The sequence below is a fragment of the Amblyomma americanum genome, chromosome 3 (genome assembly GCF_052857255.1).
Source record: "Amblyomma americanum isolate KBUSLIRL-KWMA chromosome 3, ASM5285725v1, whole genome shotgun sequence".
NCBI classification, from domain to species: Eukaryota; Metazoa; Arthropoda; class Arachnida; order Ixodida; family Ixodidae; genus Amblyomma; species Amblyomma americanum.
The window spans coordinates 121,532,100-121,604,188 of NC_135499.1; the positions used below are offsets into that span (position 1 = coordinate 121,532,100).

The 72,089-nt window shown below is 46.3% G+C and overlaps 1 protein-coding gene across 1 annotated transcript; it reads left to right on the top strand.

The window, feature by feature from the left end:
- The first annotated feature begins 19,560 nt into the window (after nucleotides 1–19,560).
- Nucleotides 19,561–55,510, top strand: LOC144124071 (uncharacterized). Its single transcript, XM_077656739.1, has 12 exons — nucleotides 19,561–20,002; nucleotides 20,633–20,954; nucleotides 26,831–26,890; nucleotides 27,764–27,807; nucleotides 27,998–28,080; nucleotides 29,953–30,111; nucleotides 31,482–31,544; nucleotides 32,230–32,333; nucleotides 37,473–37,552; nucleotides 47,024–47,261; nucleotides 54,350–54,416; nucleotides 55,297–55,510. Exons 1-12 carry the CDS (start codon nucleotides 19,613–19,615, stop codon nucleotides 55,508–55,510), a joined length of 1,824 nt encoding a protein of 607 aa, XP_077512865.1. The 5' UTR covers nucleotides 19,561–19,612.
- The last annotated feature ends 16,579 nt before the right edge of the window (nucleotides 55,511–72,089 follow it).

The following is a 72,089-nucleotide window of genomic DNA, read 5'->3' on the forward strand; positions in this document are numbered from 1 at the left end:
GGCTCGGATGACGCGGGCGGGTCTCCGCAATGGCGGCGACTCGTCACCGACGCCTCGTTCGTGCGCGGAGTGGCGGCACTGGTCTTCGGGCTGGCCATCGTGGCCACCCTGATCGCCGCCCTGTTCACCACGGGAAGTCACCTAAGGCTGATTGAGGATACCGCTGAGGACCCGCCAGACAACTCGACGGAACCGGTGCTGTCGCTGGTGGAACAGCCTCCGCTCTTTCCCTTGCGCCCACCAATGGACGGTAGTGCGGATGATGGGGCGGGATATGCCAACCAGAAGTCGACCTCCGGTGCTGGCCGCCCTTTTCCACCACACAAAATTACCCTGCCACCAGGCGAAGGGACTCTCGTGGATGGTGCCAGTGAAGTTTCCTCCGTTATCTACAGACGCGGCAGGCTGCCATATCGACCAGAATCATCGATTACTTCATATCACAATATACTCTTCGAGGCACGAGCCCCATCTCGGCGACTAGATAGTCAATACGGCTTTGACTCTGAAAAAACTTCGAATTCTGCCGCACGCCAGCCCAATTTTCTTCGTGCCATAGCGTCAAAGGCTCAGTCAAGATATCTGAATTCAAGGCCGATGGAATCTGCTGACCTGAACATTGGTTAAAAAAAGATTATGCTAAACACTGTGCGGTTTAACATGGCATTAATTTTTCACTGCATTTAAATGCTTCTTTTTTCAAACCTTGGCTTCAGGCGTTACTTGAAAACGAATCGCGATAAATATTCCAAGTGCCTTTGTATCCTTCAGTACGCTTATGCATGCCCGCGAATTGCGACATGTGTTGATTTCACGGCCAGGGTTAAACTTTCAGCAGTGCTGTTGATTCTATTACGTTTTATTCCGTTGAGCAATTGACATGACAAAAGCATCTCATTGCTAGGGGAGACGAACGCTGAGAACATGGCGCAGTTTAATTCTACCCCTAATATTAATTACGAAACCATAGTAGCCACATCAAGACGTCCATACCTACTTTACGCGCTAGAAGGGCAATATGAGGAAGCATTTTACTATGCGCACATTTCATCCTCGTGCATGTTGCATGGTCTTAGCAGGCCGGCCCAACCCCTCTACTGGGTGTACTTCCACTTTTTGCAGTTGTCTATGAATTCCAAGTGGTGCAGGAAGAAAAGGAATGTAAGACACCGTTCCCGGAGCTTTTTTCTCATGCCTCATTTCCGGCACACGTATTTGAAAGCGGTAAGAAATACAACCGCTGCCCTTGCAAATTGCACTTTTTGCGCGCTTCTGGACACCAAGCACTGCAGAAACACCCCGCAAAAGTGTGTAAATAGGAAAAATATCAAATTAAGTAAGTCATAAAAAGGTACAGCCGCAGTTTGGGAGAAAACGAGGCTGAAGGCAAAGCAGTCTGACAGAGAAACTTCAGACTGTTTACGTGTTGGAAAGCGAAAACATTGTTGTTTCTGAGAGCATTGACACCCACCCAAATACACACACAGGCGTATGACACCGGCTGGAACGCTGTACGACGAATGGTCGCATTACAGTTTGATCTGAAAATTGTTTTTTAATGCGTAAGCGCTTCTTGTCTCATGAGCGGCGTGTACAAGAGCTGAACGCAGAGCGTGTCCGTACTAAAATGACCATTCAAAAAATAAAATACAGTGGAATTGCGGTTCCAACCGAGGCCCTCTGTATGCACGCGGGCACGCAACGCATACGCCACGAAGGTTCGTTGGTTTAAGCGTGTTACAGGGCACGAAGCAAACGCGTTGTGGTGTGTGCGACGGTAAAGCGTGCTGGGGATGTGTACTGATTTTAGAGAATGACATGCAAAAAAGTTGCTGAAGTCATCCAAGGGTCACGTGACAACGATGATTTGCAAAAAGTTGTTGACTTTCAGAAGCAATTGAAAATTGTTTTCGAGGAAATGAAATGACTCTGTAGCTGCCTCACATATCTCGGCGGACACCCGAATCACGCCGTGAGGGAAGGGATAAAGAATGGAGTGAAAGAAGAAAGAAGGAAGAGGTGCCGTAGTGGCAGTCTCTGGAATAATTTTGATCACCTCGGGATCTTTAATGTGCACTGACATCGCACAGCACACGGGCGCCTTTTGATTTTCGCCTCCATCGAAACGCGGCCGGCGCGTTCGGGTTCCAACCCTAGTATTCCGGCTCAGTATAGACAAGCGCCTTAACCACTGAGCCTTCGCGGCGCAAATGCTTTCCCATTTCTCCTGTGCAGCAGACTGGAGTGCTTTACAATTTTGTGACGAAAACAAATGGTGTAGTAACTGTCTCACTTTTCCGTGGACACCTTAACCGCTCCTTAAGGGAAGAGGTAAATAGTCTGGGAAGTCACACAACTGAGGGTACATATGTCGTTGGTTCGAATCACTGTTGCAAGCTAGCCTCAAACTTGACAAGCACGTATAAGTTCTATGCAACGAAAAATTGTATGAAACCACCTGTACGACCAACGGTTGTGTTAATGTTTTGGCGCGAATGTTGTCGGGAAAACTGGAGCCACGTTGAGGTCGGCCACTGGGGAGCATACATGTAGACAAACGACATGTTATTGTCTTAGGTGGCGTTGCTCCGCTTGCTGTGTGTGCCATGTGACCGGTTGATGACGTCACCCTATTTTATTTGCCATCACTGGGATTTTCTGTACCATCTACAAAAACAACGGTACATTAAAAAAAGCCAACAGGAGCAAGATGAGCTGGTGAGGCGTCTTTCTCCCTAAACTACAACCAAACATAACATAATTAAGCTAGAGAGAGAGCTTGAGCTCATGAAAATAAGACTACGCGATTTAGACAGGGAGAATGCGCAGATAAAGAACCAGCAACGCAAACCCAGATCTCACAACGACAAAGAGCAGCTCTATCTAAATTGCCTAAGCGGCAGGAGTAGACACAAGAACAGAAATCTAAAAGGTGCCAATTAAGAAAATACTCGTTCAAACACTACCACGTATCACACAGCAAGTCACAGCACCACTAACACAACTAATGCACGACATAGAGACTAGGTTTGATCAAGAACTAGAGGCTAACCAGTCGAAATAGATATGAAACTTAACAGAGTATACTGAGGGGCCAGTTGGTCAGACATATTATAAACAAAAACGTAGCATATGGACGGGTCGTAGAAGGGCGAAGACAGGACGGTTGCTACACTTACAACTGAAATGAATGAAATGCGACAATAAACCACACCCCATCGCAGAGCAACAACACGCATGCGCATAACATAAAACAAGGTGAAAACAAACTGATAATCTTAAAAGGTGTGGAAAAAGAAGGAGAAAAGAGAAAGAGCGATAGATAATAAAAGGTGCTAAGAAAACGCACTTGAGTTTTGTTAGCACCTTTTATTATCTATCGCTCTTTCTCTTTTCTCCTTTTTATCTTTTTCCACACGTTTTAAGATTATCAGTTTGTTTATACCTTGTTTTATGTTATGCGCATGCGTGTTGTTGCTCTGCGATGGAATGTGGCTTACTGTCGCATTTCATTCATTTCAGTTGTAAATGTAGCAACCGTCCCGCCTTCGCCCTTCTACGTCCCGTCCATAAGCTAAGTTTTTGTTTATAATACGAAATAGATAAAACAATCCGCAAGCAAACCACAGAAAGCACATAAGCCGATAAGCCGCACAGTAGGTCGGTACTCGCAACTATGACCGAAGAAAGTAACCATGGCTAGACACGCGAGCGAAGAAAACTTTGAAAGATGGCAGTAGAACTGCCCGGGGTGCCACCGAAAATAGGGACTAACACAACTGGTGGCCACTCAAAAGACCCCGACAGGAATCATAGCCCTCCAAGAGGTTGGTAACCAACCCACTCTCCAAGGATATGAAGTGTACACGACACACAAGGATTGGAAAGTAGATAGACTCGTAGAACAGACAATAACTGCAGTTCGACCCGAACCCATTGCTGAATTAGACAATTCTCATCTGATCGCAAAAATAATACACAGAGGCTACAGAACGCGAAGCGCTTTTTTACTGAATATCTATAGTCCTCCTATCCAATGAAGCCAGAGTTTAGTAAGATAGTAAGGGGGGGGGGGGAGATGCCCTGCGAAGGGGAGCCTGGTATAGCTGGATACAACTCAAGAACGAAGCGGCTTTTCTCTGTCAAAGGAACCCTTCCAGCCAATGGCGCCGGCAGATTCTCATGGCCCTGCAGACGTGAGAATGCAGGGAGCGGCCCGACAATGCAGAGAGGGGTCTACCTCTTTTACTCTGCTACACCCTCCGTTGTCACGATAGCAGCCTCATGGAAATCGGCCGACGCCATTGGCTGCAAGGCGGTCCTTTGACAGGGAAAAGTCGCTTTGTTCTTTAATTGAATCCGATTACAGTGTTTAGAGGCGACGTAAACATAAAAAATCCTAGCTGGGGATACCCGAAACAGGACATAAAGGGTAAGAACATCCTAGAACAGATCGACCAAATAAACATATCACTAATAATGGGCCTAGTCAAAGCTACAAGGATGGGTAGTAGCGTAACTAGAGACGGTATTCCGGATCTAACCACTGTCATGAACTGCGGCAGGCTAGAATGGACAAACACACTCAATAATCTCGGCAGTGATCACTTTGTTGTAAGCACCGTCATCCAAACCGAGAATATACGGCGCCAGATGGGAACGGCCAAAATAACAGACTGGCACGTGTTTCGAGAAGCACAAACTGCCACTTCCAAGCGAAGAGAAGACTCAGTTATGCGGTACAAAAGATCCGTAAATAGGAACAGAAATTCCTGAAAGTAATCACAACAACGAACGAGACCCCTGAAGTAGGCCTTTGCATACTCCAACTGTGGTAATCTAGAAGGAGCCTCACGAAACAATAGAGGAAACACGCATAACTGCAAACTTAAATTCAGAATTGCAGATTACTCGTAAACTCGAACAGTATGCGAACCAACTTGCGACAACAAAATGGGAGAAATTCTGCGACTCCCTGGACGGGACCCTGGCACAGCCAAAGCTTTGACCGTTCTCAGGGCATTTACAGATCCACATAAAACCAAAGGCAAAGGCAAAAATTTTCTACAAAGGCTACTATACACCTTCTCAGGCACAAACGATAACATAATTCAATTAAAATAAAATGAATTAAATGCAATTCGTTATTTACCAGAATACTGGACAGTCTCCAGTATTCAGTATTCCAGTATCATAAGGCTCTATACCTAAACTGTTAAGGCAAATTCACCGCTATACCCTCAAAGGAAGAAAATTACGAAAGAATCCCACATCCTAAGTTAGGCGAGAGCCTCATGCACGGTTAAAGAAGTCAGTGTGGCTATAGGAAGTTCGACACGCAACACGGCAGCGGAGTGGATCGTATAACTAATGCCTTCATCATAAAGATGAGTGACGAACTGTAGTGGCTATCACAAAATTCATAAATGACCACTAGACCAAGGGTACCTGCCGGGACAATGAAACCATGCCAAAATAATCATGTTACCCTTCATCATAAAGATGAGTGACGAACTGTAGTGGCTATCACAAAATTCATAAATGACCACTAGACCAAGGGTACCTGCCGGGACAATGAAACCATGCCAAAATAATCATGTTACCCAAGCACGGGAAGAAACTGGTGATAGAAAATTTAAGACCCATCACGCTCACATACAGATAAGGAAAGATCTTTGGAGGCGTAAACATCCGAGTACAGCAGTAACTGGACAAGTGTGTGCAGATTTTGGATGCCATGCACGATTTTCGAGCAAAGCTCTCGATCCAAGACATCCGTCTTCAGCTCAAAGAACAGGTAACACAATTGGAAGTACCCTTTACACACGCTTAAAGTTTCTTGTTTTTTTTTTAATTGTGTACGGTATTTAGTTCCTAGCCATAGATATTAAGGAGCTTTTGACAACGTGAGCCACCAAGGAATCTTGGAAGGACTAGCAAACACTAACAGCGAGGAGCGAACATACAATTACGTCCGAAGCGCCCTAAGCCAAAGGACAAGAGAGCTTAAGTTCGGAGAACTGGAAATCATAGCCTTCCACCCCCCGAAAAAGACGACAAACCGGCCAAGCAGTAAACTCCAAAACAACCAAGGTATAAGACATGGTTTTTAGCCCTAAGGCGGAGCTTAAGTCCGATGTCGCTGATCTTTGCCTGGAACCTAGTAGACCTTGCAAACGGAGCCTCGAACCGGGAATTAAGTATAGCGCATCTTATTCGCATTTGGCGTAACCACACTAAACATTGTACGCAATTTAAAAAAGAAACAAAAAACTTTAAGGGTGCGTAAAGGTTGTCTCCAATACAGTTCCGCCATTACGGGTCGTTTTTTCTCTATGGCGGATGCCTAGGGGTAATGCAGACAACTTAATTTCACTTTGGAATATAGCCCAACCGCCGCACTTCTTTCTCCCCAGGGGACATCGGTCAGCGCTAGCTTCCCTAAGGCCCATTCTTGGGGATTTTTTAGGTGTGGTGCAGTTAATCCTATTTCACAGATTTTTGGTTTTATAGTGCAGCTTACTCGGAACGCTTTCTTCCTCTCCAATCAGGCGACAACCACAGTTAGCCTCACCATGGACTATTCCTAGGGAGTACTAAGGGGAAGTGAAGTTAATCCCAAATCACCTATTTTTGGGATTTAGAGTGCACGTCACCCTGTGCGCCCTTTTTTTTACGAATGGAGCCATCAGCTACAGTTAGCTTCCACTTAGACCAATCGTAAACACTAAATACTGGGACTGCCACTCTTGAAGGCATAGCATTAATGAAGTGCCCCTTTCGACGCCGGTACTTTTTCTTGTTAATTTGGGAAAGGGTGCGCTGGGCGCCTCTTAAATTTTCCACGGGAGCAAGGGTGTTGCAGCAAAACGGCGTGCCAGGATGAGTTAGGGTGTAGGGGTGTTCCCAGGCTTTTTTAACACCTGTTCATTTATTCATCAAGCGTGATTTGAACATGACACAAGCTATTCCAGCTTTCTAATGAATGACAGCTGCAAGTTTGTTGAGTGCAGCGTCGGCTGCTATTTGCATCATCGTAATTTGAGGTTTTACTCATTTATCTTAGCTCAAGTCCTAAGGACTATTAAAGGGGAGCTACCTGAAATGGATTATATCACGCGCAGAAAGCATCAACATCACGAGAAAGTTTCGGGCGTACAGCCGTGATTGATTCGTTCCAATCAGGCTTCAGCCTGGCTGTTTGTCTTATATAACTACGTGACACATTCTAGCATCGTGTTACGGTGCGAACGCGTTTACTGAATATCTACCTCGTTGGAGGAGCTTGCTGTTTTTCGAATATATTCCAAAAATCACGGCATGAATTTCATGCACGTATCAAATATGTGACTCCACTGCAAGGAGGTGCTGACACAATGTGAAAGACATATCTGGTTGTCATAATTATAGTCGAGGATACCGTAACACCAGCACACAGATCGTCGGCAGCTTCTTGTAGGGACTGTTCAGCTGCCCTTTTGAAAGCGCTGCCTCTAGAAAATTTCCTGCGTCAATTAAAGCAGTCGGTACATGCGCAACTGTAAAGCAACAGAGAGCTGTCAAACCGCAAATGAGTTGGTAAAAAGCTGTAACTTTAACTATCACAAACGGCTGCATTGCTGCAACAGCCTCACTTTCCACCAATTTTTGGGGAAGCAACGGTGCCAGTTATAAACATGAAAACGCATCCTGGAGGCCTAATTTTGTTTGATAGTTTCCACGGAGGAAAAAAAATGCGCACCGTGTGAGCTACTCAGTGGAAATTTAGAGTGCAGCTGAGAGGGTGCGCATGTTTCCTAATGGGACTATCGACAACAATCATCCTCCCTGTCCCCGATCAATCTTTGGTAGTACTCTGAGGTAGTGCAGTTAATTCAAATTCACGCATTTTGGCTTCAGAGTGCTGCTAACCCTGTGCATCGTCTTTATTTCTGGCACCGGATACTGCAGCCGTGCGGCACCCCGCTTCTACGGCAACGTGATGTGGCTGGGCGCGGTGCTGGACAGCGTGCTGCACAAGCTGCGCTCCGAGGTGCCCGAGCCCAGGGCACGGGGGGAGCGCACCGTGTTCGTGCAGCTGCTTTCTTGGGAAGGTCGGCCCCAGGAGTGCAAGTCGGCCGACGAGTTCGTCACCGCCGCAGCGCTTGCGGCGCAGCCTTAACTGACACCGCCTTGCTCCACCCCTTCAGGCGGGCAGCGCTGCGGACTGTTCGTTGCAGCGATAGACTCACAGCAATAAGATTAAAATAATTCGGTGTAATTTGAGCTTAGGACGCCTGTCGTACTCCTCCAAAGAAGGGCCGCAATATTTCATTCAAGAAGTAGCGGTTTTGGGAGTGTAAACACGAGTACTCAACCGCTTACTGCTGCAGCTATGAGTGACAACAATATTGGTGCTTTCTTTGTCAATCGTTTTGCTCTGGAAGATTAATACTAACATAGCATTCTCATAATCACTAAAGAAATTACATTCGTTGTTGTGTGCGAACTGACTGTTCATTTTTAAATTACAGTTACTTGTGTACCGTGCTGATCAGAGGAAAAGCTAAAAGGGGCAATGCCGCAGGAAATCCCAGTTTTATCAGGCGCACCTACAAATGTTAAATTTGTATACATCACGATCTTTTTACTGGTACCTCCTTGGAGAATGCCCTCAGGCCCCAGGGAATTTGCTGTAGATATGCGCAGAGGGACTCTTGCAGGGCCCGTCAAGGTTCACTTATATCTAGGCCAAAAAAGTAATTTTCTTCGCCCACTTGTGCATAAAATTTCAGGGGTGTTTAAACGGCTTAAAGCGAGAATGTATTAGATCATGTCGTTCTTGAAATATGTCTCGAATCATGTGCATGCACATACCTGCCGTCGCTTACTTCTATTGTAAGTCTTTCAGTGTCGTGACTACGTTGAAGACAAAAAAATTTTTACAGTCGCTTTTCGCACATCCCTGAGTACTTGACGCATGTTTCCATTTTGTCAACAGTACAGTGCGCTAACATCTGGTTTCGGCTCGAGCCTTCTCCTAAAGGTTTTAATTCAGATTTTGGTTCCAAAGCATATGAGATTGAAACCTGTATGACCATCCATTATCTCACAGGTATTAATGGTTTCTGTGCTTGTAATAACTGGTTAAATAAAAATGAACGAGAAAAAATTTGTTGGCGACACTTAAGCTCCACCTTAAGTGCATGACTCGATAGCTTTAGTGGGTTAACGCCCATGTACGCGGCATTGGTCATTCTCGAATTTGCATTCATAAATCCCTGGAAGTCGCCTTACAATTCCTGCCGCAGTGGTAGAAGTATTGAAGCGATGGCCTTGCGATGGCCGGTGCTGCCATCGGCGGGGCTTGCGTGACCCAGATATCTTCTCCCGGGATGCTTCTGGCTACTACTAATTAAATTAACTGCCACCTGCCACTGCGGCCAGTTCGGTCACAATCCCGCGGGTAGGTTGTCATAACACCGTAAGGTCACGAGACCTAGGTCGCTTCAAGAATTTTTCGCTCACAACGCCGACACCGACAACGCATTTTCTGCATAAAGAGAGTCCTAACAGTGTCGCGGTAAAATAATTTCCAATGAGGGGTTAATTGGTTATTTTCTCTGAAAGGTATCTCAACACAAGTAAGTGGACGCTGTACTGCTTTGCTCGGGCGTGGGCGTGTTGTACAAGGCTGTGTGGTACACGCTCCAAGAGGTGTTCCCCAAGTCCTTGGCGACAGGATACCTAAAAGACAACACACTTCACGACGGAATTTCTTTGCGAACGGCATGTTAATTCTTAGCGAAAAAAACACAGAAAGAGTTATCTTCTACGAAAAATAGTCGATCTTACGTCCTACGCGTTCAAAACTAAAGTTGTCACAACACCATACAACATGTTTTTCTATTTTTTTATTGCCGGGATTTCGACAAACAGAACGAAACATACAAGGAGATGTACAGACACATCCACACAAGTAGCCAACAACCCCGTCACAGCATCCCAGGCAGGCTTTGTCACGCTAAAATTCCTTGAGGTCTGTCAAGGGCTCCAGCCGTGGTGACCACTCGGGGTCACATTTTCCCAATTTCAAAAGCTCCAGAAAGCTATGTACTCTCTCCCTGAAGTACATCCGCGCAGGGCGTGCGTCGGGGTCGCAGTGATACCCGGCCATGTGCAAGCGCCATATACTATGGAGGTCCATGCGCATAATTTGGTCAAAAGGGACACCATCCTCATTATCTCTGGGAAGGTACCGGACGCCGCGTGAATTAAGCGGTAATTCTTTTCGGATGATTTTTCGCAGGACATCGCAAAAGTAAACACCCTCCCAAAATTGAAGAAAAACATAATCTATTGTTTCTGGCAGCTTGCAAAATAAGACAGTTTGAACCTCACGGCATAAAGCAACCGTTCCCTTCAGAAAAGTTTTAACTGTCAATGTTCCTGTATGTAAGTTGAAGAAAAATGTCTTGAATCCTGGTAGCATCTGCATCCTGTTTACCCTCTTTAACTCGTCTCCACCGGGACCTCCATCGTATAAGGCACCGCACAGGAGCATCGGAAAAATAGTATCACATAGGTCACAATCTTTTTCTTTTTAACACCACATAAATATTCTTTCCAAAATCATGCGACTAAAATTTAACACTCGCGACAACGTCTTTCAAATAGCCAAAAATAACCTCTGGCAAACACTCCGTTCCTTTAATAAACTGAGACAGAAAGCGGCCCAACCTTAGTTGGCATACAGTTCTCAAAAAGGAATCGCTGACGTCCCGAAAAGAAACACCTGTTCACAAGTTGGCGCTAAAAGAGATGCCCCAGCCCGAGACCATCGTGTTTAAACGTCCGGGATAAACTTGGGAGTCTACATCGCTCCCATGTCGAAGACCATGCAAAAATCGCGAAAATACGATGCAACCTTTGTACGTTGAGCCTTGAGCAATGCAACACTTGCATGATATGCCACATCTTGCTTATAAAAAACACATTACACGCTGTGGCTCTCTCAAATATAGATAAATACGCAGCTTTCTATCTTTCTGCTTTTTCACGAGTTTCTTGTACTTACTGTTCTCAAAACATGTCACTGTCCCAATAACACCTTAATGGGACCCCCAAATACATCGCTGTAGTTGTCATCCAGCGTACATTTGCAAATGTGTCAGGGGTGCACGCCAATCCCCCAACTTCTTTTATTCCAACGACAACGGACGCTTCATAATAGTGTTCTTATCCGTTCGCACAAGAAATATCTAATCCCCTGCAAGGGGGGAGGGGGGGGGCACAAAGTTTACATTCAATTTTCGCCTGTCTCACAAACGACGGTTCGTAAACACGCACGCTACCAAACACGCACGCTACCAGACCAGGCGCTCGATCTTCTCTACTGCGCATGCGCGAAAAGAGGAAGAGAATTGTGAGAACGGGTAAGAGCAGAATTAAACGCGTTCGCTCTCTTTGCTTGTGTTGCGCAAAGGATAAGCGTTGTGTTTTGGAACGGGCTTCGCTTGGTTCCGAAGTCATCATTAGCTTGCTTCCGCCATCATAAATTCCGCCATCATAAAATCATAAATTCCCGTTTTCTTATGCTTACTAGCGCGCGAAATATTCTCTTTTTGGTCAACCTGAGCTTCTTTTCCACACATTTGTCCGTTCGTTCTATTTCCTAAAGCTGTATTTATTCTGGAGCACAATGCGACCTCAGCCTGTTCGGACAAAATGTTCGGTCGTTACATTTTTCACTCTCCTCGTCTTTAGTCCCTAAAGCTCGGCATTCATAGTCATATAAATAAATATGAAAAAGTAACTCATTACAGTTTTTCTCATCTCTGGGTGCTAGCAATTTCCGCTCAAGATATATACTTACAACCTCTTTTATTGTCTATTAGTGCAACTTTAAGGAAGTACGTAATTTTACTGACAGCTTCACCTTGAGAATATCACTGCACCGCAATGGTACCTCATCCCAGTAGCAACAAGTGTTAATAGCTATGGAATAGTGCTCATAACTATTACGTGGTTGCAGATCTTGCGCTCCAAGTCTTCACAAGGCCGTGGGTACAGTTCTAGCAGTTGTCACGTAGGGGCTGTTCAAAGAAAGCATAAATGGGGAGAAGACGACCCCCTATTCCTGTTCACCTTGATCTCTTGGATTCTACCCATGTTTTGAAATTGAAGCGCTTGTCACTATCCGATTTTTCTGGCTCTCCAAACGAGTACGGTAACTGACGGCTCGGTGGCAAATCGTTTCATTTATGTTCACCACTAGTTTTAGCGCTATTAGTATTCATGCTGCAAACACTCCACATCATGCAGGCCGCAGTAATTTACGCAGATAACAAGACACACCCCAAAGTCTAGTCTCCGTTCTCAAGTCGGTATCCTTCTGTCTCCTCGTCTCTTATTGTAGAAATAGTTGCATTATAATTTGAAATTCAGTAACACCGGGGACATTGCCAGAGTAGCCCGAGGTGTCCGACGCGTTAAAAGCTCGTGGTTGCTTTATCGGTACAACGGTACGCTGCGACGCGGTCAACGCCATCGGCCTTGACTGCTTTCGCGTCGTGTTGATGAGAAAAGTAGCCGGCACCAGCGTCAGGCAAAACACCGACACGAGGGACAGGGCTACACATCGATCACTCGGTGTTCTCCCCCTCTCGATGGATCACGGTGCTGTGGGCGATGACGCTGCCGCTGGTCTAGTCGCCGTTCCCTACACTCCGGTTCTTTCTTGACTCGTATCCTCGTCGAGGCGTTTTCCTGAAGTAGTCGGAGGTGCCTGCAAGCCTGCAGGTCGCGTTGGTTCAAGGATCACGGAACCCGCGCGTTGTGCGGGCCACCACGTCGACGTAGTACTGTGTTGCTCGGGCGTCGGCGTGTAGTCCAAGGCCGTGTAGTACACGCTCCCAGGGGTGTTCCCCAAGCCTTTGGCGGCACGAGCACGCAAGGCTAGGGTACGATTCGCTTCCATTCTTCTCACTCGTCGGTCTCGTAGAGATGATGGTGATATTGACGTTGAGTAGTTATTGCAACGGGTCGTGTTGAAGAAGAAAAAGAAGGTGCTGATAATGAGAACATTCGTTAACTCGCAGATTGTGTTCACGTATTCTCTGCTATTAATAATTTCAGACACAATCAGTTCTGTAGTAAAGGCTCACAACTTGTGGACTGATGTGGGTATTCATTTTGACGACACCCTCCTAAGAACTGCAAAGAATTTGCCTGCAAATTTTTTAAATGGACTTACAGAAGAGTATCTGGACAAATTTTCAACACATACTGCAATTTTCGCAGATTCTTTTCAGCAAAATGAAATGGCATGCCGCTATTGGCATTTATTCCAGCGCTCTTAATTGATTGCAGTTATTCCTTTCAGACCCCTCATTATACGCCTGTATTCGCTGCTCAATTTCTATTGAATCAGTTGGCCGTACATAACGTCCCTTAAAACTTTAGTGAAGACATTACACTTGCTGACAGCCTTTCTGTCCTGACTGCACTCGGAGGCTCAAGAGACGCTCTTCCGGGCCGTTCCCTACGATTTTTCGTTCCACCTCATGTTAAAGTAGTGCGCTTTCACTGAGTACCAGGACATTGCGGCATTGATGCTAATGTGATGGCTGATATTTTAGCAACGTCTGCTCTTTGCGGACCTGTGGTACCATTTACTCCAAACACTGCGCAATCGACAACAGACCGCTTCCAAACGGTTCCTGCAACTGCATTCCTTAAGTCATGAGCCCCCTTTGCTGCAGCGGTTTTTCAACATTTGGCATTCCCTTAGAGTGTGCGCTCATGTCATTCACGGCAATGCGAAGGGTCTGACCCTCTTTTCTTGCAGAATTGCATGTCTAAATTCTACATTTGTTCAGATCGGGGATCTCTCTGTCGAACCCTTGTGCACCATGTGGCGAAATTGAAGCTAGATCACTTTCTCTTCACCTGTTGCCGGTTCGCTTCTCTGCGAAAGCTTATCTTCAGATACCCCTCGCTCGATTAGAGTTTCCTCTTTCTTCTCCGGTTCTTCCCTCCTTTGGAGCAAGCGTCAGGGGTTATGTCCTTAACGCAGCGTTTGATTATCTGCATAATTTCATCATTGTGTCTTGGAGACTGCTTTGTTAACTACAACCCACAATATTTATTTTTTTCAAGCACAAAATTTAAACTTGGCTAACTTAAATTAGTCATCGTTTCACAATCACAATTGTTTGACTGTACGAGGCAACCTGGCCAAATTCTCACTGTGGGTACGTGCCACTTGGTTCAGAGGACAATAACAAGAACTTGCAACCAGTTCCTGCAACGGTCCTGCAAAGGTTAATGCAACGGTTCCTGCAACTGCACTCCTTGAGTCATGAGCCTCTCCTTTAAAGAGCGGGTTTTCAGCATTTGGCATTTCCTTGGAATGTCTGCTTATGCAGTTCAAGGAAATGTGAGGTGCCTATGGCCCCCTTGCGGTGCAGAATACCACGATTGAATCTTTATTTGTGCCGACTGGGATTCCTTCTGCGGAACCTTTGTGAATCATGCGGCGAAACTGAATCACTTGATCACTTTCTCCTCTCCTGTCGGCGGTTCGCTTCTCTGCGTGGAGTTGACTTGGAAAGTCCCCTCTGTCGATTGGGGCAATCACTTTCTATTCCGTTCCTTCTTTGATTTGGGGAAGGGCCAGGTAGTATGTTCTTAAACCATTGTGCGACTATTTACATAATTGGAGTATTTCATAAGGGCGATTAATTTGTTAGTTATAATTATCTGAATTTTTTCCATCGCAACAAAATTTCACCTACTACAATCTTAATTGTTCCTAATGTTTGAATGTGCAAGGCAGCGTGGGCAATTACCCACTGTAGGTATGTGCCATTCCTCCAGAGGCCAACAACAACAGCAATCAGTTTATCCTCATCTTTTGGCCTTCCTCACTTAAACCAGGCCAATATTTCTTCGCAGGTTTCGCCATGCTAATTAGCAAGCAACAGCAGCAACTGGGGCCCCAGGACACTGTGCAGATGTTGAATAAAGGAGCTCACGCCGGGGCGCTTTGCGGCCCTACCCTGTGTTCCCAACATTCGCAGATAATAATTATTCAGAGCCGTTAATAAACGTTAGAGAATTACTCCAACATTTGCAATTTGAGCCACTAACAAGCATGAAGCCTTCAAACTGGTTTGTGAATTCCACTTGCTTCCTCCAATTCATTCCGGGTTTCGTGATTCACCCTGCAGCTTTAACCACTGCTGATTCTAGTAGGCGGAAGGCGAGTGGAGGAATCGGTCGCAGCAAACCTCGGCGTTCGAACACTGTCCACAGAAGCTTGGCTGGTTTCGTGGGGAAAATAATTAAGATAATGGCTTTCTGAGTGTTCTAAATTGGCAGATAATGCCAGCTGTTTCCAATAAGTCCACTGCACTCGGGTCAATCCCAGCATGTGCACTGATATATTTTTCGTCCTTTACTAATATCTCTGAGCCTTGAATTATTCTCCTTCTTCTTCGTCCTCTTAAGGCATGGCACATACCCACATGGGAGGATTGGCCAACGTGTAGTGGCATAAAGAAGGAAATTTCCATAATAGATTACGACAAAATTTTAGCCCCAAGCGTGAATTTTGAAAAATGTATCAATAAAAACGACAGAAGAATATTTAAAGTAACATAACAGACAGCATTTTAGTGAAAAAAGAAGAGCTCGAAGAATTTTAAAAGAATTAGCAAATCTATCTACCAGTGGCAGTTATGTAATTATGGAGAATCCTACAAATTGAACCGAAGGCAAATCCTTTGGCGCTTGCACCGATCGATAATAACACTGGCAGAGATAACGGGAGCCCTGACCTGGACAGAGGAACCTGCAGGCGAATGTTCCTCTGAAGTGCGAACTGTGGAGAGTAGTGGAGAAGATAGTCTACAGATTCAACTTCCCAGCATGTGTGGTATTTAGTAAGAGATCACGTGACCTGGCTGATATGTGTTGGAACCGCTGAAACCTGGAAATCTCCAGGAGGCTGAAATTTGGGACAGGATGTGTCACTGACCCGTCAAGAGCCGAGCTTGCTAAGTAATCAGCCGCCTCATTTGAATGAATACCTGCATGGCCAGGGACACAGACAAAACGGACCTCCTTCAAAGTGCATGGGACAAAAAATCGCAGGAAACGGCTCAGAAAATCTTTTTGTGGGGTTTCAAGGGAGACTAAAACTGACGAACAATCAGCGAGGATAATAACGTGAGATGAATTCTTTCACAACCGATTCTTCGTCTTCTACTTTGACATCTTCTCTGCTAAACTTCCACTTCCACACCTGTATATCAGGACCTTTCTGCACAGAGAAAGAAAACCTAAAGGTGAAACTTTAATGCTGAAAAAAACTGGAGGGGACACTTAAGTTCTGCTTTAACGGTATGACGTGATTACATTACTGGGTTAATGCGCGCTTGCGTGGAACTTGCCATTCCATGCTTTACATTCACATATCCCTACGAGTCCTCATACTACTCCTGGGGCAGCGGCACAGCCGTTATACTATCCGCCACTGTCCTGCGATGCCAGGTGCAGCAACCGGCAGGGAGTAACCTCTCGCACCCAATAATTAGTTTAAAGGCTACCTGACACGCTAGGCAGTTAGCTCACAATCAGGTTTTCGGAGTGCTGAGTGCCAACTCAGCCAAGGATACAGACAACTATCAGAGGTGCTTTAGTGGATCTCTCCGGACTACCGTGTCTCCTAGGCGACTAAGTGGCGTTGATAACCTTTGGGAACCGATAGGGCAGGCTGAGGAGCTTCGATGGCTACTCATAAGTTGATAAATGCCTGCCGTTGCGGAACTTCAAGGCTTCTGCTTAGGCTCATTCTGTACAAATTTTCTAGGCCTTCAAGCTGTGATACAGATGGATATTTACAAGTATTTGGCACCTTATGCGGCTCATCACCAGAGCTTCGTAGAGTGCGTCCATTGAAGAAGGATGACTTCTCCTCTGTTCACCTGCAATTCAACGAATCACATTGAACTGCGAAGATAGGGATCAGACGACCGACTCCACAGCTCGTCGCTCGTTGATATACCTGAGCTCAAATTTAATGTCCATCTATTTTTTTAATAATTTCATTACTTTTTCTCTTTTTTCTTGTTTTACGCCCTTACTTTACAATTTTGTGCGCCTCTCTACTTCCGTCTGTTAAACCACAATTGCCTTCCCCGCCGAGAATTACTTGTCAACTAATTTTTCATGGCGCCTAACACCTCCGCTTTTAAAAAAGAGTTTCTTTCTCTCATGGAGACGGGAGTCAAGACAGAAGCCAAGACAGGCGGAGACGCTCGCTCTGCAACGTGCTTGGTCGTTCGTGATCTTGTTCTGACAGAAAAATGGCGAATGAACTTTGTTGCGCAGAGCCGAACATGAGAACTGTGATATTTGTACGCCGATATACTCCGTCGTGCCTCCGGCCGTTATACTTGTGCAGGGTTTTGTTTCTGCTCTCATGGTGAGCGGATCTTTCCGCATTTCTTGATTAGGCATCGGCGCAGAAAAAACAGAGTCGGTGAATGGTTGTTTTGGACGGCCAATAAAATTCACGGCTCATGGCCCCTCCACCCTCATTCAATCGCAGGCGAAAGTAGGTATTCGTTTCCTAGTGCAGTGTTGGGTCAAGGTTCTCTTTGTTGTGTGTACCAGATGCAGACAGTAGCCACAGAAATGGAATATTCATCGGGCTTTTGATTTATAAGCGGGAGGTGCTGACTACATGGTTCGGTGTAGCCGGGACTCCGGGTGCTGAGGATAACGGCAAGACGACTCTTATTTGTTCCTCCTTAGCAGTGGTACTGGACGGCTTCATCACCGAATATTTTTATCTTCAGAACGAAAAATTCTCCCACTGTCATTACTTTTATGCCGCTGTGGAGAGAGAGAGAAACAGCGTTTAATGCATAAAATGTTTGGGTGGACCCTCATTCCAGAAAACCATTGGCTTTTGCCGCCTCTCTTGCACGGTTCTCCAGCGAGAGCTGGTCTTCTGAATGTGAGCTGGACAGCGCCCCCTCCCAGCCCTCAGTTGTTGTGTTATTGATTCTTGGTAAAGCTGGGTTTTTCGGGCATGCCCATACCATATGGTATAAGTCAACCACTTGACCGCAGAAGGCGCATTATGGATCGTACGAATTTGGAAAGGTACAGCTGAATTTAACAGGATTTATATAAGTATTCGACCGCAAATTCCTTCAAGCCGCCGCGGTGGCTCAGTGGTTACGGCGCTCGGCTGCTGACCCGAAGTTCCGGGTTCGATCCCGGCCGCGGCTGTCGAATTTAGATGGAAGCAAAATTCTAGAAGCCCGTGTATTGTGTGATGTCAGTGCACGTTAAAGAATGCCAGGTGGTCGAAATTTCGGGAGCCCTTCACTACGGCGTCCCTCATAACCTGAGTTGCTTTCAGACGTTAAACGCCCATAAACCAGTAATTTCCTTCAAATGACTCCCTGTTAAGATTTTTGTGCGGTTTGGCGTATACTTTCCTCGTTAATCGTAAATATTGGAGTAAATCTCTGTACCTTAATAGTGATTCAGAAGAATTATGCTCCTGCGAATGTTGAGGGACCCGGCGTAATGCGGGGGGACCCGGCGCAATAGCGCGCGGACAGTGGCATGAGTGCCTTCGTTTCCAACATGCCCAGAGTATCCTGGAGTCCATTTAACTCTGGATATAAAGTCTGTATCTTCTTGAGTTCTGAGTATTCTGTATGCGTGTTGACCAATCCTTCCTCTTGTATAGTTACGATATGCAGTCTGGGAGTCCGTAATAACACACGAGAGCTTCCTGGAAACCATCGCCAAATCAATCGCCGCTTTTTCAGCCTGGGCAATTCTCTGGCGTCGAATTGATGCCCCATTAAAGAATTTCCTTTGCGCATCCGTGCATGGCATCGTTGACATCCCGTTGACCGGTACTGCCCTGTCCACGTAAAATTTCCACTTCCATCTCGCCCCTTGTTCTCCTGATGGCGTTCGCCCTAGCCTTTCTTGTTTTTTTATGATATTTGGGGTGCATATTTGGGCTGCACCTCAATCTTGCTTCTAAACTGATCTCTCAACTCCTTTCTGTCCGCCTTAGACCGAACGCATGGGAGCCCTAGTTTATCGAGTGCGTCCCTTCCTGACCTGGCAGCCGTATTCTCTGCGGTACCGAATGGCATTCAGTAATTTCATTTACAGTATTGTGAATGCCCATGTGCAGTAATCTTTCCGTTCCCGCGTTGACCGGGATACCAAGTGCTATTTATAATACTTTGCGTATTATGACTTCGAATTGGTCCCGACTTAAGTGATTCTTTCTCAATTCCAAAAAAAGACTCATCCGCGTACGCTGGCCTGGCAGTGACACTTGAATCTCTCGAACGCTGTGCGAAACGAAATGAGCATTGCGGATCGAGATAAGAAATTAGTAGTCCAGTCTGTTGTGGTAATCCATCGGCTTTGCAAAATGGTACCCATTACCTTATTTCCTCTCTCTTCAGTGTGCGAGAAACACCGCTTGATAAAGAGAAAGAACTGAGTGCTGCGCGCGCGTGCCTGATCTGCTGTCACCATTGAAGCTGCCGGATATCGCTGACCTTTCCAACCCGCAGAAAGGATGTATTCAGCCACGGCAACGCTGCTGGCAATCCTTGTGGCCATTATGGACTTGTGTTCTGCTCCTCCCCTAGAACTCACCCAGTGGCCGCCGGGGTTGACGGAAAAAATCCAGGAAATGCCGGACCATGACGCCCATGTCAGGCAGGAGGGCAAAAATGATGTGCAGTCGCAGCAGCTCATCGGCAGCGACGGCAGCTACGATGGCGCCAACGCCAGCCGCCAAGCATCTGCATTGCCTTCGAGACCGGCGTCCGAATCCAGCAGCGCTGGACTGAACGGCGACAGGGGCTCCATGCAAGCTGCCACATCCATTGACGACGATGGCGCACCTGCGTGGTTCGACTCTGCAGTTACCCGCGGTGTGCTCCGTTTCCTGCACGCGAACCAGGTAACGAAAGCTCTCGTTTCGCTTGCGCCATGAGCTTGGCGGGCAGCATACTTTTATTTTTATTTCTTTCTATAGCGATTTACCTTTCGTATGACGAGATATCGTGCCCGCGATACATTAAGGGTTCGGACGAAGTGCGGGCCGACATTGTATATTCATCTTATGTCTTGCTGCAGCTTGAAGTTGCTTTGAACACAGCTCCAGGGGCCCTTTTATACCTCGCCGTTATCAGCTCGCGAGCGATCAGCAGCCCTGGCCAGATTCGTTAAGTTAGCGGTGCATCACCAGTTGAAAATGATACCCCATACGATGTCGTACCGTACCATACAATACCATACCCTACCCTACCGTACCATACCATCCATATGTTATACCATACCATACCATACCATACCATACCATACCCTACCCTACCATACCATACCATACTACCCACATCATGTTATACCACACCATACCATGTTATACCATACCAAAACATACCATACCGTGCGTGAAGTCTCGCGACGGGTCCCTAGCTAACATTTCTTTAACCTATTCCGGAGCATACGCTAGGTGATCTCTCGGTATATAATTTAACTTTTGCTTCACCCTCCCTCATTTCCACCTTGCTGACGCCCGGAACAACAGGTGGTGTTCTTCATAGCGTGTTCCTGCCTACTGACCGGCATGGTGCTGCTGTACACGCTGATGACGGCGTACGGCGGCACTGGTAGTTCCAGCTCAAGCCGCACGACGGGCAGCTCGCGGCGGCTCCTCTCGGAGTCGTATCCGCTGCTGTCCAACGGAGACCGGCGCTCTGGAGGAGAGGTTAGCCCCGGGGACAGCGACGAGCTGGACACCGCAGACAAGAGCCCGCGGACTCCCTGCGAGCACTCACCCAACTCGCCCAGCGCCGCCCTTTCCGACGTCGCTGTGGGACCGAAGGCAGCCGCTCCCTCGCATCCAGCTAGTAAGCGCGAAACGCCTACGTCAAGCTTGGCTAAGACGTCTAGGGCACTCCATGTTTGAGACGATGCTGCCGCACGTTTTTTGTGCTCTGTGACTATACATTCATGTAAGGCTGGCAGAGCCATAGTCCGGGCGTTTCCTTCGTGTGGCTACGAATGTTACTTAGGATATACATGGCCGCAATTTATTTATTACGATACTAGTAACACCTTCTGTCATTTGAAAAAAGGCGAGTGCTTGTTTTATATTTGTATATATATATGTACAACCGCCGTCAATATTAAATGGAAGGCGCTTATGTCGAAGAAATTTAATTTCCCTGAATTCAGTCATAGCGGTCGAGATTTATTGGTGCACTGCGTAATTCACAAATTCACAATTTGGCTGAATATATTTATTCATTTATGCATAATATGAGGGCGACAATATTAAACTTTCTGGCAGGTTCCAATGTCTTGCGCACTGTAAAGGTTGACTGAAGTGTGCACTTCACAAAAACTCATCTACTGTCGACGTTTCGATCGGGGTTCAGTCTTTATATATGTAAGATAGAGATAAGAACGCCTTTTTTTTTCAACAACACCAGCCTTTTCAAATGATTCATGTTTGGGCCGCTGCCGATTATGGTAGGTGTATTTTTTGTCAGAGGGTCTCTTGAATCAGAAGGAGCCTAAATACGAAGAGTTATGGCTTCTTGATAACTGAGTTTTACATTGAAGACTAGAACAGGGCGATGCGTACGGTATATCATTCGAAGAAATCGTAAACCTTGGATCAACCGCGAATCTCTAAAAATGATTAAAAGAAATCCAAGTTGTTTAAGAAATTTAAGAAAACAAAGTGCCTTGCTGATCGACAAAGTTTCAAAGAGTATCGTAACCAATTCACTACTCATTTAAGAAATTAAAAAAAGAAAATATCCGCATAACGAGTTTATGAGCGAAAATTGGGATGGAAGCGCTCAAGTCTGTATGAAAATAAACAAGCTACTCGATTGCAAATTAAGTTCTGCGGGTGTTACTAGTCTTACTCTCAAAGGTCATCAGGCAGAAGGAATCGAGCTTGCGGAAAAGTTCAATCATTTGTTTAAGGATGCTGTTTCACAACCCCCCCCCCCCCCCCGAAAACTGTAAATCCCAATATAAAAGCCAATGATCACAGTATTTTTGCCTCCTTAAATAATAGCAGAGCTTGTGATATAGATAACATTCAAATTGCGGCGATAAAATACGTAATTGACTGCATAGCTTCTATTCTCACCCATATTTACAATCTCGCTCTATCTACTGATTTATTCCCCAAAGTTAATGCAAGTGTCAAAAGTTATCATTGTCTACAAGAAGGGAGATAAAAGTCATATGTCTAATTATCAACCAATCTCAATATTACCGGCCTTTTCAAAAGAATTAAAAAGAATAATTTACAAAGGAATAATTAATTTTTGCTTAAAGTTTGATCTCTTTTCCCCCTCCCAGCGTGGCTTTATCCACGGGAAATCAACCGAAACGGCGTTCATAACGCAAAAAGAAATCATTCTGGATGCAATTGAAAATCGAGAAATCTGTCTCGGAATTTTTGCAGGCTTTTCAAAGGCTTTCGACCGCCTCAATCATGGTGTTTTACTGCAGAAACTGGAATTAAACGGAATACGCGGGACGCCCCTGAACCTTATAAAGTCTTACCTTCAACATCGTTATCAGAAAGTCTAAATAGGGTCCCATCTGTCATCATCTCAAGTAGTTTGTACTGGTGTGCCGCAAGGCAGCATTCTAGGGCCTCTCATTTTCATATTATATATAAATGATATAGTTGCAATACATGATAAACCAAAATATGTCATTTACGCAGATGATACGAGTTTATTTTTTCAAGGCACCTCATTTCAGTTTCTTCTCCCAATTATAAATGACACAATGAATCGATTAAAAACCTGAAGTGAAAATAATGTACTGCTTTTAAATACAGAAAAAAAAACTAAAGCCGTACTTTTTCATGCAAGGCAATCAGCAGTTATTCAGAACTTCGACACAAAGCTTGGGAGCACCAACGTACAATTCAGACATGATTACAACACTAGGAATACTTTTCCACAATAACATGAACTGGAGCGCCAAATTGATTCTGTCGTCGCTCAGCTGTCACGGTGTGTTGGTATTCTCGCTAAATTTCGACACTTCCTTGCTGTCTCAGTCCAGTTAAAGATATATAATACCATTTTTAGTCTCATTTAAACAACTGTTTTTTGGTGTGGGGCACTACAACAGAAACAAATATGCATAAAATTTACATGCTGCAAAAGAAAGCTGTGCGTTACATTGCCAATGTTGATTACCACGCTCCTACCGATCACTTATTTTCACACTACCGGATTATGCCAGTTCATAGCTTGTACCGATATCGCTTAGCAACCAGATACAAAAATTCTCTACAATATGATAATCAAGGATTTCTAGACATGATTTGCCTCACTCAAACTATACCGGCTTATACCCTGCGCAAAACCGAAAAATGATTTTTTCCTTTTTTCCGCACCAACTATGGGAATCAAATGTTACGTTACAATATGCCACAATTACTAAACCAATAACAGTCGATGAATGTCGATATTTCAAAAAGCAGCTTCCGCTAAATTAGAGCCACCTTTACATAAGCAATAAAACGCTATATATATATATATATATATATATATATATATATATATATATATATATATATATATATATATATATATATATATATATATATATATATATATATATATTTGGTGTGAAAAAGCTTTTGTATGTGTGTCTGTGTCCGTGTAAAAAGTTTTGTCTATAGTGTTGGCCGATCTTACGATGTTTCCAATCTTTTACATAGTACTCATATTTCCTGCTGTATGCCATGTAAAGGGGGGTCCGAGGGTCCTTTAAGTGATCTGCGATCACTTTTTACCCGGACCTACCCACATATACGATGTAAATAAAATAAACTTGAAACTTGAATTTGCGTTTTATCCTTGCAGGCATTCGCTGATTGCAAATATGGGTAAAGTGCGTAAGCTCATCTTAAAATAAAATATGAAACAGTTTTTCTGTGAACTGAATATGGCAAGAATGCTCAGACTAAGGTTGAAAAATCTCAGTTCTTCTTTGTTCCAACCTGTGCAATCTAATCGTGCGGGAACGTTTTCACGCAATACAAATATGCGATAGTTGGTTGGAGAGATTTTAAGTTCACTACAAATCTCTTTATACGGGATTAGTGAAGGTCTGGCATTATTCCAAAATGCTGAATTACTTCTAATAAATCAGGGAGTGTTTAGCTGAGAATGCTTCAATTTGCTAAGAGCGTAGAAAAAGTTCTATGTACGAAACTTCGTTGCAGATCTTCTAAAGTTGCCCCACGTTACATCGGGTACAATATTAGTTCAGCGTTCACCACAGTAGTTACATATTTTTTTCACTACGGTAGGGGAGTGCTTGAGTCGGATATAGGGACAGGCTACTCGTGCAGGGGAGTCACTGCTTCGGCTTTGTCGGCACCAGTGCCATTACATTAAACTCTCAGAGCGAAAAAAAAAAAAACTCTCGTCTAATGCCCCATTCTGACACCGCTCTTTCCGAATAAACAGTTGTGAGTTAGCGCCCATCTTGTACCGCTTATGTACCGCGCTAAAAAAAGTAATTTTCCCTGGAAGAAACATGAACCAAGTAGCCCCCGAAGCAAGCACTGCTGACACCATTCGTAATGGCACCCCGTGTACGGCTTGCATCTAAGGAATGAGGTATTTTGATTTTGAGATGCTCATGGCGGCCCGCAGATTTGCGCGTAAGTGCTCATCTTATGCTTTGACTCATTCGCCTTTTCTTGCAGAGCAAATGCTGAAAGGTAGTAGCAAAAAACAATTATTTGGCAGAAAATCACAGTCCGAGCATTTTTGCCGCCTGGGCACCCAGTCAACGCTATTCTTCCTCTTCAGCGCCAAGATAATCGAGCCAAGTGGCGATGGAATGTGACATATGGGGGGGGGGGGGGTATAGGAACCCGACTGCTGAGCAGACAGGCAGCAGAAGAGGTACAGGTAGAGGGGCAGTTGGGACAGGAGGGGTCGAATCGTTAACGGTAGAGAAAGAGGTGGGAGAGGGTAAAGAATGCTTTCACTTAGATGTATCGAAGAAGGCGAACCTCCGGCACAGTGAATGATTGATGAGGGGGGGGGGGGGGGTGCAGACTCGCTTGTCGAGACGGAGCTGGAGGTAGACCACCACGAAGGTGCTGCTGGTTGAATCTCCCACTGTGTTTCGAGGACTTGGCAGGGGACCAACGGTGCCGAGTGAAGAGTGTCGCGAAGGAGTTGATGCGTCAGCTTATTGCCGTCCACCGCTGAATGACCAGGGTCCCATAGGAGGAATGCGCTGGAAGGCTCTAGGGCGAAGACCACTCGTGGTTTGACTTGCTGTGAAGTGAAGGGGACAGGGTGCGGTTATCTGTGTGGCGGACAGCGGATTCTGATTTGGAATAGGTTGTGTAATCTGGGAGAAAGAGAAGGAAGGTAAAAGACTGGGGGCCAACTGCAATGCATGGTGAGAAGCTCGAGGGACAACGCACGCAGAGGACGCAGGTGGCTCGCTGGTTTTGTGCTTCAATTGCGAGGAGTTGGCGATGGATCATAGCGCAGACGCAGGAGCCTCGAGGAACGATGAACGAGACAATGACGTAACCGCACAGAAGGTTTACTGGGTAGCAAAGAGACGGAAAATATGCAGCGAGGCCTCCTGAGAAATACAGGAATGCAGACCGGAGTCCATGTTGAATGGAAGGGGGAGGACACGATTGTTGATATCAATCGTTGCAATGAGAGATGTAGAGACAGGAATGGGGGAGAAAGGCATGAGTACACTAAGCCCTACGCTGCAGGTGTTCAATGCAAAGACTTGTCATATTGTCAGTGAAGAGACTTGTCATATTGCCATTAACGGCATCGCGAACTACCTGCCGTAACTAAATCAGGTGTAATGATATTTTTGTTCTCTACATGTCTTTTGCATTCACTGTAGCTTCGCAATGTTGCGAAGCCACGATTATATTTGTTGCTCTGCTAGCTGAAATGCAGTAGCTAGTCGTAAACACGGCGCTTGTTATAAGTTTTGCGGGCACTACTTTGATGATTATCGGAGTAATTTTGACCCCATTTAACACGCGGCGCTGGTCCTGAAGGCGTCAACCTTTGTTCCGGGAGCGCAACGACACTAGTGTCTCGTTTTGTTTTTGATCCGTTGTACATAACTTTTGTTCACAGTCACAATCAATCGCAGTATACATGTTAACTGATGCCTACAAATATTCAAAGAAAAAAAAGCAATACGCGTTTCTCAGCAACCCTGTCCGCTCAACAATTGCTGCAGCAACAGACAGCCTCAATACCTCCATGTCATGTGGCATGCAGGTCAACACCTGCCGGTTGCTCACCGAGTCTGAGTTTTAAGCCAATGACTAGACATGCTTTCTGGGCAAGTAGAAAGAAAGCAATTTCGCTGAATGCAACACTAACCACCGTTCGATTTTGCCTGCTCTTTTTCCTTACTTTCCCCATCTCCGCTTTCCAAAAGCAGGTCTCTTAGATCCACAGGTTTCCCAGTGCTTTCAGAATGGTGAGATTATTTTGAAACCTGCGTAGTTTACCGCAATGAGACTTGAAGCGAAGTTAATATGTGGGGTAATCAATGAATTAGACATGATTATTTTAATGTAGTCGGCTGCACCATCTGACAATTTACCGTAAGTGAGCTACACTGTGTAATCTAAACTCTTATACAGTGCTATTAAGAACGCGCCTATCCAGCAGTTGACATGTCGTGGGCTGCTGCCTAAGTTTGCATCGCTGTACCTGTCCAGGTGCCAGGCCCGTGAGCACCAGTCGCAAGGCCTACTCGATCAACGCTTCCAGCATACGCGGTGCGGAACAGTCATTGTGACTATACCACCAATAGAAACATGACGTCGCGCGTGGCGTTGCTTTAATAAAGGGCAACTGCACTAATTATGAAGAATTCCGCACTATTCAAGATTCAAATCTATGTAGTCTAGGTAAAGCACGCGAGGTTCTTTCGCTTTCTTATAAAACAGCGCTCGGCGGGCTTTACGTTGGGTGGCGTTGGTTTTCTTTTAAAGCAGGCATTTATGCATTGAAGATGTACCGGTGCCGTTGATGACGTCATTATACGCCCTCAACTCACAGCTGTGTGCTGCGGAGATGCTTGAATGCTATCGCGATTGTGATGGGCTATTACGACACCATTCGAAATGCTAGCCGAAAGGACTTCGTAGGCTTTGCCTGAAATTTTCACACGTTCAACCCATTTAAGCTCGTCAATTTCTAAAACGTATGCAGTTGCCCTGTGATGGAGGACATCTTCAGGGATAAGTTAATACTTACTGCACTGCCAAATTTGTCAGCTTAACTATTCCGACCCATGAATTTCAATTCTAGCAATACATTGCTACATTTTTTCTGCTAATCAGGAGTCGGGATCCTTGCGTCAGACTATTCGGCTTCTCGATATATGGCGCTTTCAAAATGTTAATAACTGTACACTTCTTATAAGTCTTAAAAGCGCAATTCACAGTAATCTTCTCACTGCGTTACAAAACTAATCCGTTGTATCCATGAAGCGGCGAGCCAATATCAATTTTATTTACCTTTCGATCACCCGGCATAACGTATGTGTTGGTAAACAGCCGGGGCACTGTTATATTTCAATCTTTTTCTCAACTAACGACAGCGTATGTGTAGTTTGAAGCATATAACTATACTCACTGTGTTTACAGGGCCTGTGCAAGCACTGCAGGAGGGCAGGCAATCTGCTAAGAAGGTATGAATCCTTACGGTTAAGCCATTGGTAAAACTGGGTCAGTCGCATCTTAACGTAGCGTACTATGAAGAGCTCACGTATTTTTATCTTTTCCTGGTGTTGAAAAGTGACAAAGAACGCTGTATCATAATTTCCGCGAGCCATCTACGGCACTGGCTGCTTCGCCTGACATTGTCCTTCTCCTTCACAGCCCATCACTGTGTTCCCCAGCCGTCTCCTGGACATGTGCAACCAGGACGCACCCATCACTTTTGCCGACATATTGCCCAACCCGTGAGTGGCCGCTCAGTCGCCCTGACAAAGGCTGGCGACCCGTCAGTGGTGACCGAACTATACCGTCGTGGGAATCCCGCAAAAACAATCGGCTAAAAATACGTCAGAGGTCTGTAGCCTCTGCCGCGGTCATCCTCATCGTAGTGATGATGTCCTATGTTAGAAACAATTGACCTGGTCTGACCAGGCTATGCACGAAGCACCAACAGATTTAGTGGAAGAAGCTAGACAACACAAAGTCCAACCGAAGACAAATCTCTTAAAGCCTCCGTTAAAACACTACGTGGTGCCAGTCTTCGCAATAAAATGCTCTTACTTGCGAGAAACACAGCGCTCTCCTACCAAGATAAGTTCGTAGGAATTAAGGTTCGTTGTGCGGCATATGGCATGCGTAGAAAAAAAAATCGAGTAGCGTACTATTGTATAGACGCCGTACGTTAGTCCAATTATCTTTTTGCAGAAAAGGGCCTTGCTTATAATAACAACGGGTAGTGAGTATAACAACATATTCGGATAAGTATCAGTCCAGCGTCCCTTTATTCAATAGGTTACTCATTTCGCTAGTTCTTCTGTTATAAGAATCGCAATGGCTGTAATTACCATAAAGAATAATTGCTCGCTATCAATTAATATTTTTTATTACTTAACAGTAACACTAGAAATTGAAGCACTATTCTATTTATATTCTCTGCAGCCTGAAACACCTAAGTTCAGCGCAATATTCAATATTATGGGCAGATAGCATGAAATGCAGTACCACTTGAAATGAAAATGGCCAGCGAATTCCTATTCTCTAATATGTTTCTACTTTTTTGGAATCTAGGCTTATGATTGCTGACCTCTTAAATGCCGGCTCTTGAATTTTGATCCGAATTGCTTTGTTGAGTGAGCAGTGCATAACAGAGTTTTCCGAGACAGCGTATACAGCCCTTTGGGTCGAAAAGCTGTCGAAGCAGTAGTAGTCAGCACAGCGTGTCGGAAATAATCGGGGGCTGCGTAAAAAAAATCGTATGATAGCAATTCGTGGTTCCTATGATTGATGTTTGATTGGTGTGTAATAGGCGATGAAGAGTTAATAGAATTATTGTAATTGTTTAATGGAAGAAATAAAAAACAAAGAACTGAAAAAAAAACGGGGTTCAAAGGTAAAAAAATGCTCAAAATGAGAAAGCAGATCCTTGATGATGGTAATTATGAAAATTTAAAGTGCATAATTGACGGACTATTTAATTCAAACAGTTAAAGAAATGAAAATGCGTTAAAGGATGTTTCCAACGCGCAATACATCGCTCCAAACAGTCGATGGCGTTCCGTGGACTCCCTGGCAGCGCTACATACGCTGTCGCGTCCCACTCCTAAAGGAGGAGAAGCTTAAGCGTCCTCCAATTTCTTATCGTAATGTTACTGCTGAAAGAATCTACACCATGGGTCTATTGGTCCAATAAATTTTTCGAAATGTTTGGACTCAATTTGAAACAGAGAGAATTTAAAAAAATATATCAAAAGGGAAGCGTACATTATATAAAAGGGGAATAGGACGTGTTTTGCAAACGAGCAACTGTCTCGGGATTTCAGGGAAAAGATTGGCCAACCAGCAGTCCTGCCATTCCTCCAAACTATGGCAACTTTCTTGCTCATTTGTTTAGGGCTAACAATTAGGGTGGCCCGACAAATCTCGACGCATTAGAAGTAGTCGTAGACGGATTCGCTGTGGTACAGCGCCGCTTTTAGTACGTTGTTTCATTAGTCACACATGTAGCAAATAGCTGAACTCAAAACTCTTTTTCGGTCTTAGACAGATGGAATTGAGAAGAGTATTCATTTAAACTGGGCGATTTCATTTCCATTCCATGCAACACGATGGCGCTGCAGGGAGCGAAGCCGCTCCAGGTGGCTCGCCCACGGACGCCACAGCGAGGTTTTCCTGGTGTCCTCTCTGCTCAACCACACCGTGTTCAAGGTGATGCCTGTGCTGGGACACTTCTCGGAGCAGCGCGTCGAGGTCATCACCGCCGCCATCGAGTGCTACCTGTGAGCTATGCTACATACTGATAACCATCGCAGTAGTAGCTAGAGCCCACTTGCTCGCGCACATTGCTGGTCCCTAAGCCATGCATACTCAAGTACAGTTGCGCACAGTATGGCTTGCAGAAAGCAAGATATGGTCGAAGCCTTCTTCACGAAGGAGTGGCGTCTTTGCGGTGGGCTGTATTTCTCCATCTAGATCGCAGCGGAAAAAGTGAATCTTTTTAACAGGTGTCATGCCGTATTCAGTTGATATGTGGTACAGCTGGAACTATAACCGCAGCTAGTGGGCTGTAGGTCATTCTGAGCGCGCCTTTGCAAATGCAGTCCTATACTGCATCTAATGTTACGAAAGCTTGAGGCAGAGCACTGCTGATCGAAGGTTGAAAATAATAAATGACGGTATTTGTTGCCTGTCATATCTAAACGCATTATCCCTAGCGTGAAAATGAAATATACGACTCGCGGTGCAACTAACTCATTTTAGTTGGATATGCGCTTACTTTCTATACATAATTTTCCTGTTGAAATTTGTGACAACGATGTCGTTTGATAGTCGTTCTAAACGGAGCTAATTTTCGGTGTTAAATGCCTTCATTTTGCGATAATATCGTGTGTCCTAAAATAAAAAAAACGAATAAATTTGGTTGGTTACCTCTTGTTTATTAATAGTCGTTTTTTTCTATGCTATCGCCGACATATTATCTTCGTTCTTACAATACTTCTGCACAGATCGCAGCAACTTATCTTTCATGGCTCTTAGAAGAGATATCTATATAGATCAGAAACTAATAAGTGTCAGTTTTATCAACCTAAAGGGCGCGTCCGTTTCTGTAAAATTCGAGTGCTGTGTCCTGCTTCCGCAGGATTTTAAACTCACGGCAAAAGCCTCAGGAGGATTTCTTTTCACAATTTTATTTATATCACTCCACAACATTATTTTGTCCTCCATGTTTTATGCTAAAAATATGTAGAAAGCTGTAAATGTAGAGCAAGGCTCGACTTCGAAAATTATATTCTCTTTTCTAATTAACTTACACTTCGTAGAAATGCTGGTATGGCAGAGTGCCCGATGTATAGCGCTACTAGCTTTCTCTTTGCAAGCGTGAAATGGCGTTCACAGTTCTATCATGTGACTCTGAGGCAGTGAAACACATTGTAGTCCTTTTGCGTGGTTTACAAGAGCGGCAATCATAGCGCGAACTCTGTCCGGCGTGTGAGCGAGCTCGTGCAGACGTCGTCAGGTGAGAATACTTGAGTGCTCAGACGTCCACGAGCAGAAGCGAGTATGCTGGGCTGAACAGCTGCGAGCTGACCGCTTGTGAGGGCAGATATTTAACGCGACAGCATGGGGCCCTCTGTTCTCTGCTTTTCAGCAAGTTGAGCACCTTGAGGCATGGAATGCGCTACAAGACGCCCAACTTCATCGAAGTTCAAAGGTTAGACATGTTCCTTTTTGTTACAGCCTGGTGCATAACGTAATTGAATTACGTGTTCATGAATTTTGATGCTTAGGGATTAAATTCGTCCGCCTGCCATTCCTCCTAGTGTTCCCAAGCCACCTCAGCCCGGTTAGAATATTTGAGTAAAAAATTTTAAATTTGAACATTCTTTGCACATCGCCACTAAAACAATCGCAACTATTATTTACACTTAGCTGCAGCCTTTTAACCCACTAAGCTTGTTGTGGGTATCGCAGATTTTTTCTTTTCATTAATGGGAGCCAACCGGATACCCGTAATGACGAACAACAAGCCGGCATACCGCTCCCTGGAGACGAGAAAATATGTCACTAAAACGAGTCTTCACATTATGTGCACACTGGAGACATAGGTTAAAAGGAAACAACGGTGAATGAATAAGTTTCTCATGTACGTTTGTGGATTTTTACGGTGCAAGAAAGAGCCGCCGGCTATGATGAACGCCGTATTTGATGGCGTCTCTATCTAAATTCCGTCTTCAATGTGGTTACCGTACCTTCACACTCAACTGAGCAGCCGGAAGCCACAGTAATTGAACCACAAACACGAATAAGTGAGCAGCTGCCACGGCCCGTAGTGCTATACTCTTTTGGTTTCCATGGTGCGAAACCTTTACTCAACGATAGCGGTCTGTCATGCGCAGGATTGCCTGCGTGTTCGACACCTTCCCAGAGTGGCTCCTGCGCAACGACCAAAGGCGCAGCTCGACTGAGTCCCTGGCCGACAGCCTGGCTTCCGAGATGGCCGGTGAGAACGCTCTGCCTTTGGTATCATCGCGCCCATAAGCCGTCAGAAGCGTACAAAGCACCCCTACGGGCACTGTGTTCATTCCATTGCTTTCGACCTGCGCACAATTTAGCAGACATACAGCCTGATGGAAACAGGACCTTGTTGTCTAAGACGAGTTCAATGTGGTGCTTTGAGGAGCGAAAAAGTAATGAATTTTTATATAAAACTGAATTGGCAGGGAGGGGGAGGGAAGAAATTAGCAAAAGCAGGAAGCTGCGTCCTTAGTGGAGTGCTCAGCATTATAAACTGACCACGTTGGCGCTAACGACGGCTGTTGTGCATTTTGTGTCGGTCGGAATGCGTCCCCACGACAGGATTGCGTTTCGCTGGCTCGTGCTCAGCATCTGAACGCTTTTGCCACTGAGACTGCGCTAGAGTTTAAACTTCGCTTCGTTCCTGGCCACGGTGGTCGAATTTCGATGAAGGCGAAATTCTAGAAGTCCGCTTAATGTGCGACGTCAGTGCACGTTAAAGAACCCCAGGTGGTCGGTATTTCCGGAGCCCTTCACTACGGCGTCCCTCATAGCCTGAGTCGCTTTGGGACGGTGAACCCCATAATCCAAACAAAACGAAACTTGCCTTCTTCATAGTTGTATTAGGCGCAGGTTTAGCCTTAGAGTGCCAGTATAGTGTCAGACTGAGTAATAGTAGGAGTACTAGTTGTAGTTGTGGTGACAGCGATTGTAGTATTGTCAGTAGTGGACGTAGCAGTAGTAGTATGAAGAAATGGAGGAAAGAAGGCGAATGGCCATTGGACTGCTTAGGACCCGTTCGCCACAAAAGGGGCCACTATCAATCGAACGACTTCTACTGTTTCTAAGTCGTCTATGTTATTTGCCGTCAGGTGGCACTTATAGCATCTAGAGAAGAAGAGAGGAGGGGCAGATATGCTGATACATCAAGGAACAAATTTTCAAAGAATGAAGTCTACTTGCAAAGAACGTGTCTGGTTAGCAGGAACAATTTGCGATAAAAGGACTTGGCTAGGGGTAGTTTATTTAGGGACAGGGAAGAATGCATGCAAGAAAGCATGGATCTAGTTAGGTGCCGTAACGATAATATGAAGCAGTTTGGAGAGGGTGCCAATATTATTCTGCTGGGTGACATGAATGGCCACAATGATGATCTGGATTGATACGCAGATTGTAACCGCAAGTTATTGCTAGACTTCTGTGCGCGGAACAACCGAGTTATTTTACATAGAGAAACCAAATGTGAATGACAAATCACGTGGGTATACCGTAACACGCAGATGACCCCTGACTACCGCCTCATGTCGCAGGCTATCTATAAAAAGGTCGCAATAATGGAAATAGGCTAAGGGGGGCAGTACTTTCTGGGAAGTGATCAGAAGGGTATTAGTAAGCATTGGGAGCTCTGATCAAAAGAGATATGCAGAGAAGTAAAAAAAAAACCTCAAAGTTAAGCTACGAACAAATAGCGCTAATAGCAGCCGGCATAGAGGAAGCAATAGAGGAACGCCCCATGGAAAACTAGGATTATAATCAGAACTATTCTTCAGTACAAAAATGAAACTTGTAAAAGGCGTAAACCACTGGAGTGCAAAATGAGTACGCCACGCAGCTCGTGGAATAAAGAAATTAAGGCGGCCATCGAACAACGACGGTTGGTTTCAAGGGAGCACAGAGAAGCAAAGATGGCGTAGTTATCTCAAGAGGTAATTGAACAAAAATCGGAAACTTATATACAAAAGAAACAACAATTGCAGGTCATCGTCCGGGCTAAAATAAAGCAATCCTCCGATCACTGGCTGGCTAAGTTCGCGATGCAACTAAAGGGGGGGGGGGGGGGCAAGGAAATGCTGGAACCATATAAGCTGGCCGGCTAAAATAAATCAAAGCAGGAACCAATTCAAGATGCTGAGGGTCTTTAGAGGAGGACGGCGCTGTGAAGTATATTACATCAGTTATTGCTGAATCATTTAGGAGGGACGATAGAGCAATCTCCCGAAATGAGGAAGAACACTGGACAGCACAATATAAAACAGCTTAGAACTGACCAGTCTTAACTGAGAAAAAGGAGCGGAAGAAAATACTCCTGAATGCATATCCGGAGTGATAGACAAAATTCCAATCAAGCTGATTAATGAACTTGACCCGAACAGCAAGGACACGTTCTTAAAAGGGTTAGAGACTGTCATAACAAACAAGCAAATTCCGCACAACTGGAGACAGAGTTAAATGAATTTGATTTATAAATGAAAGGAGATAGGATGCACATGAAATCGTTCCGACTGATTGCGATGACATCTGCTTTATACAGGCTGGCAGTGCAAACGGTGAAATCAAAAATGCAGTCTTGGGTAGAAAGCAATAAAATACTCTGGAAACATCAGAATGGGTTCATAAGAGATAGGCACTTAAATGATAGTCTGTTCGCATTTACCCAATGCAGAGAAATAGGTAAGGCGGGAAAGAGACCTCTGTATTTAGCCTCCCAGGACTTAAGCGGTGCATTCGACAACGTGAACAGGGAACTCCTGTGGAGCACATTAAAAGATGAAGGCATCTATCATGAGGTAATTGATGTCCTTCAGGAAATATACCGAGATGATAAAGTGATAAAGCTGAAATTACCAGGGAAGGGATTAAAAGAGTACAGATGTTGAGGTAAACAAAGGATTAAGGCAAGGTTGTCCTCTCTCCCGGCTGCTGTGGATGCTTTATGTGATAGATATGAAAACACTGCTACAAGAAAGTCAACTAGGTTATACAATGTTGTGTAGACTAGGCGAAAGGTGATGAGGAGCGGCTCCGAGGTTTCATGTATGCGGACGACATTTTACTGTTAGCAGATAGCTAGGAAGATTTGAGGACTCTGGTTAATTATGGTGGAGACGAAGGAGACGCTCTAGGTTTTAGTTGTTGCGCAACTATGTCAGGTGTGATGATTTTCAATGATACAACGAATCATGTCCTTAGAATACTAGGCCATGAAATACACAGATTGGCCGAATACAAATATATAGGGGTATGCGTAAAAGAAGGGCAGATATACGCGGAAAAGCCCGAAATGTCAATTAGGGTTAAAGGGCGAATAAATGCCGGGATAATGGAACATAAGGTATTATGTGAATACAACAAATATGAAGCACTGAGAATTATTTGGAAATGCATAATGGTGCCGGTGCTTACTTTCGGGAATGCGGTTCTGTTCATAAGGCAAAAAGTTCAGTCGCGATTAGAAGCAGGTGAGAGAGCTGTTGGAATATTAGCACTAGGCTCCCACGGGAAAGCCCCAAACGAGGTAGTACAGGGGGATATTGGCTGGGCATCGTTCGAAGCATGGGAAGCTCAGAGTAAAATACTATACGAAGAACGCATGAGGAAATTGGACAATAACAGGTCGGCAGCTAAGGTATTAATACCTATACAGAAAGAGCATTGACTTACGATGGCGCAAAAGAACTAGGAAACTAACCAGTAAGTATGTAGGACACAAGTACGGAGAATGAAAGCGCATTAACCGACAGGTTAAAAACTCGGAAGGTAAAAAATGGATTAATTCAATGAAAAAGAAGCATTGTGTAGAAATATATCGATACTGGAAAAGGCATATCAGAAAGGAATCGTTCTATGATCACGCAAGAGGCCGTGCACAACTCTTTGAAGCTAGATCAGGGAGTCATAGAACGCGGAGCTACAAAAAGAAATTTAACAAAGATGATGACACTGGTGCTGTTTGTGACAAATCTGTAGAAGCAATAGAACGCCTCATACTCAAATCTGAGGATATCCATCCGTATGTCGATACAGGCACACTCTTTCTCAGACCCTAAGGTTTAGAGATAACTATTGTCATGTACATAAATCTGTGGTGGGGGTTAGCAAAAAACGTTTGAAAGATTGGTACTGCTCAAACTCAAAAACAGAGATGTGATGTCAGGTTAGAAGTGTAGGACTGTAAACGTATCTAAAGAAAGTGGCGAATTTCAAGACCAATTCAAAACACAACTAAACAAAAATAAAGAGATACTGCCGAGCATGGTGGCGACTGCCACCACCCCATTCCAAAGGGAACGCTCCTGTATTCTTTCCATACATCCATCGACGACGGGGACAAAATATGTGCTCGCGCTTCCTGGTTCTCTGAGCTCGTACGGCAGCTGCAGGCTGCGGGTAACGGCCCCATGTTCCCTGATCAAACATGTGTCGGCCCCTTCTGTGCCGATACAAAACTGGCGCCGAGGATGGAATGGTTCCGAGGATTGGATGGAAGGACTAGGATAGGATGGGCCATTGAAGGCACCTTGTGGCTCAAGAGAGATTCTTGTGAAGTCAGGGGAGCCCGATGGAGAACTTTGCACACTTCACCATCCGTCTGAGGCGGCAGGGCATGGGTTCCCATCGGGAGCGCTCTTTTTATGCAACCTTATGTATTAGCCCCCAGTAAGCGGAGATAAGACCTTCACGGCTTGAAAACATTGGTAATCTCAGCGCGATAACAAAAGTCGCACACAGTGGGAGGAAGTATCTAACGCGCCCTGAGTTCGAAGTCGGCTAATACAAAGAAAAAATGCCAAAATGGCATTGAAAAGGGCACAAGTCCTGCATAACAAGAAATTAACAAAAAAACTACATGCTTTCATCAAATGCTACAAAAACCTTGCGGCATCTCTTATCTTGCTAGACACACGTCATCTGCTTTAGAGGCAGAAATCCCGTGTTTATGTCGTCGAGAGCACTTTATGCAATAATTCTATGCTGTTTTTGCGATGGAAAGTTTAAGCGCATGTTCCCCCTTCGAAATGGGACCGCCGTGGTGAATGCCCTATATTGTGACCTTATGATCATTGATGTTCTATGCGGTAACTGAGAATTCCCTTAAATAGAAAATCAATATTCCTATTTTTTATCTTCCCCCTCAAACATTTTGAGGAAATTAGTAGAGATATCTAATAAACAAACCTCATTCCTTATCTGCAAACGACTTTGATGATTACCCATAGATTTAAAATAAGAAAGCAATGAAAATTTGAACACCAACCCATAGTTTGTAACCCGCTTTGTGACCGAGCAGTGCAGCATTAAACATGGGTCCTCTTACCATCCTCTTCTTTCCCTGTTCCTGCATTAGGTACGAACCAGTGTTGCCTGACTCGGCATTTCATCGTCTTTGAATTGTGCTACGCCGGCATGCCTCTCTCAAAGATGACGGTGAGCGGTGGTCAACGTTTCCAGTATTACCCAGCTTATTGGAAGATAACTTTTGTTTTTGTTTTTGGAACTGTAATAAGCAATTTACTTTCTTTTGTGTGTTTACTTAGTAGGATGTGATTACTAGACATTTTGGTCATTCTGTTTTGTAATGTCCAATGGTAATTTCATGTCCAGATGTGTTTGTGAAGCTGATATTTGATGATTACTGATGCTATATCTTGTAGCTGTGTCTTCTGACTGCTACTGTTATGCTGTGGTATCTTGGTCCTCAGTCCAGCTGCTTGAGCAGCCTTTAGCCTAGCAGACCATCCAGCTTCCTGCTGGAAAAATAAAATCAACTGATTGATTTTTTGATTGATTACAGGTAGACATATAAAGTATAAATCTAGATCTAAAAGGAGAAGTCCACTATACAGAGGTAAAAGAATGACCTCCTACAAGCGCCACCCTGGACAGAGTGGGAGGCAGGCGTATTTGATGTGAAATACTCTATTTTGAAAAATTAGCATCTGAAATAGAATAATTACCGCACCTAAGCAGTATATTAAGTACTTTGGCATGGCTTCCTTCGTGTGGATGCTTACTGTACAGATACTGACATCTAGTGCGATTTGAACCAGTTGGGGATCTCAAGCGAAGAGGGCTTGTTTTGGTTTAAGCTAATCTGTGTAAAAATTCACTGAGACCACTTGGGGTCTTTTAACGTGTACTGACAAAGTACAGCACACGGGCGCTTTTTGCGTTTCGCCTTCATCAAAACGCGTCCGCCTATCCCGGCTGCTATGCAAGTGTGCTTCTACTTTAGGGAAGTTATTTGCGGAGCCATGGCCGGAGCTGGAGTGGAAGTTAGCTGCCCGTGAATTTAGATCGAGTTCTTGGTGTCCGCAGATGTGAGCAACGTTGTGCCTTTACCGCCGTACATGTACCGCTAGCCGAAACCTAAACACGAATTTCATTAAAACTTCCTGTTGGGCGAGTTGTTAGCTCATCTCTATGCAGAGGGGTTTATCGCGCAAAGACATGGACAAAAAGTGACACACACACACAGACGCTACCTGGAGTGCGCCTGTGTGTGTGCGTGGCGTCTCTATTGTCCACGTTGTTTTGCGCTATAAGCCCTAAGCCCCTCTAAACACTGTGATGACCCCCATAATGCGCAGGTCCACACGGGACGGAGAGGCAAAGAGACACCGTATGGCTCAGTTTAAACAAACAGGTATATTCAATAATTACACATGGTTAAGGTTATATATCAGAGGCTGGGGCGTCCGAGCTTACGTGCCGACGACTTCATGGGGGCGATGGAGTGGCTCCGGAGTTGGGCTCGAGCGGTTGCTGGCAGAAGCTGCACGCCGTCGGGCTTCGGCACTGAAGGCTCTCTTGGCGAGCGATGTCGTCCTCAGCGTGTATGCAGTAGAATTTCAATAGTCGTCCGTTTCTTCGAGGATGGTTCACAAACCCCTCCTCTAGTGTCGTTCGGCTTGGAAGATGAACAGGAGGCGAGCTTGTAGATGATGACAGCAGAGCATAATTTTACAACATACATATACAGAGAGTTAAACTGGAAAAAGCAGAACTGAATTTACAAAAGAACAAACTTTGCACTACTTTACTCATCGACCGGGCAGGTTAGTGCCTAAGTAGCATCACATTACATGCTAAGCATGGAGCCCCAGCTCAGACTGGACTGCATCCGTTTACATGTGCTTTTAAGCACTTGATTAACAAAGGACTAAGGGCGGTCATTTCCAGTGGCCCGCCCAAAGCATCAATTCTCCAATCCAAAATAACATGCGAGATGGGGACCACCCCTTTGGGTTGGGCTTAGCCTCGAACCCAGAGTCTGTTAACAATACAAACTAAATAAACAACAAAAACGCCACCACTCTCTCTCAAGTGAGAGTATACACAGGCTCTCTCTTCGGAGCTAATTCACTAGCGCCTGTCTTTCCACATTCTTGGCGAGTACTGCCTGTCCGCCATGACAGGTGTCCGTCGCGGCCCTTCTGGGAAGCTGTGGGTGCCTTCCCGGCGATAGCCCACGACAAAGGGGGGGGGGGAGGGAAAGAATGTCGTCTTCGCGGTATCGCATAGCGTCGGCTGTGGTACGGCGCGCTCTGGCCCGCTGACAGCTCCCTTGTCCTGGAATGTAACCGGAAATTGGGGAGGATAAAGCCTGTTTCCCCGGGGCGGCGGCGGGTCCGGTTTTTCTGGTCGTCACTCAAAGAGCATGGCTGGGTAATTGATGACGCCGCTGTCACGGGTCTCCGTCTACGCCGCGCCGTCGAACGTGGATCCTCGTAGCACACACGGAATGTCACACTCGCTCACCCTCCAGAAGAATGTTCTCCGAACATTTGAGTCCACGCAGCTCCCCTTGTCTTTCTGAATCGCCTCGCACAGTGCGTCCGACAAAACACTTTTCGCTGCACTCAACACCACTGCACAACACCATATGCCTCCGCTGTCAATACTGGCGTCTCCAGGGGCAGCACTGATCTTCTTTTACAGATAAACATGAAACTCAGCACCCAAGCCTCTCCTTTCTAGTCCAAACTGGACGAAATAAATTTACCACAGTTACAAAGGAGCTCCCACTTCTAGCACGATCACGGCACAGACAAAAATATAGATAACGAAAGGAAGTAGGGCAGGTTCTGCATGCGCTCCGCATGCTCTCCTGTGCAGGTGTTACTTAATGACAGAAAGGTTTAACTACCAACTCCGATAACTTAACACATAAGCACATAGCAATGTTATGAGCTGCGGCATTACACAATTCTAACCAGTTCACAACTCCGCTCTGTTTACGCCATTAGTCCGACTTAGCTTTCCGATTTCGCAGCGGATATCGGCCTTCATGAGTCATACTAAGTAAGTCTGTGCCCCTTTGTCTGCTTTGGGACTCGCGAGGGCTCGTGGCAGGAGCCTCTCCTGGCGTTATCTGCGCGGCAACCTCGCGCGCTTCTTCTTCTAGCAATGCATGAAGTAAATCCGGTGGCATTCCGGCCGTCACCTCGGGCGCCTGCCGAACAAATGCAGGAGAGGGCGTTTCTTGCGAACTATCTGCGCGCTCCGCTTCACTTCTGTCCCCATCAAAATCCGCGCTTTCCCTTTCCTCATTTCGTGAATACTGAACCGGTGCCGACTTGAGGCGATTTGCGTGTATCCTTATCAAACGCCGGTTCACGTCTCGGACTCTGAAGTTTACCCGAGAAAGCTTCTCGACAACCTCGCACGGTCCTCTCCACTTCGTCTGGAACTTACGAGCTAGCCCAATCTGCCTTTGGCAGTTTTCAATGTACACGCTGTCCCCCACATCAAACGGCGCGTCTCTAGCACTGCGATCGTGCACCTCCTTCCTGCGCTTCGCCGCTTTCTTTAAGGACTCCTTTGCGATGTCCCTCGCCACTTGCAAGCGCGATTCTAGCTCAACCTTATAGTCGTCCAGTGAAGCGTATGGGACACGACGGGGGCCCTCTGGCACTTCACTAGGCTGGTCCGGGTCTCGGCCGTAGAGAAGAAAGAATGGCGATTCGCCCGTGCTCTCGTGTGCTGCGGAATTGTAGGCAAACATTGCATACGGGAGCCACAAGTCCCAGTCCCGCTGGTCGCGCGAAACAAAATGCGACAGGAACCCGGCCACGGTTTGGTTCAGTCGCTCCACCGCGCCGTTGCAAGCCGGATGGTACGGTGTTGTCTGCTTCTTAGCGATCTTAAGCAGCTCGCAAACTCTCCTCATTAGCTGCGACACGAAGTTCGTTCCCCGATCTGTCAATAGTTGCCTCGGGGGTCCATGTCGGAGCACGATCTGTTCGACAAATGCTCTTGCAACCGTGTCTGCCTTCTGATCTGGGAGTGCTACCGCTTCCGCGTATTTTGAAAGGTGGTCGACAAATACTAAAATGTACTTGTTTCCGGAAGTGGTCGTGGGCAATGGGCCCATTATGTCCATACCTGTCCGCTCGAAGGGAGCCGAAACCTCAGGGAACGGCTGAATTGGAGCTGGTCTTCGTCCCTTGGGTGTTTTTCTTTCGAGACAGGAATGACACTTCGCACAGTAGTCTCTAACATCCTGTCGCATGCCACTCCAAAAGTACAAACGCTCCACACGCCTGCATGTCTTCGCTACGCCAAAATGATCGGCGCATGGCGCATCGTGAAACGCGCGAAGAACCCTTTCTGTCCACGACCGAGGTATGACGACTCTCTCCCAAGCGGTTTTCTCTGGTCTCCCTTTCCTGGTTGGCCTCGTGCGCCGACACAGGGTGCCGTCTTTGTCAATGAAATAACCTAGCTGTTCGGGATGAGACGGTGCGCCCTCTAAGCTTTCGATTATTCGCTTCAGGTCAGGATCTTTGCACTGCTCTGTGCGTAATTCGGCGGGGTCGACTACGGGGACAAACTCTTCTATAGCTGCCACGGCAGCTGTGCGGCTGAGTGCATCAGCATTCAGATGTGTCTTTCCTGACTTGTGCTCAACTTCAAAGCAGTATTCCTGCAGGTGTAGATTCCATCTAGCGAGTCGCGAGCTAGGGTCCCTGACACTCATCACCCATTTCAGAGGATGGCAGTCTGTGACTAGCTTGAATTTGCGGCCGTAAAGGTAGCATCTGAAGTGCTTTACTGCCCAGACAACGGCGAGGCACTCCCTTTCCGTAGCTCCGTACTTTTGCTCTGTGGGGCTCAACTGTCGGCTAGCAAAAGCAACGGGATGTTCTTTGCCCTCGATAACCTGAGATAGCACGGCACCAACTGCGAACTTTGACGCATCTGTGGCCATAACGAAGGGCAAACTAAAATCCGGGTGGCGTAACAGCGGTGCTCTCATTAGCTTCCTTTTCAGGGCCCCAAAAGCATTCTCCGCGTTTTCGTCCCAACGAAAGGCGACATTTTTGGCTGTTAAGGCGGTGAGCGGCTTAGCGAGCTTGGCGAACTCCTCTATGTGCCTTCGGTAGTAACCGATCAGGCCGAGAAACTGCCGGACCTGGCGGACGCTAGTCGGGGATGGAAAATCCGAGACACACCTTAGTTTCTCAGGGTCCGGTCGCACGCCGTCAGCTGAAACAACGTGCCCGAGGTATTTCACCTCGTTTTTGAGGAATTGGCACTTAGAGGGCTTCAGTTTGAGACCCGCTGCTCTTAGTCGCACCAAAACCTGCTCAATATCGCGCAAATGGTTATCAAAACTGCCACTGTATATGATAATGTCATCCATATACACGAAGCACAGCCTCCCCAGAAGACCTGCCAGGATAACATCAGCGGTTCTCTGCCAGACAGCAGGGCTGTTGGCCAGACCCATCGGCATTCTTTTCCATTCATAGTGCCCTGAGGGCGTGTTGAATGCCGTTTTCTCGGCATCTGCCGGATCCATTGCTATCTGCCAGAATCCCGCCGCCATGTCCACTACCGTGAAGTACCTGGCAGAGCCCAGCTGAGAAAGCGTCTCCTGTATATTGGGGATGGGGTATGGATCGATGCGAGTTACGGCATTTAGTTTGCGGTAGTCCACTACCAATCGATACGAGCCATCTGGCTTTTCCACCAATAGTGCTGGTGCTCCCCAGGGTGACTTTGAGTGTTCGACAATGCCGCGATCAATCAGGTCCTGCACCTGCCGCTCCATCTCCTCACGTTGGGAGTAAGGAATCCTGTACGCACGCTGGTAAACGGGCGATGAAGTGCCGGTTTCTATCCTGTGCTTTATAACGCCACAGCAGCCCAAATCCAGGTTGGACGCGGCGAATACCTCCGAGTAGTCGTTCAGCAAACCAGCCAGAGCCTCCCTCTCCCTGGATTTTACGTGAGAAAGATCGAACGACACCTTTGGAGCAGCCGAAGGACTAGCATGCTCTACAGTTGCGAGTACCGTATCGGTGGGCTCACGTTGCTCTATCGCAGAGGTGAAGAAAGCCAATGTTTTGTTCTTGGGAAGGCTCAGTGGCTGCTGGCTACAGTTAACCACCCGTAGGGGCACTCTATGGGCGTCATTAACTGTCACGAGGCACGCGGCTGCCTTCAGGCCATTGCTGAGAGAGTCGACCGGCTCAAGCACTCCCACGGCGCCGCTCTCTACATCTGAAGGCACAAACGCGTACAAAATGTGCTCCGACCAAGGAAGGACGACCGCCTCCTCGACCAGCTGGACGGCAACCCGCGAATATACCTTCTCCAATGATCCCACTGTTTGACGGGTGTCAATATCGGTAATGCGAATCTCAGCCCCTCTCCTGTTCAAAAACGGAACTTTTGAGCCGCCCGCATTGACCTCTTCCTCAGAGAATGAGACTACTACCTTCCCTTTTCTCAAAAAATCCTGCCCTAATATACCTGACACTCCGTTTGGCAGAGACACCGTGTCCGGGCATACGTAGCAGGGGTGCTCCAATGCAATTCCGCCGAGAGAGAAGTGTAACCGGTAGAGTCCACTTATGCCAAGAGGATCCCCCGTTATGCCTACAAATTTGGTTGCCATACCACCAGACGCTTCCAACACCTCGCGGTCCCCCTTCCTTCGAAGCGTGTTAAAACTGCTCTCCTTAAGCAATGTCACCTTTGACCCCGTATCTATCAACAATTCCATACAACAACCATTTAACTTGCAACGCACAACAGGGCATGCCTCGTCGGCCACACAAACTACCACCACCTCATCATCTACTGCTCCCTCCCCACGCTCCTCAGGCTGGGGAGGACTAACTAGTTTTTTGACTCGGTATCTGGAGCCCCGCTGTAGGCTTGCTTAGGGCGTGTCTCGCCTGCTTCTCTTTGTGGCTCCCCACGGCGCACGTTTTGGCAGAACCTGGCGATGTGTCCGCGACCCTGGCAAGCGAAGCATACGATTTCTTCAAAATCTCGCATACCGCGCCTGTAGCTTTGTGGCGGTCTCCGGTTTCCAGCGAATGGGCGCTGTTGAGCGCGCGCTTCAACCTGGCATTCTACCTGCTGAGATAGCAGCTGTTCTAAGCGATCTAACCGCTCTGTCAAGAGAGCAACCTCAGGGTTGAGCACCGCTCTCTCTATGACGCGTACTCTCGCTGCGGCTGTCGTTAACGCCTCATTTTGTTCCTCATCCAATGCGGCCTCCACGGCTTGGTCGAAATTGCTCGGCTTGCGCGAGAGCACGAACCGGCGCACGGGGTCTTGCAGACCAGCCACGAACAAAGCGGTCATTTCCTCTTTAAGTATATCCTCCGCGTATTTCTTCTTAAGCTGGTCTCCTTCCTCCTCCCTGCTTAACGTATCGCGCGCTAAGCGCTGAAGCCGCGACGCAAACGTTCGCACGTCCTCCCCTACCATCTGTCCGGCGTCACGGAACCTCTGTACTCGCACGTGACGTGGTTCAGTGTCGAAATGCTCAAACGCGAGCTTCTTAAATTCCGCAAATGATTTTGTGGATTTTACTTTTTCGTCTCGCCATGCAAAATCATGAGCAGCTCCTGCCATCTTACACCTCGCCATTCCCAGCATTTGAGCATCGGACCATCCCCCCATTTTCCCAATCTCTTCTAGCATGGAAAAGAAATCGCAGATTGGAACCCCTGTCTTATCTCCCGTAAACGTCGGAATGACGCTTCCTAATGCCAGCATGCTTGCTCCGAGCGACGGCTGTGGAGTGGGAGCTCCCTCAGATACAGTCATTTTTTTTTTCAAGCCCTCCAGTGCCTCAAGCCTCTCAAATGGGGGTAAAAGTCCCACAATCAGTCCCGTGATTCCCTTTTGATTACAATTTTGAAGTCATGAATGTCACAGCATTCAGAGGACATTTGCTTTTGAGACCCCACTTCTGACACCAGTGTGATGACCCCCATAATGCGCAGGTCCACACGGGACGGAGAGGCAAAGAGACACCGTATGGCTCAGTTTAAACAAACAGGTATATTCAATAATTACACATGGTTAAGGTTATACATCAGAGGCTGGGGCGTCCGAGCTTACGTGCCGACGACTTCATGGGGGCGATGGAGTGGCTCCGGAGTTGGGCTCGAGCGGTTGCTGGCAGAAGCTGCACGCCGTCGGGCTTCGGCACTGAAGGCTCTCTTGGCGAGCGATGTCGTCCTCAGCGTGTATGCAGTAGAATTTCAATAGTCGTCCGTTTCTTCGAGGATGGTTCACAAACCCCTCCTCTAGTGTCGTTCGGCTTGGAAGATGAACAGGAGGCGAGCTTGTAGATGATGACAGCAGAGCATAATTTTACAACATACATATACAGAGAGTTAAACTGGAAAAAGCAGAACTGAATTTACAAAAGAACAAACTTTGCACTACTTTACTCATCGACCGGGCAGGTTAGTGCCTAAGTAGCATCACATTACATGCTAAGCATGGAGCCCCAGCTCAGACTGGACTGCATCCGTTTACATGTGCTTTTAAGCACTTGATTAACAAAGGACTAAGGGCGGTCATTTCCAGTGGCCCGCCCAAAGCATCAATTCTCCAATCCAAAATAACATGCGAGATGGGGACCACCCCTTTGGGTTGGGCTTAGCCTCGAACCCAGAGTCTGTTAACAATACAAACTAAATAAACAACAAAAACGCCACCACTCTCTCTCAAGTGAGAGTATACACAGGCTCTCTCTTCGGAGCTAATTCACTAGCGCCTGTCTTTCCACATTCTTGGCGAGTACTGCCTGTCCGCCATGACAGGTGTCCGTCGCGGCCCTTCTGGGAAGCTGTGGGTGCCTTCCCGGCGATAGCCCACGACAAAGGGGGGGGGGAGGGAAAGAATGTCGTCTTCGCGGTATCGCATAGCGTCGGCTGTGGTACGGCGCGCTCTGGCCCGCTGACAGCTCCCTTGTCCTGGAATGTAACCGGAAATTGGGGAGGATAAAGCCTGTTTCCCCGGGGCGGCGGCGGGTCCGGTTTTTCTGGTCGTCACTCAAAGAGCATGGCTGGGTAATTGATGACGCCGCTGTCACGGGTCTCCGTCTACGCCGCGCCGTCGAACGTGGATCCTCGTAGCACACACGGAATGTCACAACACGAATTACCTGGCGCTTGGTTTGGGCTGACATTAGCGCCACGTAGTGTATGCCGCTAGGTCCCAGTCATATTCTAGGACGGCCACACAGCGCCAGCTTGCACCAGCCGTCCTGAACACAATGTCCAGCATTGTCGCGTACCCAGCGGCCAACGCACCGCGGCGCTGATGTCAATCCAAGCACGTGCTCGAGCATTCGCGTCAAGTCTGCGGGCGTCGGTAGAATCAGCGTCAAATGGAACTCGGACACAATTCCAACGAGAGGAACAAAATCAGTTATTCGTTGCGAAACTCTAAATTGCCCGCTTGATTTTCGCTTCGATAGCCTGAAAACACTGCTGCGTGGGAACGTAAATGAACTCCTCCTTAATTTCCTCCCCGCGAGAGTACTTTCTCGTTCACTATTTTCCCGTTCCTCTTACCCAGTTAGTGATTAACTTGACGCTGCCGCATATAGTGGTGCGCGTCTCCCGTCTGTCGCAGCTTCGTAGCGCAGTCCAGGGCCTCAGCCTGGTGCAGCAGGCTGCGTGCTGCATGGCGGTTGCCGAGCGCGCACTGGGCTTCCGACACCTCGGCGTGGACGCCGACAAGCTGCTGGTGGCCCCGACGGACGCCGAGAGCCTCGAGTACCGCTTCGCTCCGGGCACGGATCCCGTGTCAGTGGAGAGCGCGGGCCTCAAGGCGCACCTCTCGGGGTGCCTGTCGTGCGCCCTCGATGCAGGCAAGAGCTCTGCTGCCACGCCGGCACGCCTTTGTCTCCTTCACCTCATTATGAAGGGCTGTACGAATATTCGAAATTTTTGAATGCCGAGTCGATGACCCTCCGTTCCGATTCACCGAGCGAATAAAACAATGGTTGTTGAATATTAGTTCATAGTTATTGAATATGTTGTCAACTTTTAGGTTACTTTATTTTACGAATAACTAGTGCGAAGTAAGGCACTCCGCAGTTTTATTTGAGGACGGAGTTAGCCTAAAAGCGGTGAAGAGGGAACTAGGCATAGGCAAAAATTCAATGTATGCCTTAAGAGAGACAGATAAATTTCATTTTCATTACGAATAAAAGAAAATAACTAAAGAGTTCTGAGGAAATCTATGCAGTAGCCAATGTACTTGGGTCGTAAGTGAGATAGTCAGGATCACACAGGAATGAGACATGTTGCCAGTAACGAAAGAACTGAAGAAAGCGTTAGGAAAAATACACAGGGATAAAGCGGCTGGTGAGGAATAGGTAGCAGCAGATCTGTTGAAGGACTGGAGCGGGGGGGGGGGGGGGGGGGGGAGGTGAATGTTCTAGAAAATCTACCCGCCCTGCGTGCGCAATACCGTAGCATCTTTAGCGTACCAGAAGCATTGAAGAGGAATAACGCCACCTTAATTCATAACAAAGGAGACGTCGAGGAGAAGAAAAATTAGACTGACCAGCTGTCTGTCCTTTGCCTATAAGGTATTTATTTACTAAAGCGATTACTTAATAGAGTGAGGACAACCTTAGACTTCAATCACAAATAATCAAGCAGGCTTCCGTATACTATATTCGACAATAGTCCACATCCACACTATCAGTCAGGTGATAGAGCACTGTAAAAAATGTGATCAGCTCCGATATACATTCAGTTTGCAGCAGCGCGAGCAGCTTCAAGGAGGGAAGAGGCGGATAGGAAAGTCTTTCCTATCCTTGAAGGTGCTCGCGCTGCTGAAAATATGATCCAACACCAACTAGGCCGACTGTGTGTTATCCCATATATAGCCTTCGTAAACTACGAGAAAGCATCTGACCCAGTCAAAACATCGGAAGTCATGCAGGCATTGTGGATTTAGGGAGTTGAATGGCCTTATATAAAAATTCTGGAAGGTGTCTACAACCGCTGCACAGCCACCATCATCAGCAGCAGCCTCACTACGCCCATTGCAGAGAAAATGCCTCTCTGATGTCTCTCCAATTAATCCTGCCCTTTTCCAGCGGCGGCCACCGCGGCAAAACAGGCTTCTTAAAGTCTTCCGCTCACCTAACTTTCTGCCGCACCTTGCTACGCTTGCCTTCTCTTAGAATCCTCTCCGTTACCCTCAAGGATCAGCGGTGATCTTGCCTTCGCATCACATGCCTTTCCCAAGCACATTTCGTCCTCTTTATTTCGACAAGGATGTCATTAACTCGCGTTTGTTCTTTCACCCACTTTGCCCGCTTCTGGTCTCTTAGCGTTACACCTATCATTTTTTTTCCATGACTCGCTGTGTTGTCCTTAACTTAAGCCGAACCCTTTTCGCTAGCCTCCACGTTTCCGCCCCGTAGGTGAGTACTGGTAAGGTACAGCTGTTGCATACTTTTGTCTTGAGGGATACTGGTAAACTGACATTCATGATTTAAGAAAACCGGCCATATGCACTCCGCCCCATTCTTATCTTTCTAGTTATTTCCTTCTCATGATCCGGATCAGTGGTCGCTACCGGCTCAAGGTAGACGTATTACCTTGCCACATTTATCATATCGGTGCCAATTGTGAACCGCTGTTTTCTTGCTAGACTGTTGAGCATTACTTTGGTTTTCTGCATGCTAGTCTGAAGACCTACCGTTCTGCTCTGCCTGTTTAACTCGTTGATCGTGCTTTATAGCTCATTTCCTGAATAGCTTAACAAGGCAATGTATTCTCCATTAACCCCCCGCTGTTCCCAATTCAAGCCTCGGAATACTCTTGTAAACAGGCGGTTAATAACATTGGCGAGATCGTGCCTGCTTGCAGACACCCTTGCTTATTAGAGTTTTGTTGCTGACATTATTAAGAACTATGGTGGCGATGCAGTCATTCTATTCTAGATATGTTCCATTATTTTTTCACACGAAATTTCTACACCCTGATTCCGCAATGCCTGCATGAGTGCTGAGGTTTCCACTGAGTCAGATGGTTTCTCGTAATCAATGAACGCTATATGTAGGGGTTGGTTATATTCTGCGCATTTCTCGATCACCTGATTGATAGTGTGGATATCATCTATTGTCGAGTACCCTTTACGAAAGAATGCCTCATGATTTCGTTGTTGAAGTGTAAGGTGGTCCAGATTCTTTTTGTTTGTTTGCGGGCAACAGACAGTAAGCTCCATGCTTCTCCTTAAATTTAAGTCAACAATAAAATTCCAGTAAGGTAGGCTGTCAGGCAGGGAGACACGATCTCGCCAATGCTATTTACCGCCTGTTTGGATTGGGAACAGTTGGGGATAAGAGTTATAGACAATAGATTCGTAATCTGCGATTCGCTTATGACATTGCCTTGCTAAGTCACTCAGGAGATGAACTGCAAAGCATGATCATTGAACTAGACGGACAACGCAAAAAACTAAAGTAATCTTCAGCAGTCTCGGAAGGTACCAGCAGGCAGGCAGTGATAGCTGATGCGGATAATGAGAGGGAAAAAACTAGAACAATAAAAATAGGGTGAGGGCGCTTGGCAGGTTTTCTCAAATCATTAATGGCAGTTTGCTAATATCCCAGAAGGAAGAAGTCGATAATAGCTGTATCTTCTGCTGTACAGGGGGTGGGAACCTTGTCAAGCAATAACCGCTTTTATTCCCATCCCCTCCAACAGTGTATGGTGATGGAAATAAATTATTATTATTATTATTATTATTATTATTATTATTATTATTATTATTATTATTATTATTATTATTATTATTATTATTATTATTATTATTATTATTATTATTATTACCGTCCTTACCTATGGGTCACAAATGTGGATGCTAACGAAAAGCGTTCAACTTAAGTTAAAGAGAGCGCAGCGAGCTATGTAAAAAAATGATAGGTGTAACAGGAGACATGAAGAGAGCAGGGTGGGTCAGGAAACGAATGCGAGTTAATAATATCCTAGTCGACATCCATAAGAACCAATTTCGAGAACCTGTCTCAAGAAGCAAGCAATGTGTCCAGAAAAATGAAGTGAATTCGGACTTTGGCAGTACGTGTAATGCAAAGGCAAGGAACCTGATTTTCCTCACGGCTAACTGGCTGGATTCTAAGAGAAGGCAAGTGTAGCAAGGGGCGGTGGAAAGTTAGGTGGGTGGAGGAGGTAAAGAAGTTTCCGGGGGTATGGTGGAAACAGCTGGCACAGTGTAGGGTTAATTGGAGAGATTTGGGAGAGGCCTTTGCCCTGCAGTGGGTGAAGTCAGGCTGATGTTGATGATTATTATGAAAAAGAGCCCCCGCTCTGACGCAACTTAACCTCCACCACGATCTAGCTGGGCGGCATCGACATGCAGCGCCGCGAAGCGGTAAGTTCGAGTCGCGGCATCCGTAATGCTCATGCATGATATCCATGAGTGTTCGACGCAGCAAAGCTAAGACAGGCTCCGCAAATCCTGATTAGATCCTTGATTACGAAGGCGATGACTACATAATAGCTTTCGCTGTATAGTAATAGCTCTATAATAATCTCTCGTGCCTCTCGTCTTGAGAGCTGTGGAGCAAGATTTTTGGCGTTGCGAGAGGAGAAAAAGGTTATTTTTCTATACGAATCGCATGAGCCCTAGGGGTGAAAGTGTTGCGCCTTCTGACTGCTGCAGCCAAAATCGCACAGTTTTTCTTCCGGTTTCGAATATACGCACAAGCAGCGAACATTCATATATTATAACATTGCTATCTGTTTACGTTTCATCGTTTCTCGACTTGTTTTCGATGTGCGTTTTAGCAGCAGATTGCATATTCGATTAGGTATTATTTTTAGTAAAAGGGAACTTCTATATTGCAATTGAGTTTCGAAGCTAGAAGGTGAATTAAAAATTAATTAATTCAATAATTAATCAGTCAATCTGACAGTCAGTTAGTCAGTCAGATTCGCTCAGCTGAAGTAAGTCATATCAAGCTGGTCATTCCATCATTAAAGCAATCAGTCAGTATGTCATGAACATAAATATCTTGTCAAAAAATCACTTAACCAATTAGTTACTCGATATCGATCTCCAGGCGCATAGCATGGACGGATGTTATCGTCGCGAAGTGTGTGCCGCTTCCTCGGTGCCCAAAATTGCGCGGAGCCCTGCACTATGGCGTTCCTTATAGGCTGAGTCGCTTTTGGACGTTAAACTCCATAAATCAAAACAAAGTAGCAAATAATGCGCACATAAATCCACAATGCATTGTAAGTTGATTTGTTGGAGAGCATTCATGTCAGGTGCTACTGGCTGGTTAGGATTGACGAAGAAGTACCCCAGTTTCGGTACCATGTGCTCTAAAACGCGCTCAGAACATATGTTCATGCAGCTGGGCGCCTGTGAAGTTTATGTTGAAGTTTATTAGGGTTTAACGTCCCAAAGCGTCACAAGCAATGAGGGACGTCGTAGTGAGGGGCTCCGGAGATTTCGACCACCTGAAGTTCTTTAACGTGCACTGACACCACACAGTACACGGGCCTCTAGAATTCCGCCTGCATCGAAATTCAACCGCCACGGCCGGGATCGAACCCGCGTCTTTGGGTCAGCAGCCGAGCGCCATAACCACTGAGCCACCGCGGCGGCGAATGATAAGCAACTTAGAAGAAGCCTAAGCGTCGTAAAGATTCTTCGCTGGTTTATTTACCAGAAGAGAAAAGGCAAAACGCGTTTGATCTTATTTTTTTGTTTGCTGACTGCACGTAAAGTCTGCTTTCCGACACACTCTCGTGCTGAGAGAAAGTCCGGGCTTGAAACAACTACTGCCAGATGGCGTACAGGTGCAATTGCGGTTGCATAGAGCGCGTTCTATGTTTTCTCTCTAGTGCTCTGTAACGAGAATATCTACCACTCGCGGAGAGTGGATGAGTGAGCGCATAAACTTCTTCACTACCGCAGAGCACAAGTTCGTGCAGCACAGGTCGGACCAGTAGCATGGATCTCCATGAGCGCGACGACAGCGAGCACCATGCACGAAATAATTCGAGGCACACAAATTGGCAGCGTTCGGTTCAAATTTTCGAATGAGTGCAAACTTCAGTTCCAGTTTTAGCTGGCATGCATAAATATTTCAAACGATGGTGAGCAGGTGCGGCCAAAGGCAAGCCAAACACTTTATACTGATTTACTACCTTTGGCTCTCGGACGCACCCGCCGCGGTGGCTCAGTGGTTAGGGCGCTCGGGTACAGATGCCGAGAATCCGGGTTCGAACCCGGCTGCGGCGGCTGCATTTTTATGGAGGCAAAACTTTAATGTGCCCGTGTGCTGTGCAATGTCGGTGCACGTTAAGGATCCCCAGGTGGCCGAAGTTATACCGGAGCCATCCACTACAGCACCTCTTTCTTCCTTTCTTCTCTCAGTCCCTGCTTTAACCCATCCCTTACGGCGCGGTTCAGGTGTCCGCCGAGATGCGAGACAGACACTGCGTGATTTCCTTTCCCCAAAACCAATTTTTCCAATTTTCTCTCGGACGCGAATTTTTCGAACATCTCGACTCACTGCTGCCACCGTATGCAACAGTGTTCAGTCAGGCATCAACGCGCCGGGATTCTTCATTCCTGCTCACGTTCGAGGGAACCAAGTTGAAGGAGCGGAGAATACTCAGTTTTCCTGCTCCCCGACGTAACATGATTGAATTCTTCACAGTTGAAGCGCACAACTGATTGCCTACAACTTCGTACTCATGCGCCTGATTACAGACCGACCAAGGCATTCGCATCACATGATCTCCAACGGAGTTGACGCTTTCAGGAAACAGCTTTTACGGATATCAGGGTATTCGAACGCAAAGCCGGCGTTTCTTATTGCTGGTATTTGTAGTAAAACATCTGTACCCGCTTTATGTTAAATACGCGTGAAATCAGAAACCATCCTTTTACAGTGTCGACACCAGAGTTTGTCTCCCATATATTTGTGATGTCATGGTATATGAAAATATTATAAGCTACTTCAATGATGAAAATTACCTCTATGTAGTGCAGCGACTAATCGAATTTTGCACCCACTTCCTAGCGAACAAGACGTCATCATACGACATTGAATACTCGCAGGTAAACAGTATGCACAGGAAACTGCAAACAGTATGCACAGGAGTGCGTTAGTTTTGCCTACGTGTTAAGGTCAACAACGCCTGCGCCCGCCGCTGCTGAGTGCCCTGTGTGACTACGTCTCGCATGCCTTCGTCACTGCTGCCGAAGTTTCGATACAAGAAGTATGTTCTGCAATGCAGCCCAAGAAGTTTTAAAGTAGGACAGCACATCTAGAGCCAATATGAAAGGGAACATCCATTTCCGCACAAGAATGACATGTAATGTTATTTTGGAGTGGACATGAAAATGTCCCACGAGTATTATAAAGGGAAAGTAAACTTGTACCTTATGCTTATGGAGCAACCACTGGTTAAGAGCTCGCAACTTGTTCCCTGCCGTATGCCTGTACAGAGATGCACGGTGCATCCACACTGCCATGGGATGTATCGCTGCGAATAATCCTTCTCATTTTTGTCGATATGTGCACCAGCGTTCTTGCTATGGCTGTTCGCTAAGCGTAAAATGGCTGCTTATATTCGTTTTTTTTCATCTTGCATTTCGAAAAGCAACCATAGTTGTGTTCGCACGATCTCTGCCCTTTAAACGTGTTTTCCATGAACCTAAACTATTCACGACCACCTTGAATGCCGTCGTCCGATCATGTTGTCACATTTGACCACTCTTAATTTCACAAATATTGTTCATGTTACGGATGCGTAGTGTCTTTGTCTTGGGCAATTTCGCTTGTTGTCACTGCAGAAGCAATCAGAACAAAAGGCTTATTGAGGGCGCTGATTTTATATACGAATCTGCAGTGCGCCTGAAAGGTGCATGAATCCTATTTCTGCTTTGTTGCAGAAGGACGGGACGACGATGACTTCGAATACCACGAAGCCACATTCGGAAGTCCTACTTCAGATTGCACGTAAGATGAGACCGATTTTATTAGACAGTTTCACACCCAGCATCTATTGTGGCCTTGTGGGGTGGCGATATGCATCGCCGTGATTACTGACTGTTAAAAAAAAGAGGTATAAAGCGAGCAACTGTGTACTGAGTTCAAAGCGGAATCAGCTGTGATACGAGGAACCAACTCTTTATAATCGCAGCAATAAACACCAACTGATTCTGCAGCAGAACAGGGAGGAAAAGAAAAAGATAGGAAAGACTGACAAGATTCGATCGCCCGGTTGGCAATGAGTTAAGGACGCGAAATAGAAAGACGGAAAGTAAAATCATAGGGTTTATGAAACTATGAACACGGTTATGGGACCACCACGGTCGATAAAGAGGAAAATAAAAACGCCTAGAATTCATTTGAAAGGGGCGCTCAAACCTTTGTCTTTTAAATATCTTTCTGGTGGCTTTCTATTTCTATCAAAGTTTTGGCCACGGTCCAGACAGATATTTTGGTCTCAAGGAGAAAATTAAGCACTCGACAGAATTTCTATATCTTGCCGACAATTGTTGAACCAGATTCGAGGCAGTTCTTAACCGCATCTAACAAGAAGAGTGGATCGTTCCAGCAGCACGCCCACAAAAGGCACTGAACAAAAGGGCAGCCGCAAAATGTACTGCTGGAAGGATTAGTCATGTGGGGACTGCACTGCCATAATGAACACTCTCTTTAAGAGAAACTTTTACTCCCTAGGTGACTAACTCTAATGGGACATCAGCCATAGTTAGCCTCCCCACTGAATAACTCTTGCTAGAGAGCACTGAATGGTGCTGCAGTTAACCCCATTTTACCCCATTTAGTGCAGCTAATCCTGTTCGCCTTCTGTCTATCTTGGTGCCGTGTGCAGTGGCCGTGCGGCGCCCCGCTTCTACGGCAACGTGATGTGGCTGGGCGCGGTGCTGGACAGCGTGCTGCACAAGCTGCGCTCCGAGGTGCCTGAGCCGAGGGCGCGGGGGGAGCGCACCGTGTTCGAGCAGCTGCTCTCCTGGCAGAGTCGGCTGCAGCAGTGCAACTCGGCCGACGACTTCGTCGCTACCGCAGCGCTTGCGGCGCAGCCCTGATAGTCCGCGCCGTTCCCCGCTCCTTGCTGCGGGCTGCAGTATGGGCTTCTTTCAGCAGCCATGGTTACGTGAATCAGATTAAAATGTTACAATGCGACATGCGGACAAGATAGATATATTGCTTCGCTTCAATGCATAGGAAAAGGGAACGCGTTATTTGCATTCGACCGGTAATTATTTCATAACTACGATTGCCAAGATTTTTTTATTTACTTTTCTGTGCCACAATTGTATATTCAACGTATCTTCAGCATCAATGCACAAATAATAAAATACGTTCTTTTCTCCAAATTGACTGCTCCCTTTCACACTGCCGCACATGCACGTCACTTGGAGGAAAAACGAAAATAAATAACACACGCGTAATTTCTGATTGTCGCGGATAGAAATGTGGAATTTAGACAGCTCGCTACACTTTCACACATACAACCATGTTTTTTTTTTGCAAACTGGCGGGTAATGCAGTATCCTCTCAATTTCTCTACAGGCACTGATACGGCTGAAAAATTGGTACGGGCCTAACTTAGTTAAACCGAGCAGAGGTGCGAAAGCAGGTGGCGATTTTTCAATTGCAGGAGGAACTTAAGCTCCGCCTTAAGGGCATGACGCGATGTATCTTGTGGTTTAATGCCCATATATGCAGAATTGATCATTCTCTACTTAACGTTCATAGATGGCGGTGAGTCCTCATACCACTACCAGCGCCACTACTCTGGCTGGCGGCTGTTGCTATCACAGCCACCCGTAGGGATTGTGCGACCCAAGTTGTTCAAGGATGCACTGATGGTACCCTCTTGAAAGCCTTGCGTAGTGAAGCTTTCGCTTCAAATGTACGCATACCACGCGCTTTACTTCTTATGCAGCCGTATGCACGCAATCCAATCGTCTCGAGTTTGTTAAGGCATTAGGGGACGTGCTTCTCCATCCGTTGTAAAAACACCGCTTTACTCGGAAGAGCAACAATACTTTCTCCCAGAGCACGCGTTCCGTTAAAGTAATCGCGATAGTGCATTGTGCTTTCCAGAACACTGGCACGTTATACTCTTCCCTTTTCTTGCCTCTCGTGAGGCGTGCGATTTTTTGCTTTTGTGTGATTGTTTTGAAACTTTCCTCTTGAGTCTTAGCCCTTATAATTTTGATCGTGAAAGTACATTTTTTTGCTTTGTCGGACAGCTGGTACATAATCAGCTGACCTTACAAATGTTCTGTTTTGCTTCTGACCTTTTGTTATGCCAGAAATGCTAGGCAGTCCAAGATGCAGAGAAATCGGGCGTGCAAGCTCACCACTTTGTTTCTAAAACCGGACAGTTCACTAACTACTAAAGAGTAAGCGTGAATGTGAGCCATTGAATAATGTTGAGGAAGGCTTCGACATTTGATATTGACAGAAAAATGATATATATTATCTCGACATTAGCTTACATTGGGCAATTAAAGAACAAGAGGCATACAGCACCACCTCAGAGCAACCCTTACTACAATGAACCAATAAGGCGTTTGCCAGTGCCCGTGATTTGGCCTCGTGCTCTGAAGCCTTACTTCTGAACTTATCTCCAAATTCAGGCGCGTCTTAAATAAAAAGCGATAGAAGAGGTTTAAAATCATCAGGGAACTGGAAAATCCTGTCTGGAATAAACGCAAAATAACCGCAAATCTTCGTGTGGTACCTTTAGCTTAGCTTACTGGAACTACAATGTCTAGAAGGCACATTCCCGGGTAGGAATTGGTTTTAAACAGATTTATCAGAAATCAGTGCGAGTCTAAGAATTGAATGAAGCGGTGTTTTATAATGTGGGCGCTAGATTTGTCACACATTGATTGCATATAAACTGAGTCCCTATGAGAAGCGACGGCCAGCGAACAACACGTCCGCTCTGCCACTCAGTTGTTATTGTTACCCTCATACAATGAGGGTAACAAGAACAGCCTTCGACGTTCTAACCAGCACGTGCCAGGCACCTCTTCCTTTTCCAAAAGCGCCAGTCCCTGTGGTGGCACGACAATAGTATATACGTGTAACCTGTAGTAGTTGATATGAAAACAAGTCGAATCGAAATCTATTTTCGGCCGTCTGGCTGGACGTCTTGGCCGGCTTTTGTCTCCTTGTCTCCTAATGTGCAAAACAGTCGATTGTTCTGACGAAACGCTGTCACATCTACGGCAGCAGCCGAATAGTCCGACGAGCCCGATGCGTTCAATCTCCCGGTTGCTTCCTCGACTTGAAGGGACGCTGTGGCACGGTCAGACGGTCAGCGCCATCGGCCTTTAGCGCATTCGCGTTATGTTCGTGAGGAAAAGTCGCAGACGCCAGCGTCAGGATGAACACCACCATGAGGTAGATGACGACACATTGACGGCTCTACTCTCCTTTGCTGGATGATAGAACTATGGGTGCTGGTGCTACCACAAGCGTAGTGGACGTTCCTAACTCTCCGGGTCTTCCTTGATCCGTACATTCCACGAAGTCATCGGCGCTCTCCGCGAAATCGCAGGTCGTGCGAGCTCGAAGATTACAGAACTTGCGCGGCGTATTTTGTATCGCGTCTACATTAGATTCCGCTGCTGGGGCGTCAGTGTATGGTACAACGTTGTGTCGTACACGCTGCAAGAGGTGTTCTTCGCGTTCCTCTCCGTAGGAGGGAGCAAGGCAGCAGCTGGTGTGGCTCTCCTTCTTTTAATGTCTATAAAGGGAGATTTTCGCTGTTGATCCCATAAGGGTACCCACTACATGGTACCCTTAAAACAGCGCAATAGACACGGACGCATACAGACGAGACACACACATTACATTGATAAGGACACTCAGGTTCGGAGAAAATGTAGTAGGAAAAAACGCAGCCAATAATCAGGGACCATTCCCAGAAATAATTAAGTTATAACCAGGAACTATCGCGTACGCTGCATAAAGCTTTATCAACCAATGTTCATTAACCAGTAAATTGTCTCTGTGTGGAGGCTAGAAGCAATGTTAAGTTTAAAGATAATCTATTTTACAAGTCTCAAAACAGGCCAAACGGTCTGCACATCTGCACTTCATGAACCTGGCCAGTTTACCTTTACTGCTTCTACTAGCCGAGTTATCTTAAACTGCATGTCCGCCATGGAGACGGTTAAGGTGCCGCTATAATACCCTGACAAGTCACGCCAACTTGTATTCGGCAGACGTCTTGCAATTTTCTAGAAACGTCGTTTGGTTGGCCGCATATCATGCTGCACTTGCTCCACGTGTGCCAGGGACATTTTTGTTTTCTAGCGGGTAATTCATATTGTCGATTTCCAATGGTTCCTAAGAGGTTCCGTCACTCGCGGCCGCGGAATTTATGCAGAAATAGGGCCAAATGTCATTATGTTGTAGCAAAAAATACTTGTTCGAACGGCCGTTAGAGTCAGTTGACCACGTTTAAAGAAAGTGTCGATAAATATTCAGTGTAATCTGTGCATTAGAAAATGAGCAATTTAAGTTTATTGGACAGGTATGGCGCGCGCACCACGCTCGTATCAAAGCTCTGCCTCGAACGCCCATTTTAAGAAGCACGTCTGGCACTCGAGGGCAGCTCATCGTAGCTTTGATAAACTGGTTAACTGCGTAAATTTTTGTACTGGCAAATTCACGCAAGCACCGCTAGAGAAAGTACACCAAAAGGTTGCGCAAAAAGATTATTAAATGTGAAACTTCAGAACCTTAGAACCTACATTTGAATGAAAAAAATGCTTTTCAAGGCAATTGCAACTTCTTGACACTTCGTTTTCTTTCCTCGGAACCAGAAATTTTCTATGGGACCTACTCTCTTGAAAAACTATCCCTTCGATATCCTGGAACGAGCATACTACTTTAATTCACTTTGTTGCGCAAAACTGAGTGAGCAATTGAACTTATTAATATTTCTTGTGTGGATAATTCACGCCGCTTGGTCACTATTTGTTCCTATAGCCTTAGTACAAACAAAAAGCCCTTAAAGAAAACATATACTGGGAACTTCATTCTTTACATAAATATTTGAGTCCTCTACATGTTAAACAAATGGACAAAATTCAGAAATGCATGGGATTCGAACAAATATTTGAAAGTAATGTAAGCTTTGAACGTGGAGGTTTGTTTTCAATCCAGCTGGAGGAATGGTAGAACCTTTTAAAAAACTTTCATGAAGAGTTTAGCAAAACCTATGATACAACATTTCCTGATGTGTCAGTTTCGCATACTTGACACTTGAACAACATATAAGTAAGCGAAGTCAGTAAGTGAACGTCGGCAACAAGTACGTGCCCGCCTTCCAACAAGGCAGGTTCACAGTTCACCCCTGAAGGCTTGGAAAAGCCGCAGCATGGGCAATGAGCACCGGTTGTCTACAAATAAACGAGAAAACATTTTGGTTAACGTAGCGACCACGGCAGTTGTCTAAGCCTTTGCGACACTTGTAAATACATTATTTCCTACACGTAAGAAGAATCAGTTTCCACAATATTTATTCCATTTATTCGCCTCGTTCATTTCCGCCGATTTCATGATTTCCCACCTTCACATGCGCATACTTTTTTCTACAATGACAGATCGACCACGCGCACAAGTGCCCTCTTCGCAATGGTACCATGCTAGTTGCCATGTGTATTCTTTCAGCTTTGCTGAAAGAGAAAGGTGTCTCCATGGGTTTCCATTCCAAGGTCGTGCTTTCATCAGACGGCTGTATTATGTACTAGTACACATACGCCTAAGGCTATTTGAAAACAAGGCTTCTTTAGTGCCACTTTTACTCAGCCGTCCGGACTGTAACGACCAAGGATTCTTGTTGTAGGATTCTTGTTCCGCTTTAAGCGGAAAACAGCAAGTATGTCATCGTCCCCAGGCATGCTATGCGGTTTTAGCAACACCCCAAGCAACCGCATAAGCTGCTTGGTGCAGAAACGGTTGACATTATTTGCGTTGGCCTGCCTTTGAAAACTCAAGCTTGTGCTTTTTCTTCGGAAGATGAGTGATCTCGTGATCGCAAGATTTGAATAGCCCACGTCTGAATTTGACCTCACCGCGTCCGTTACGTGGTAGGGGTTACGGTTCGTGGTCAGGCTTTTCGACCTAGGTTAACACGAATAATAATTGGTTTTTGGGGAAAGGAAAATGGCACAGTATCTGTCTCATATATCGTTGGACACCTGAACCGCGCCGTAAGGGAAGGGATAAAGGAGGGAGTGAAAGAAGAAAGGAAGAAGAGGTGTCGTAGTGGAGGGCTCCGGAATAATTTCGACCACCTGGGGATCTTTAACGTGCACTGACATCGCACAGCACACGGGCGCCTTAGCGTTTTTCCTCCAGAAAAACGCAGCCGCCGCGGTCGGGTTCGAACCCGGGAACTCCGGCTCAGTAGTCGAGTGCCCTAACCACTGAGCCACCGCGGCGGGTCAAGTTAACACGAGTCCTCTTTCTGAAAAGCCGTGGAGTGCAATGACCTCAAAAGTTACTGCTTCAGAGCTTCAGTAGCTGCGTATTTAGTGTTGAGCAAGATTTCGTAGCAGAATGCAAGAAAGACGGCAGCGTCGCGATTTTTTTCAGAGTCACAATAAATTCTGAAATTGAAGAAAAGTAATCTCAACTTCAGAAGGCAACTCTGCATTGCATAGTCTATATATCTTCGACTATACCCGAGAGTAGAGGCTGCGGTGGTATGTAACTAAATGTGGAAACCTAAACTGTAACGTCATAAATTTTTCAAAAACGTGCATCTTAATGACAAGAGGTAAGGAGAGGTCAACACACTGTGATGCACGATCGTGGGTATGCACTAAACAGGCACTGGAATGCGACCGCTAGTGCAGATGTGCAGAGATAAGCGGCCCGATTCGCTAGTGCATTGACGCGAAAAAACAAACCGCCCATTTTCTACAAAGGTGGTCGATCAAGAGAAACAGAGAATATACATTTACACCCAGGAGATGTCGTAATTCCACATTCGGTGAATGGGCTTCGCAATGAGATGGCAATACCAATGATTCTTGTCCAGGCGGGGCAGTGCGCTCAGGCTCTTGCTTTATAATCATGCCTTCGTAAGCGCTTTCGGCAATGCCGAATGAAATAGTAGCTCATAGGCGATAGATTATTCAGTTCAATCTTAGCCTAGACAGAAACTCCGCCTATTGCTACCACGCTCAACGCCTGCTGCAGAAGATTCAGGCTGAGAAAATGCCGTTGCGTCAAAATATTCCTACAAGAAAAAAATGTTCTTTTTAAGCATTCCTGAACCAGCGGCTAAAGATCCTTATTGAAAATAATGGTGGTCACCACAGTACACTATTGTCAAATGCAGTGAGCACCGACTATATTTCCATCTCGGTTGCTGGTCCTTTCTACATGAAGTCCACAGAATATTGTTTATTCGCTTCTTAATGAGAAAACTATACTAGTCCCATTACGAGAAAAGCCGGAACCGTGTGTGTGTGTCTGTGTGCGTGCACTCGCTCATGATGCAGACAAACCTACCGATCCCAAGAAAAGTAGGGTGACGTCATCAAGCGACCGTATGACGTACGCAACAAGCCGAGCACCGCCACTTCATACAATCCTATACATATAGTTCTATAGTATATACACGCCACCGGCTGAGCTTTCATGTGGCTCTAGTTTTCACGACATTCGTAGGAAAAGTTCTGGTGTCACCGCTTGTCGTGCGGCATTAAGGGCGGTGTGATACGATTTCCCGTTGCGCATTGCTTACGTGCGGTAGTCTAGTTGGAGGCTAACTTGAGAAAGGGATTCATACCGACGACATATGCATCTTCAATTGTATACCTTGCCAGACTTTATTATCAAAGTTGTGATGCAACCATTCGTCGTGCAGCTTTCCGGGTGGTGTCATTCGCGCCCAGGGACAGTAATGCTTTCGCATTGTCACAAGTAAGCAGTCTTAAATTCTACCGATTTTTTAACGTCACTTAATTGTTTTTCTTGTTTCTTTACTTCATTCTAATATTTCTCGTAGTGGTAACCTGGGAAACTGCAAGGACTATGAATGGGCCGTAGTGAAGAGTTCGAGATTTTGAAAAAAAGCACATCATGTCATAACATGACATGCCACACCGTACTGTACCATACCATGCCACACACCATTTGCTCAATCACACGCTTAACTAAATTTTGCTTAATTACTTTTCAAAGCTGCCTTGAGCGAGCGGATGCTCTTAAGGCCTCGCATTGGACAAAATGGAGTCAAGAAAACATCTCACGACTTTCTGCAGCTTGGAAACTGTCGGCGTGTATCCCAACTGAATAAATAGAGACCCTGTTGTGCCAGCAGGAATCAGCAAAAAAACGGGTGCATAAATTTCTCACTTTGTCCGTGACGGATGGCTGCATTAGTTGAGGTAAATAAAGGAGCTAGCAGAGGAACAGCTTTGTAATACAACTTTTTCTGGTATTTCTCTCCAGAGACAGTTGAACAACTGCCCGATGGAACACTTTCATCGAAGGGAAAACCGCTGGGTACGCAACAATAGTCGGAAATATAACGCGACAAATTCTGCATGCTACGTCGGTGGTCATATCATTAGGGTTTGGGTTTCATTTTGACTAAGGTCCCAAAGCTACTCCCCCAAAGGGCTCCGGGAATTTCGACAGCCAGGGGTTCTTTGACGTGCACTGAAATCGCACAGGCATCGCTTCGAAAGAATAAAAGGTGCCCAGAAAATTCCGTTGTGCAATGCTATCGGAAAGAGCCAAATGAAAAAGATGGCCCTAGTCAGCCTGGATCCATATTACCATTCATATTTGAGGCTCCGTGGACGAACGGCATTTCCCATAGGGGGAAGAAAGATAAGGAGTGGGAGGCTCTTACCACGTCGGCCTCGTGTCGATGGGGCTCTCAAGGAGACCCTTGACCCAGCACCTGTTGGAAGTGTTCCACACGGGCTGCACAGGTGGATGGTCACCTCAAGCTGTGGGCTTGTGCACAGACAATGTATACAAGGACACGGATTTTCCAGGAAGTGGGACTAGCGGCGACAAGGGAGGAAGATTTTTCCAGGCGGCTGACCGACAACAAAAAAAGCAGGAGCCTTCTCCGGTTCCTGCACGAAAATACCTTACAGGATTTCGTATAGTAGGCAGTAAACCCAAATTATGCCTTTGTGGGAAGTTTGCGAAATCAAGAGATAGTTTGTTTTTATTAAGCTCAATAAATGTCTTTAATTATCATCATCCGCTTGGTTCGCTTCATTTCGAGAAAGTAGAGAATGAAGAGCAGGAAGAATGGCGGCGAAGGACTACGTCGTTCCCTTGAACCCGCAACCACATCCACCCGCCCAGAAGGAGGCGGACAAGAAATGCAGGCGACAGGGAGGTCACTACACGGACGCGTCGTGGGAGTCGGCCCCCGCTGGCGCACATGTGCTGCCCGTCCTGGCCGTCTACGTGGTCATACTGCTCGTTACCACTTTCCTGCTGTTGCTGCTGCTCATCTTGACCACCAGGCCGTCGTCGCAAAACGCGTCCAGCTCGTCGCCCGCGCCCTTCGCCGACCAGAAGACCACCAGCACCGTCGCCGATAGCCCCAGCGCCACCACGTCGGCCACCTCGAAGGGTCCGCGGCGCAGGCCCCACGGTGATTGGGGATCGTCTTCGCTTTCGCGTACGGAGGCCGCCGAAGAGCTCCGGTCGGACGAGGATGCCGAAACGGGCAGCAACGCTGGATCCCCGAACACAGAGCCCGGAGAAAGAGGTGCTGGAGAACCGTTTGTGGAACAGCTGTTATGAACACTTTGAACATAGCTCAGTGTTTCCTGATTAGCCATGCCACTGCACTCCTTTTGTGCAATTTCACGTACTCTCCCTAACGCCAAAATTATGGATAAAATAGAACAAACATCTTGTTTGTTTTGGTGATTTTATTTCTACTCCATACGAGGAACAGCCGCCCATGGTTCGCGTTTACAATTAACTCACTGTAGTTAGTTATTTGACCTTAACTGTGTTTGTGCTAAATGATTTTGGTATCGCTTTTCTCAGAACTCTTCCATATATATTTATATTTACACCCTTACCCAATGCCTCCTAGGAGGCTTGTAAAGTTTTCGAAAATAAATAAAATAATGATAAAAAACTACCGCAATTTACTACACCCTCGAGAAATTGCCAAGTTGAATCTGCAGTGCGCTTAGTGCGACGCAGAAGGGGAAGATAATCAGGGCACGTATCATTTAAAGTCTAAAACGTGATTTTTTTAAGTTTATGAATAATATGCGGTTTATCACACTGCCTTCAGAAAAGGAATTTCGTTATTCTAGGTTATAATCCAGTGGGCTGGCAAATTATATTTATGCATTTGAGATAGTGCGAATTGTGTTTACATTAGTTTTATTGCGAAGTGGTTACCGTAGGGCAGCACTTCTCGACGCCAATGTGGAGACGGGGTCCTGTTCGCATCAACATATTGTTCGAGCATTGAATTTTTGCCAGTAAAATTGGGATTAGCCTAGTTTTCCACGAGAAATTTCTTCCTCATCGGTCGCTTCCTTCCTTGCATGTACACATATTATTTATTTCGCGAACTCTCAGCGGTATTTTCCTTATGAACAGCATAATATTGAAATAATGTTGTGTTCATTGTGTGCCTGAAGGAGGAAGAATTGATGAAACATAACAAGTGCTTTAAACTATGCCAGCAATCTTTCGGTAGTGTCTATACGTTAACCGCCAGTCGCACATACGGATTTCTACGGGAATCTCCGATTTAATGCAAACGTACAGTGCACCCGGAAAAATCTTCAACTCGCATGATTTCTGCATCCCTAATTGCGACTTGTAAAAGGGTTTTCAAAAAATTTATAAAGGGCTCTTATTTGACGCGTGTGGAAGCAATTGGTGGTCCATTTCTTTTCATATTTTGCTTGAGTTGAGGAATTGCCTGATTAAACCAAAATTATTAGTAATCTTTATCGCCTGCGTCTACAAGAGCCAGACTAAGGGGGTACGTGGGAGTGGTTGCAATAGAGCTGTCGCGCTTATACTATGGCTAAACGAGTTATCCAGCATGGGAGGAGAGGTAGTCTACCGAGAGGAGGAAGCGAGAGGAACCAGAACCATTCCTGTGTGTGCTGCTTGTTGTGGCTCTTCGTAGTTCTAGTCAACAAGTACTCCACTCAAGCATAATACGAAAAAAAAAATTAACTATATGCCAACACATGAGCCGAATGATTGCATTGATGATCCAGCGGTTTACAAGGTTTGCAGCCTTTTACAATGCTCAATTAAGAATGCAAATATCACGCCATTTAGAGATTTGACCGGGGGTACGTAATAATTTCCACTATGAATACCTCCTGATTCTTATGCTTACGCTCATCTTCCGGTTTATTAGTATAGACACAGTTATTTTGTAATGTGCGAAAATTGTAAAATACGAAAATGCGCAAAAAGCAGCAGCAGAACTTCGAAGCATAGCCGTGCATCAATAAGGGCAAGTGACGGAAACATGCAAGCTACATGACTGGTTTTAAATTTAAATGACTTAAACTCATCCATGAAAATAAGGTTATATTATTGCAACTTTCTAACTACCAAAACAAATCACTTCACTTTCTGCACGTCGCATGCCATTGGAGAAAGGGCTTCACTGACGCTACCAAACATCTTTAACAAGCTCGGAAGTGCACAACTGCGTTGATTCGTTATTATACTTCGAGTGTAAGACAATAAGTAATGGAGGTTCTATTTAGGATAGTGCTACACCCGTGTTGTCTTGACCAGACTACCTAAAACTTGACAAAACACTGAACGGAAATGGCCATCCGGTGGGTGCATGCCGGGAAGGGTCGATCGTGGCGAGCTTTTCAAGGTGGAATGCACGGCACTGTGCTAAATAATGCATGCGAATTTAAAAGCACGGATTGTATTGCCTCGGAAGACTTAGGTCAAACTGTTAAAGAAAAACTGCATCGTCTCTAGAATTACACACAAAAAAATGACAAAGCAAGGAATTTTTTGTACCTAAGATATGAAAAGGCAGTTATAAGTGGCGACATGTTTGACACGAAGCGATCTGTGTTATTTAGAACGTCTCAAATCTTTGGTAGAATTTAGGGTATCAAGGTGAACAGGAATAAGGGTCGTCCACCCCTCATTTCTCTCGTCTCTATACAGACCCCCCGGCAACTGTTAGAACAGGAAGTTTTTGAGCTCACGGTCTGCCACTATGTCATATTTGTGTGTGTTGTCGATAGCTATTCTTATTGCTGCACGCCTGAGGTTCCAATACGGGCCAGTGAGACTCGGGAGGTGAAGGTGACATTGACATCCGCAACTCCGCTAAAGTTGCACTAATGCAATATAAAACAAGTTGTAAATTTATGCCCTGCTTGATAATTGCTGGCAGCCCGAAAAGAAAGCCAATGTAATCAGTTACTTTTACTTATTAATTCGCATGGTTTTGATTACGGAAAGTTAGTGATACAGAGGAAGAGAGCGAAATGTAACGATAGGGTATTTTTTCCTAACAGAATGAGAACTTATTTGTTACACCCGTATGCTCCGCAATAAATGCAGCTTTTATGAAATCGAGCTAAAAAAAAACCTGTGGAAAAGGAGCTAAGGTCAATCTAATCGAGAATATTTTTCGCGCTCCTAACCATATGAAGAATGGGGGTGCGACTAAAAATGGTTTTAAAAACTTGGCTGTACAGCAGTTGTAATTAAATCTAGAGTATAAAATTTTCAGGAAACCTGTAAGATGGATGGAGCTTGCGTTAGAGCAGAAAACTGCAACAAAATTTTTATCTGGAGTACTCTTTATTTAATGTTTTTTCTACTAATGCATTTTTTTATTAAAATGTGCTATCCGAAGAGCGTTGAAATTTTGTACGAGAGTAGAAACCACTTTACCAAATGGTTCCAAAATAGCGTACTTGAAACGAAAACAATAGTTATTATGTTTTTGTAGCGATTGCTAAATTACGGTAGCATTTTGAGCCTTCAGCGTGGCGACGTCGCCACTCTGTGGCTGCGCCGCCACGCTGTCACGTGGTTGGTCACGTGGTGTGGAGCAGCTGCCAGCGGCGCGGCTCCGTGGCTGATCATGTGGTTTGTCACGTGGTTGGTCACGTGACCAGCCACGTGGTACGGAGCAGCTGCTGCTGCCGGCGGCGCGGCGCGCCGGCGAAACCAGCTGCAACAGCTGTGTGCATGCGCCGTGTTAAGTGAGAAGAAGATGAAGAAGGAAAGCCCAGCGAAACGGAGCGGCGGAAGACTGACTTTGCATTTCAACTGAGTAAGTTCCACCGGGCCAGTAGTAGCTATCAAATCACTCCAGGTTTAACCAGAGCCAAACCACCGCCAATTTTTTCTTTCTCGGTGCAATAAAATTGCCGGCCATTAATTTTTTTTAATAGGAAAATACAAAGAAGTTAGCCTAATGATACTGGTAGCAGTTGTTTATACCAATCCAATTTTTTAGCATGAACGCGCGAGCGTCGTCTGCTCGGTGCAGCGGTGCCGAGGCGAAGCAAAGCGGAAATCGGGAGAGGGAACGAGCATGCGCCCGGTCATGTCTCTGTAGCTAGCGTCGTCTGCTTGGCTGTTCTGTTTCGTGCGAAGCAACCCCCACGAAGAAAGTTTTGTTGACCGGGTTCTGCGGCCGTTTGTTTCGATCTCTACCTGCGGTGTGTTTGCGGCTCTGTGTTGGTGAAAACGCGTAGCATTCCAAGCACGACTCCAGTCCCCGACTGTATTTGCGGGTAGCGTCTGGAGAGCACTTGATTTAACGAAACTTAACGAAAAGTATGCTCCTTCCAGTTTAACTCACGATATATGCAGCGGATAAAAAACAATTGCTCTCAGCCTCCTGGGCCTCCGCTGCATAACAGCCGATGATGGGCACGGGCTGCTTGGCGCTAATCAGAACAGCCTATAAGATGAAGCTTACTCCAGCAGCACGAACTGTGGGCGTGCCTTTCTCCTCGCACGATTTCTCCTCTCCTTCTTACGGCGCCGCAGCGTCGGGCAGTCGACGCTCGCGCGTTCATGTTGAAGAATTGGAAGGGTGTACATTGAATTGATTGGGATATTTCAATAATCTTGTTGGCTTATGCCTTATACTTCTCGAGGCAAAAGGAGGGACAGTAGCCTCTAAAAGTGTTATTTTGATGAAAACCAGTGAATGTCTACTAGAATGTGTGTTTCCGAACCGCCGAAGGGACAGTGCCGGAAATTGCATGTAAGCATATTGAACGGCACCTGCATAGAATGGAGTTTTTTCTGCGAACGGATAAGGACGCAATTAAGAAGCTTCCGCGAGAAAAAAAAAATTGTGGGGCTATGGCTTCCCTCCATGATTTCACTCCATGGTAACTCTTTCTTGTTTTTTTTTTAAAGACTGCATTCATATGAAATTCGCATCAAATATTATGGTACAGGAGCGTTGCCCTTTAGGTTACATCATAGTATAGTGATGAGGAAGTTTAAGTGCTTTGGTAGAATACGTGTGCCGAAAACTGTAATTAGGGGTCTGCAGTCTAGACAGAATGGAATTCCGTCTAGCGCTCAGGAACTCAGGAATGTGTAAGAGTGAACGCAAAAATTGTTTGTTCTCAACATAGTCCCGCCACTGAAATGCTTAAAATAAAAGTAAGCGACGACAAGCACAAGCATATCACTCGAAAGATTTTATGAACGACGTGATCCGAAACATACTGGCCTGTCTTTAGGCGTTTCAACACGTCTGAAATTTGAAATTTGACATATCTACCGCGAATTGCCTGTGGCCCAGGAAGATTTTGAAAGTATAGGAAGAGTAAAAGGATAGCGTTCTACTCATAATGTAACCTGAATACGTCTGACACAAACAGTGAATATATCTACAGAGGGAAAGCACACAACGCGGCGCAGCGGAGCAACCGGGCAAGCGGGTCCCAACACCACCTACACACTTCGTTCTCTTCACCTCACTTCGTTCTTTTCGCGTTCCACGCACGAGCGGAGCATGTGGTCCACGTCTACTGCCGCAACATAGCTCCCGGTGCAGAATCACCGTCCCGGGGCTCATTAGAAGATACAAAAGGCGCGTGGTAGGGTTTGAGGTGAACGACACGAGCGATGTTGGTCGCACGACGTGTGGAAGAAGCCGAATAATTGAGGGGAGTAATATCGTAGGTCACGTCGGTCGCCTGACGGAGCACTGGCTAAGGGCCACTGTACTGATGAAGAAGTTTCTCATAGAGACCGGACGGCGAGAAAAGGTCCAAGCGAGGAGCAGTGAGCCAGGTGGACAGTGCACTGGGTAGATACCGGCGACGGTAAACGAATTTATAGTAGGTCTAGGTGGTGGCGAGCCAGTCGCGGGCGATTTGGCGGGCCACAGTTGCTTGGGAGATGGCGTCACGTGCCCTTGTTGAGTGAGCAGAAGTCGGTAGCAGTGTATACAAGGGCAGAACAGGACGTCGACCAAACACAATGAAGAAAGGCGAATAGCCGGTGCTGTCATGCCGCTACGATTTATAAGCAAAGATTTACGTAGGACAACGCAACGCCCCCCATCGCGGTTGTCGGGTGAGATCCATAGATGATAAGTCAGTCGGGGTCCTATTGAACCGCTCGCTATGCCCGTTCACCTGGGGAAGGTACGCTGTAGGAGGATGTCGTTAAGTACTCGGGAGAAAAAATAGCGGCCGTGGTCCGTCAGCAATTGGTGTGGAGTGCCGTGGTGAACGATTGCATTCTTCAAGAAAAAAATCTGCGACATGGACTGTGCAATTTGTTGGTAATCCACGCGTGACAGCGCATCTGGTCGCATAGTCGGTCGCGACGGCAACCAAACGGTTACCGCGGTGTGGTACGTCGGGAAAGGTCAGAGAAGATCTAGTCCAACACGATAGAAGGGTTCTAGAGGTACATAAATAGGCTGTAGAAGGCCAGCAGTCAACGTGGATGGCCTGTTTCTGCGTTGACGGAGGTCACAAGAAGCAAAGTAACGCCGATCACAGCGGTACAGACCGGGCCAAAAGAAGCGGCGTCGGTCGTGATCGTACGTGCGGGCGACGCCGAGGCGGTCCGTGGTCGGTAGGTCGTGTAGTTCCGCTAGGACAGATGAACAGAGGCGCTGAGGAACGACTAGCACGAGCGGATGTTCGTCAGGACGAAGGCTTCGGCGGTATACGATGCCATCCTTGAAGGCTGAGGAGAGAGGGAGAAAGACAAACGGAAAGGCAGGGAGGTTAACTAGGTAGCACCCGGTATGCTACCCTACACTTGGGAAGGGAAACGGAGGGAGAGAGAGAAAGGAGAGAGAACAAAGGGAGATGATCACTTTCCACATGTCCGTTGGCCATTAATTGCAGGGTACACAGGGCACACACTGATAGTTCCCAACCTTGCACTCAGTCCTGAGCCCCTCAAGAACTTGAAAAGTGCCTTCAAAGCTGTCCTCTGCGATGAAGGCTTACTCCAAGGACCCAGAATCTTGGCTTCAGTAAGGGGCCGAGGATCTAAACGGCGGAGTGTTTCAGCCAGGAGTGCACGCTCACGCTGAAACCGAGGGCAGTTATAAAGGTGTTCTATAGTTTCGTCGCACCCACAGATCACACACGCAGGAGAGTCTGCTATTGCGATTAAGTGGGAGTAGCCATTTGTGAACGCCACTCCCAGCCACAGGCGACACAATAGCGTAGCATCGCAGTGGGAGAGGTCGGCCGGAGGACTGAGTTGGAGTAAGGGGTCTAGGCGGTGCAGGCGGCATGTGGAGTTGCCAGTAAAAGACTATGACGCTAAAAGCTCTCTTCGGCCAAGCATTCGCAGATGTCTTGCTGCATCGGCTCTTGTCAACGGTATCTGGACAATGTTGGCACTGCCGTGAGCTGCTCGAGCTGCAGCGTCAGCTGCGTCGTTTCCGACTATGTCAGAGTGTCCCGGTATCCACTGGAAGACGATGTCATGACCCTCTTCCTGCGCCTGGTGTTGGAGATGTCTTAATTCAGCTACGAGTTGATCGTGATCGCAATGGCGTAAAGCAGATTTAAGACACTGTAGGGCAGCTTTTGAGTCGCAGAACACAGCCCATTTGTGGGGTGTTTGTGCACAGATGTACTGCACAGCCGCACGAACAGCGGCCAATTCTGACCCGGTGGAGGTTGTCCGATGCGAAGGTTGCGGGATAATACTGGTCTGTCTCGCAGGAATGACCACAGCGTAGGTTGAACTTGTACCTGAGACCGAACCATCTGTATACACTTGAGTGCGGTCACTATATCTGGCCTGGAGTCGGTATAGTGTCAACTGTTCAGTGGCTTGTGTAGATAAGTTCGATTTTTTCTTTATGCCCGGAATTGTAAAGCGCACGCATGGCTCCCGCAGACAGCGCAGAGGAAGGCCGTACTGCCGGGGTGAACTCTGATGGGATGGACAACTTGTGGGCTGCTATAACCTTTGAAAACGCTGCGTGTGGTCTTTGATTCGCCGCTGCCACAAGGTGGTGCTGGGGAATCTTTGTTAGATGCCGTATGTGGATCCGCAGGGTGTCAAGGGTTATTTACGCCGAGAGTGGGTAGACCTGGGCGATTGCAATGGTAGCAACTGTTGATGCGCTGCGAGGGAGACCCAGGCATGTGCGAAGTG

What these genes read in the sequence shown, in the direction of transcription:
- LOC144124071 (XM_077656739.1), top strand. Translation starts at nt 19,613, where the DNA reads ATGTATTCAGCCACGGCAACGCTGCTGGCAATCCTTGTGGCCATTATG. An exon ending in GCCGCCATCGAGTGCTACCT is followed by an intron (nt 30,112 to 31,481) that starts GTGAGCTATGCT and finishes TCTGCTTTTCAG; the next exon opens with CAAGTTGAGCACCTTGAGGC. An exon ending in AACTTCATCGAAGTTCAAAG is followed by an intron (nt 31,545 to 32,229) that starts GTTAGACATGTT and finishes TGTCATGCGCAG; the next exon opens with GATTGCCTGCGTGTTCGACA.